Source organism: Amblyomma maculatum, chromosome 6 (genome assembly GCF_055883805.1).
Source record: "Amblyomma maculatum isolate TAMU_Amacu chromosome 6, ASM5588380v1, whole genome shotgun sequence".
NCBI lineage: Eukaryota > Metazoa > Arthropoda > Arachnida > Ixodida > Ixodidae > Amblyomma > Amblyomma maculatum.
This window is the reverse complement of record NC_139349.1, coordinates 1,547,767-1,619,855: the sequence shown is the minus strand read 5'-3', so window position 1 is coordinate 1,619,855 and position 72,089 is coordinate 1,547,767. Positions and strand designations below refer to the sequence as shown.

At 45.7% G+C, this 72,089-nt stretch overlaps 1 protein-coding gene across 1 annotated transcript; it reads right to left on the bottom strand.

Moving 5' to 3' along the window:
- Nucleotides 1-31,633: 31,633 nt before the first annotated feature.
- LOC146184944 (uncharacterized) lies at nucleotides 31,634-61,225 on the bottom strand. The gene is made up of 11 exons (XM_084605845.1): nucleotides 61,147-61,225; nucleotides 45,115-45,275; nucleotides 43,382-43,480; nucleotides 42,929-43,043; nucleotides 42,335-42,407; nucleotides 42,222-42,267; nucleotides 40,102-40,124; nucleotides 39,935-40,010; nucleotides 34,750-34,911; nucleotides 33,048-33,190; nucleotides 31,634-31,661 (listed from the first exon to the last, which is right to left on the bottom strand). Exons 1-11 carry the CDS (start codon nucleotides 61,223-61,225, stop codon nucleotides 31,634-31,636), a joined length of 1,005 nt encoding a protein of 334 aa, XP_084461971.1.
- Between the last annotated feature and the right edge of the window lie 10,864 nt (nucleotides 61,226-72,089).

Below are 72,089 nucleotides of genomic sequence, written 5' to 3'. Positions count from 1 at the left end.
TGGACATTTTTCGATAAAGACGAAAAGCTAGGCGCCCTTGTACTGTGCGATGTCAGTGGACGTCAAAGAACATCAGGGCGGTCGAGTGTTCCGGAGCCGTCCACTACGGCGTCTCTCATAGATCCATAACAACAGCGCGACAAACGGGACGTGGAAGAAAGGACGACAACACAGAGCGCTGTGTGTTGTCCTTTCTTCCACGTCCCGTCTGTCGCGCTGTTGTTATGGATCACCGTGCACGCCAACTGGTATTGTCGTCTCTCATAGGCCGAGTCGCTTTGGGACGTTAAACCCCAAAAGCGAGCCAAACGAAACCAGGAATTCAGAATGGATGTTGATGCTAGTGCAATAAGCCCCCTTTCGTTTTGTTTCGAAGCCTGATTTATGCCCCTACAACTTTATAGCAACATCTCGACGTCACTGCTCACGGTTTCGAAGATTTGGAATGGTATGCTGGTAAAGGTGGGAGCTAAACGGCTAAAGAGCTCCTAGCGACCAGTGCATCTTTTAAGTACGTCGCCACTGGATCGGAAACACCCCATCGGAAATCTCGTTAATAATTATAACTCTGTGCCAGATCCCATAGGTATATTACGAGAAGAAGAACGCAGCCACTGGGAGGCGCTGTGGACATGCAACACTAGCAGTATATTTTATACCCTCCTAGGCTGCGTACAACAAAACCGTCGCACTTGCCCCCACATCGCGAATCGGATAACAAAAAGTGCATTTACAGGTGCATTTAGAATGCATTTACAGATAGAAATTTGCAGCAGCAAGTATATATCCAGATACCCAGTGCGTGTAACAGTCGCTGCTTATGTGGAGAGGAGTATGTGGGTGATTCTATTGGTTGCGTGTCTCTATGAGGGTTGGTAAGATGCTGCTCGCTTCGCAAATGGCTACCTGCACCGTTATATTGTCTCTATAGGGCACTTGAGGTCAAGTATTGCATTCTTTGCGTATATTTATCATTCAATTATTTTTTGCCGCCTTCTTTTTCTTCCTCTGCCCTCGTTCCGGTTGGACGGACACAAACGCTTCCAATGTGCCCGCTATTTTAGTGATTCGGCCTCTGCTAAGCCGCAGGACCATACACTCTTTTATACGCATCATTCCAGCCTTGTACGTGGTTACTTGCAAATTCCTGCCTTCGGTGTTGTTCTGAATTTCCCCGACAGCAGCACCCACGCCTTTCTACTCCGCGTGCACACGCATGCAAACACGCAAGTTCAGCTGAGAACGCGTACTTGCCTGCGGGCTCCGTCGTAATTTCGTTACGCCCCCGACGGAAGGGGCCATTGAACAGAAACAAGGGCCACACCAGCGGCTTTTAATGAAGGCCTTGTCCTCTTCAACGACGCCCTCTTATATGGCCTGCTGCACCCATGCTTGCAATCGCGTCTGGCACGCCCATTGCCCTGGTCCCCTTTCTGCCTGTTTTCTGCCTTAGCCCGTTGTCGTGCGGTGAATCCCTTGTCTATGGAGTGTCCCGCTACGTGCCTGTTGGAGTCCTGCACTTGCTTGTCCTTGACAAAGCACAGCGACGCAAATGGGTATTTCGGTGCTGCGCGTTTTCTGCCATATGGCAGCGACACGTTTGCCACGAATCATACGGAAACTTGAAAAATTCATCTATTTGAGAAAGAACGCCTCGTGATCATGCTGTACTTTGTGGTGATGTCCCTACCCCATGAAACGTTACTACGCTCTTAAAAATAAAAGTGTGTCGGGGTGTTGAAAGGAACTGTTTACAACAACGTCTCTGGAACCGACGTTTTCCTGCTCTCCTCCTTCATTCTCCACATGACGACATTTGCGGAGTTCAGATGCGCTGAAGACAGGAAACTGAAAACCTGATGTAGGCATGAACTCTGCGACGGAGGCCAAGAATATGTTCCTGCACTGAAAACGAGAAGCATTGACTAGGCAGTCATTCTCGCGTTTGTTTCGAGATAATACTTTGTGTATTTCGAAGGGGTACAAAGCGCCTGAGCTAAGATCTGGTCAAGGGTACACGACTGAATCGAGTTTCCCAAATCCGGAGACATTATGAGGCCGCAGCAGCGTTGCCATTCTTCAAGTATTCGTGGAAGGAGCTCGAAGGCGCTCGACTCGACCACGGAGACCACTGAGTTAAAAAGAGAAAGTGCCGGGCAAAAGAATTTAAGTAGCCGCTCACAGGCGACGCGGCTTTATAGCCAAGAGGCGAAAGCCTCACACCGGCGGCGCCAGAATACAGCGATGCAGGAGCCACAGGCGTATGCCATTCGTATGCGACGACTGTCAGACTGCTGGAGTGTGACTCGGATCTTCGAGACTACTTTCTGTTTTGGGGACTCTATTTGTGACAGGTTGTGGCTTGATGCAGAACTTGCGCCGTTAAAAGCAAATAAGTTTGATATGCTCATGCCCGTGTTCTTAGAAGCGCATTCAACATCGCGTTTCGCAAAGTCCCCATAACTAGCGCTCCAACGCGTGTAACTGTCATTGGTTGTTTTACAGCGAACTATATAGCAATAAATTGAAAGCATAGTCTACACAAATAAGCTATTTACAAATCCTCAGCAAGCGGTGTCAAAATTATCCCCAAACCTGGTCGTTCCAGGCAACATACCGGGTGAAGAGAGGAGGCTTAGCATGCCAGCAAGCGAAAGTACCTCTCTGGTTCAAGCCAGACTAGTCACACAGTTGTTGAATATAAAGTATTCTCGATGGCGGCAATATGATTTTCTAAAGACAATGGTCTCACAATGCTGTCCATGAAGTCAGTTTTCCATATTTAGCGAAGTCCAATTAACGAGAACTGGTCTAGTTATTTGTTCGTGTCTTGCAGCCTAGCTAGCTCAGGAAGCAACGAGTTGGAGCCACCGGTACCATCGCTGGGACGGCGAATTGTTTTGCTTCGCCGCCGCAGACGATGCGAACATCCGAAAAACCTAGTGAAATAGGGGGACGCAGCTTCGGTACCAGTGAAAGCGTCGTTGCCTCGAATGGGCTCCGTCTTTCAGAGCTCCACTCAAAGCAAAAATGTCGCTAGATGCAATCAATGAAAACAACGTCGAGCACCAGCAGACTGCGTCCATTTCACCTCCAGCTCAGCCTCAGTGTCAAACCTTCGAATCAAGCCATCAACACAGCTGGACTACTCTTCAAAATCAATGTTCAGTTAGCGCACTGCTAGTTATTGTAACTATCGTTTCGCATTATAAATGCTGAACGTGCAATTTCACGTCGCTTCGATCACAGCCAAAGTAATGTATACTTACAGTTCTGTGGCCATCGACGGTGTCTGCAGGACACAAATCATAGGGGTGAAACTCGGCTTTCAGGCTCGTCGTGAACGCCACCTAATCATTCTGAACAGAACCTTCGAAGCGCTCTTTATGGAATCTTAGAACAACCACATTACAAGGTCTGTTGATTTTTAAAGCATAATGCGGACTCACCAGGGACCCCGCCATTCTTGAAGGCTTGGAGGTGAAGCCTGAGAGAATGGAACAGCCGGATTGTGCCGAAGCAGTGCAGGGAAAATTCCGCAAACTCTCGACGCTGCCTTTCATTTCATACTGTGCCGCACTGATGACAGCAGACACTAGTAAACTGATGCACAGCGGCTGGAGATGGCCAAGAAACTGATAGGGCGAACTTGAACCCACAAATATAATACAACTTAAAGACGGACGCAAGTTGTCAACAAGACCCTCGTCATTTTCAGTCGCATTAAACCTGATGGCTACGAAGCCCTTTCGAGATACGGCGCCTACTACCGCGAAAACACTGTAGAAGCAGCTGTGCTAGAGTGCGCTGATTGCTAGAGTGCGCTGTCGGGCTACGTTTTCCAAAGATCCATTTCTTTTTATTTAGTCCTCCTTCCCTGCTCGCTACTCCCAGTACGCAGACCGTGCTAGGTGTAGCGGTAGTCATGGCAGATTCAAGCCTGTGCGGTCATGGTGCCACTTGCGCACCGGCGAACGAGCGGTGACGCCGCCGAATGACCAAGCATGGCAACACGTTTTACACTCTCAGTGAACTTTATCAGCGCTACCTCAGCAAAGGAACTGCGCGTCCATGGGAACGTTGGTGACGGCCGTGTGACTCAACTGTAGTGGATGCATAGACAAGAGGGCTGCGTCTACGATGGTCCCTTTGTTTCCACGGCTGCTCCATTGGCTCCTCTTACGTTCATCGCAGCCAAGTCGAGTGGATGGTTACAAAATAAGTCCCGTCGGCACCAATATCTAAAGTGGGCACTCTTGCTTTAACACCTCAACAAAAAAAAAAAGACAATACCGTTGCAGTTAGCAAGGAGCGCATACTTTACAGCGAAAGCACTGCAATAAAATTGAACGGGAAAACAGCATGTTTGAGCATAATATCGGTAATATTTATGGAAGCAATGTTAGCGCAACGCTGTCGATTGACACATTAATTTGCGCCACCATGGCTCAAGAATCATTTTCCAATATTGCAATTCAGCGATGATTCTTGATCGCCTTGTTATATATGCGTACGAACCTTCGAAGTAGCCCACGCTGATAGCCGCATCAACTAGCCTGGATACATCCCATTCAGGAATTTTCTTTTGATTGCGAAGATTTCATTCAATAAAACATTCGATCACAATGAAGGAAGGGAAGTGTATTGATCTGACCTTAGCTACAAAAAGAAAACTGTCAATTTGACATGATTTAGTTTAATTCATGCTGTCACTCCTAGCAAGCAAAGCTGGGCTAGAAGCCAGCCTATAACATGATAGAAAATCTCATTCGGCTACCTTGGTCTCTCTACACGTGCCACGAAATTTCACTTAAGCCACTTGGAGGGATTCTGAATTCTTAACAGTTGACATAGCCCTTAATGAAACACATTCTTTATCTCCTCTAATTACTAGTAATTTCGCACATTGTTAGTTCTACTTAGAGCAACAAACGTAACCAACCTGCACTTAATTATCACAAGCTCTCATCATATCAGATATATTAACACTATAGCGTTTAAGATTTCGCTCCCCGAAAGTCTGGCGTCAGCAGCGGCGTTGGCTGTGACCGAAAAATCACGAGCATGGCGCTGACAGCCAGTAGCTGGCGAATGGCCGCATACTGATTGATTGTATATATGGTGGCCTGACGTTACGTTCCTTTATTAATATTTTCATGTAGTAAGAGCCACATGTAAATGGAACAATTGGTTTATTCCAATCATATATATATAGTGAAGTTTGAGGGCTTTAGGTTTGTGACAGAAATCTGCATAAACCAAAAAATGTTTACCTGGTGAAGATGTTGCTCATTTCGGCGCAGGTCAGTTTGAAGTGAAGAAAAAGAGACCAGCTTGGTAATTCTCTCTAATGCTTCAAATCTAGTTACCTATCCCCTGCTTGTGATCACTGGCAGGGGGCACAATCGGTTGAAGTCCAAAATGTATAATTAGGTTCATATTACAATAACTTACAAATGTAAGTTTTTGCAACATGAACCTTGTCTGCTCCACTCCAGCGGTTCACGAGTTTAAGCATCTTGATTGTGACATTAGCCTAAACTTTGTAATCACGCACCTGGAATATAACAAGCCTGTTTCCTATCCCATTCCAGGACAGTTATTTTAGCGAACCCGCAATGACTACAAACTCATTAGGAAAGAGAAACAGAAACGAGATAGAAGCAGAGAAAAGACAATAATGCGTATTTGAAACACTTCCTTACATTCTTCTGCTTCAGTCCCTTTCGTGCACAGTTTTTCTGTTTGTTGTCAACCTTTCCCGGATCACCAAGCTGGACTCTTTTTCTTCACTTCAAACTGACCTGCGCCGAAATGAGCAAGATCTCTACCAGGTAAAAATTTTTTTGTTTATGCGGATTACCGTCACACAACTAAAGCCCTCAAACTTCACTCGAACCAACTAAGAATAGAGAGGTGTTGTAGTGGAAACCGCCTAATAATTTCGAGCACCTGGAATTTTTTTTACGCGAACTGCTGTCGCATAGTACACGAGAGTCTTGTGTTTGGTCTCGATCGAAACGCAGCCTCCGAGGCCTGGTTCGAACCCTGATCACCTGGTTCCCCGGCTCAGTGGCCGAACGGTAGCCACACTTATGGGGGATCAACCGAACTATCGCCTCCTCGATGCAAGAGCACCACACGGCTAAGCGGCCTCCCACTTGCATCAGGTCGTGGTGATCAGGGCGGTATGGTAACGCCGTCTGTTGAGAATACGCCAGCCTACACTTTTTCAAAAGCAGAGCGGCAGACGTTTCTCCATCTGCATGCACGAGAGGACTGGGTGGCGGTGATAGAGACCGCACGACCACGCTTTGAGCACTCTGCGCTTGCCTTTGAGACAATATAGAATTAAAGGGCCCTTTCTGCACAAAATCGGAGCTTGTCGTTGTGAGCCGGTGCCGTGACAGGTGACGTGGACGGGTACTCACTGTTGAGCGGGTTGTGAGGTAAGAATGGTACGGTGGTTCAGATGGGTTCGTGTGATAGAATGGAACCATTTAATAAATTTGGGCGAAGCGTAGGACACACTACTCCTAAGCCACGCTGGCACGTCCGTAGGCTTGGTTAAAGCGGAGCTTTGTGGATATATACCTATTTCGTTTGGTCTTCCATATAACTGGATAAGTTACTACTGTATGTTAATTAATATCAGTTAGGCAATAGAGACAGCGATCAGTCATTAACCAAGTCGATATACACGAACGATGCTCCAGAAAAGGAGCCGCGAACGGAAGTCATTAACGCTATCTAGTAATAACTTTAAAGGTGGAGCTTAGTGTCTCTCGAAATCCTTAGTGTAGTTGATGTGTAAACGCATTTATAATGACCTCCGCATGGGTTTCCTAATTTTTATTGAGTGCGTGGTAGGGTAACCCGTACCCCATCTGCTCAGCACCAGTGCTTGAACGTGTCATATTATCTCACCCTTTTCCTCCTCTTGGTGATGCGCCGCCGGAGCAACCTTTTACTTTGTACAGTGATTCTCTTAGAGTGTGAGGTGCAAAGTTTACTCTAAGGGAAGTCTGGACCCTCGGGCCTAGGATCCGTATTTTCTCTTCTACGCTCTTCTGCATACAACAAAACGGCTGAGAGGACCAAGGATCTTAACTTTTGCTAATCGAATCGACTGAAAAGAGTACGACAAAAGTGTAGAAACAGCAAAGATTGTGTAACCTGTGATTCAGTCCCACTGGCCACCATCGACAGGTGATCTCACGGCAACGCTCGAGTATCCACTTGCAACACAACTAAAAACAAGCCAAAAATAAATTTATAGCAGGGGAAACGAAAAATGGCGCCTTACAGAAACACTTCAAGGCATGCGTTTCAAGTGCTGTTAGTACAAGTTTTGTTGTGTGTAACTAATTTATGGTTCCCTCATTAGTTTTCCAGAACAACCACAGCCAAGAAAGCCCTACAGTAAGAAATTATGCATAAATGACTGCAATGAACGAAGCTATCGACCTCTGCTATAGCTAAGGAGGGCCAGTCGCTTTAGTACCGGACCCGCAGCAGGGGCTTGGGGCTGCTGGCAGCGTTGCGACCGCTTGCTAAATCTCCAGAGTCCGACGTCAGCCTGCAAGAAGAAGAGTTAACGCTTCTTCAGGGATTTAGGAGCGACACCCCTAACCAAGAGATGTTTGCACCCGCACTGGCGTCCTCCTCCACTCCGTGTCACGTATTCCTTTTTTCAGCCAAAATGCTTGCAGATGTGGGTTAGTGATTGCACACTGTCGTTCTCATTTCAACTACTCGTGATATATCGCGGTTTACGCTGTGTCATGGTAGCTTACAAGTACAAATGAAATGTTGCCATTGTACCAAAGAAGCCATAAAGCACTTAGGAGTTTATCATCTGAAAAAATGCGAGTTTGGTTTAATGAACTTTTATGAGTTGAAGCAGCACTGCGGGGCTGCGAGGCACGCGTGATGGTGGACATATGGGTCACTTATCACTTGGTGACTCTTCAGCACACTACACATCAGTATCCGGGAGCTTTCGCATTAGGCCTTCACAGTAGGGCGGTTGCTGAAGCCGGTATAATGAAATCGGGCATTCGTGTTCGGTAACCACTTTGGTATAGGTATCATTCAAGAAAAAAGGGCAAATGAGACGCAACATGTCGTAAATTTTTTGCACACTCACTCGCAGTAGCTTTCAGAAAGCTTTGAGTGTCGCGAGAGCCTTGTAAACAAAGACGTTCTACTACTTCGTCTGCAAAAAGCACTGCAGTAAAGGGTGCGGCTGCAACAGAGGCTGTTAACGGTAGCTTCAGAACACTTTAACATTGGTTTTAAAATAATAGACCCTTTAATCCCCGATTTTTAGACGTATTTATCTGTTGCTAGAAAACTTCAATTTTAAGTGGCATCAAAATAAATGCTTACTTTTCACCATGGCGCTGTAGACCATTGCTCAATGCATTTGATAAACAAAGGTGGCTAGAGAAGTTCATTCTGTGGGTGCAAAGACGGAGAACTCTATAGACTTGCTAACTTAAACTTCTGGAATGGTCAGTATAGATGGGGGTGAAAATTTGTTTGCTTTATCAGAATAAGACGCGGTGGCATTTGCTTATACGCCCACTTCTCTGTAGGCACAATGCAGCAAAGGAAGGATAAATTTTAGACCTTCACTAAGGACAGGCATATGGCACGGGAATATTGCAAACGGACGGCCTATAACGTAATTTCTCCCATTTGCCAAGTTGAGAACTAAACTGTGCAGCCCGACACTGCATCCGGTCCCGATGCATAATCATGAGCGGCAGATACAGGCAGCCGTCATAAAAAGTTTCAGCTTCAATGCACTTAGTAGGTGGAAGAGACGCTCGCCATTGTCTTTTCTGCAAGTGAAAACGCACATTCGCTTCAATGAAATTACCCTGCCTCCTCTGGTCAAGAGCATACGCACACCTCTCATCGACTCTCAATCAATATGACCGCAAACAGCGCATGCTGCATTATTATCTACGACCTGTCCGATGTAATATGACTGGAAATATAAAGAAGCTAAGGAGATTTCGCGGACTCCTTTGTAACTGCCGGTAAACCAAACCAATACTCTTCTCAACAGTCAGACTGGTTAGCGGCAGACAGAACTGAGGACAATGGGCTCGAGAAGTGCACGACGACAAACCGAAAAGACCAGTAAAAGGCATTAGAAAAGAACGGGAAGATGATTAATTTCATTGATTCAGTGCATACCCAGCGTTTTCTTCTGCATTTCCCCTTCCTTTACGTCAACCAGATTTAGCCATGGATTTCAGTATGCAATCTTTTGTTTCAACGTAGTGTGTCCACTGGTACTGAAAATGTTCTTTAAGGAGTCTGTTTTCCCAGAGTGCGCACAGTGCGCAAATCTCCACTCACCTCCACGACCCGTAGACGCTTGTAGTGCAAACTCTAGGCCGAGGTGCGTCCCTTCTGCAAATATAAATACGGATCGTTATCGAAATCTTCAAGGAAAACTGTATCATCGAAACTAAGTGTAGTCGAAGCACAATTACATCCTGCCTATTATCACGTAAGCATTAACCGACGTGAAAGCGAGCGATAAGTAACGCGCCACTAACTTTTCGACAGGCTCGTTTCTCTTCTGGGCTCTCTTGAGAAAAAAGTTTCGCAGCCATTGTTCGGCGTCCGTGACAAGGGAATACAGGGAGAGCCCAAGCCACATGCCGATGTAGCCGCCCATGTAGCCGAACGCTTCGATCAGCTGCAGAGCGAATAAAAATAAAGGAAATGTTCAGTTCGTGCAAGGCTGTGCGGTATGACTTCCCGATCGTTCGAGTGAATATGAAAAATTGGCACTTTTTTGTCAATTTATTTTTCTCTGTTTAGGAGCAGGCAAAATGGGAGGGGGAAGTAAGATGGTATCAAAACTCGCAAGTAGTCGCGTAACAGCCACACTCCAAGCACCCCCCCCCCTTCCCCTGCACACACAACGCACACATGTTGGAGGCGTTTTCACTGAGCTTGAAGCTTCCTAAAAACAACTCCCTGCTGGAATTGTTTCAACGCAGCAATCTTTGCGTCGTACAGGAGACCAATCACGTTTCATAGGTAGCAAATACAGGTTTAGTGTCTTAGCAAAGTGAATATGCGAGAAAGGTGGTAATAAATAATGGCTTTTTACGCACAAATTAAGATTATAGGCTAAGCTCTGCAGTGTGTGCCGCTGTTCGCACCTAATTGGTCTTACCGTCAGCTTTGGCTGGTACTCGAAGATTTTCTGGGAGTCAGAGGAAAACTTCACGTACACCGAGAAAGAGTTCCTGCAACATGAGGTCAGATGGGGTCACCGCTGCGCAAGCTTAACAATAATACGTTCAAGGTGGTTATGCTCATGAGGCGCCCTGGATGTACAAACCACATATACATATGGTTATTTGCAACAAAGTTTAATACCGCTATTAATGAAATTTTGTTTACCTTATGCCAGCTATATTTTTCTTTTTATCGTAAAGACATTAGAAGCTTTTTGTTGACGTGTATCCCGTCGGTGTGTTTAACAGGCAAATATAATTTCAAAGTGCGCTTAGCTAAACATATATATTCATTAACCTTCTTTCTTTTTGTTGCATATAAACTAAATATTTCTGCACTAACTTAAATGTACAACACTGATTAAGTTCAAAAACCGTCATTCAACCATAAAGAGTTAATTAAAGTTTTATCTAGCCCTGTTAACATCTCCATCATTTGCAGGTAATCAAGAGTGGTGTTTGCTAGAAGACCGGCTGATCAGTAAGAAAAGTGCGTTCGAAATAGAAGCCATTCTGCCAGAGCCAGATATAGGAACAATAGTAAAGAATGAAGAAAATAGCTTAATTTCCGGGAAACTATGGTAGGGTAAAAAAAATATATAACCGACAGGCTACTTACCTATCCTTCTCTTTCTGAAAGAGAAAACAACGAGCGCAGGTGTTGAGATGGCGTGAAGGTTGGCAACTTATGCTGATGGCCGCGAGGCCAAAATAAGTTGCAAATGAGAGGGCTAAACATCAATTCTATGCAAGTAGGAATTGAACGGCGGCGCAACACAGAAACGGACACAGACAAGAAGGGGACACCACATGCGCACTGGTGTCCCCTTCTTGTCTGTGTCCGTTTCTGTGTTGCGCCGCCGTTCAATTCCATCATGCACCAACTCGCCCCCCCAGGCCGTTATTCTATGCAAGTAATATACCTAGGAGGCGCTTTAAGCAGATGGTGCACATGGGCATCGTTAGGAACGCAGCACGGGCTTATAACGTCGCCTCGAGATAGGTTTGTTGCCACACTCTTTTTTTCTTTATAATTCATTACGTCCTTCCAAATATTTTTTCTACGATTATGTCGCTTCGGCATCACTCAAGTGCTGCTCGAACATGAATTGAGAGCAAGTGCTTGTAGTGTTAGCATTTATAAATCAAGTTCTAACAAATATAGCGTGCCGTTCCGCTGTGCTGGTGCAGTGGTTAGGAATCTGGACTACTGTACCCAAGGAAGCGGGATCGAATCCCGGCCGTGGCGGCCGCTTTTCGATGGAGGTGAAAAGCAAATTGCTCGTGTTCTGTGCGATGTCAGTGCATGTTATAGAACCCCAGATGGTCGAAATTTCCAGAGCGCTCCACTACGGCGTCTCTCACAACCAGAGTCGCTTTGGGACATTAAACTACATAAACCAACCTAACTAAATGTAGCTTGCCGTCTCTCATAGATATCACTTCGGAAAGAAATGTCACATATTTACAACGTCTAAAATATTATTGCCCTTCCGCAGAGCCATGCCGTTCCACGAAACATGCCGTTCCGCAGAACCATTGTCAGGTAAATAAATACAAAACTTTGATGAAGCTTAATGCAGTAGCATTCTCAGGTGCAGATCAATACTTTGCAGCAGCGCCTCATACCTCATTTTCACTATTAACAAAACTTTTCCTGATCGTCGTGGTATTTCCCACGATACACTTCACAATGTCAGCTTACGATATATCCCTCGACGAAAATTTGCACAGCGCCTGCATCTTGCTGCTATTCTTGTAAGCGGCAGTAACATGCAGGCTAAGGAAAAAGGTTCAGCTTAAACTGAGAGAAACGCAGCAAGCTAAAAGGAAAATAATAAGAATAATGCTTATGAGAGAGGGAAACAAACGGAAGCTAATTATATTCTAGCCAAAAACAAAAAGAATAAAATTATATCCTATGGTCGTTAAGGGTACCTGAGTGGATTTCGAGAGAAGACAAGCATCAAAGTGGGCGGAAGGGTCACGTTGACGGATGATATTAAGAAGTTTTCTGGAATCAGAAAGCCGCAGCTGGCACAGGCCTTTGTTTTGAGTGGACGCTGTCAGACTGACGATGACTACATAGAGTGACAACAGTGCGTCTCTAAAATAAGAGGGTCGTTCTAATCACTCCGCCGATTTCGCACACGTGCTTACCCTATCTTCTCCCAGACTTGTGAGACGGACATCGTAGGTTGTCTCCCTGAAAACAATATCAAGGCTGAACTATGCATAATCAGATTGGTAGGACATCAACACGCGTTTAGAAGCGTAGAAACGAACTTTTGACTGATTTGTGGGCTTAGCGTTGAATTAAAGCTCATATTCTGACGCTGAAAAAAAAAATAATCGGGCCATTTTGCGGCTCCCACTACATATAGCATCTCATACACATTCCAAGTTTCAGATTTTTTTGTTTTCAAAAAGATGTTCATTGATGAATATTCTTTTTCTCTCTGTAGACATTTCCTGTCTTTACAGGAAGCCAATTAGATGAAAGAACAATTTCCTACTGGCGGTACAACTCAGAGATATTTGTATGTTGCTAGAGCATTAATCAGGTTAACTTTTAAAAAGAGGAGATAGTCCTGCCTATGTAGTCAATATCATGTTAGAGAAACCTGCAATGCGCTTTTCCGCATTTGGGCTTTTTAACATCAGAAGATTTAAACACTTGCTTACTCGCATGGTGCTCCACATTTCTTCATGCATTTTGTGACAGTCTTGTTTGTGATTTGCTTGTCGCAGATGGCTGCGGAAAAAGAATCAATCCGTGCTGGATATAAAGGCACTGTAGCAAAAGTAATGTTACAGAGGCCCTAAGCAAATTGCAACCAGTTTTTCTCGTCTCAGTAAAAGCTAACAAGTCCAATTAACGCCTGCGCTACCTGGATGAAAAATATAACGGCCCGATCAAGCTCTAAATGCTCTTAAATAGCAGTGCAGGGTTTTCGCTTTTTTTATCGTTGGCACGTTTTCGGTAACTGCTTAGTTAATTAATCAGACAAGTTTTTGTTGCTGATTTAACCTGGCTGCACGTTCAAAAGTAAATTTAATACATCTTCTGTTAGCTGCGTATGTCTTCCTCAAATATGTCGTGGATATTACGGTTAAAATATATACATACCGCCGGTCTGCGAACAATACTCTTTTAAAATCGGATCGGAATACAAGTGCCCGATCAATAGAATTAGTTCAGCTAACTACCGAAACGAATGAGAGTGAACACTGAATGACGCAAACCGAATAGGAACCACATATATGCACGAATATTCGATTAGACTTGAGGCGTGCGAGAGAAAAAGGGGAAACGCTAGCAGCACAGTTCAGTCGTTCAGACGTGTCCAACTCTCCGTGACCCTACAAAGCATATCAAGGCAGTCTTCCACTACCTTTTGGATATCACGCAGATCCAGCTGCAGTGCCTCCAGGATGCCATCTAACCATCGCTGTCCATTTTCCTGCGTTCCTCAATCTTTCCCAGCGTCAAGGTTTTCTCCATTGACTCCTCTCTTCGCATGAGATGACCAAAGTAGTTCAGCTTTAACTTCAAAATTGACTTTCCAATGAGCAGTCGGGGTTTATGGTCGCTAGTCTCGACCGATCTGAAATTCTATCGATCCAGGAAACTCTCCACCAGCTGCACAATTGAAAAGCGTCAAGTATTGGGCGATCCAGCTCTTTCTATCTTCATACCGGTTCTTCAGGAAACTGTATTGACACTCGCCGCTAAACCACCTTTTGTTGCTGCTGAGCACAGTGAATCAGTGCCATATTTCAGCAGGTGAGGGAGGCGCGATAGCATGGCAGTAGGATTCAGCTACCATGCTGAACCCTGCTGTGCCGGTCAACGTGCAAGGTCATAAGAATGCTGTCACAAGATCGGAGCGCAGCGTCGCGACGACGCTTGCTGCTCGTGCGGCCTTTCTTGAAAATGTCCTCGAAGAAGATAATGGATTTTTGTTTCAGGTATTTGAAAACTATTCGAGCATTTCGAGGCGTATAGTTCGAATAGTTCGGACACATTTAATTTTAATCTGCGAGTGGAATAGAATATCTGACCTGGCAGTTGAAAAGTGTCAACAGTCGCGAGACTCTCGTAGGTGTACATCCAAACACCACTAAACAGCTAAAGTGGATTAGTAGCTGTCAAACCAAATAGACCCGGGACCGTTAAGACAATCTTGAGGTCATCCAGCACTGTACGAAATACAGGATACGTAATTTTTAAACCCGATAACGCTTCAAGATTAAGAAGGCTCTTCCTGTAGTACGTCAATAAATTTTTTAACTTTTATCCGATCTCGTAACAGGCACCTCTCTGTATTTCAGGCTGAGAAAATACTCGCTAAAGTAGAGATACTTAAGGCCGCTTACGTGTGCGATTGCGAAAGCAGCACTTTTCGTGGTTTCAACGTATCTGAAAATGTAACTGCATACATTTACACACTATACCAGCGATATTCAGGCATCTTCGCTACAAAATGACGAGCCAGCTTTCTTATCACTGAACGCTGCTCTCTGCTCACTTGTATCCGCATTATTTAGGTCCTCTATGCTGTCGCTGCGCCTCTTCGGAGTCGACGCATTTTCGAGGCCTGTCAAGTGGAGTCTTTGCTGTATCCGGGTGTTGGCTGTTCGTAGCCCATGCTGACACCCAACCGCCGGCTATGCCGCTATACTGTCTGTGGACGACTGGTATGGGAGAGGGAATGCAGCGACGCCCGCTTCTCACGCTCCGTTCTGTGGTGCATGCCACCAGGTGACCGGTAGTGAAATGCCCTCTGTACTCTTTCTCTTTCTGAGATGGCGCCCCCTCCACTTCTCCTCTAACGACACCCGGTACGGTAGGTGATTAAGGCATGCAAGTGAAGACACAAATGTCGTTGGTTCGAATCCCTGTCGGCAACTAGCCTCCAAATTAACTAGCACATCCATGCTAAACGGGAAGCGAAATGGTATGACGTCCCCTGAATGCTGGTCAAAGAGGGTTGCGTCATGATTCTGATAGAAATGCATGTATGGGAAATCTGGCGCCACATGGAACTCCGGGGGGATGCCCCAATTCACCGCCATCCTTGTGCGCACAATAACGCTAGCCAGAGTTTCGCTTAATGGTGCTAGCACTGCTTTCGCGTTAAAAGCCATGTTCATATAAAGTGTCGCGCCCGCCATTCCCGCATAAACCAGATATAACGAAGAAAGAAAGCGTAAGGAAAAAGGAAGAATGACTCACTAAGGCGATCTCATTCTACGATCACAATTAGTAAACTCACCCGTGTCCTGGTAAGTGCATGTGGACACATTGAAATTGGAACCGTACTCGTGTTGTGGTCTGACACAGCGGCATGTCTTTATTTCTTGTTGAATGAGGCAGTCTTGGATGCAGAGCTTTAAAACAAACGTAAATGAGCTGAAATTAATGAACGACACTCAGAAGAGCACACAGCTGGACAACCAAACCAGGCAAACGTTTCCGTTATTTCTAATCAATCAGATTAAACTTCGAGCATTTCCTGCGCCGACAATGCTAATGCTTGGAATTGTTTTCGCCTATTTGTACCTTGATTTTACTTCCCTCCCTGATACTGTTGCCCTCCGTAAACAGTCTCATATACATTTATTATCCCAGTTATCTTGATTATTTCTTAATATTCAAACTCGCTTTACCGACTATCGCCATAACATAGGAGTATTGGAATTCTCCCGTCCTTCAAGCTTAAATGAAAGGTGGCTGTGCCGGTGAAATTTAATTCCTTTATTATCAACGCCTACTGGATAAGATTCAATGGCGCACTTCCTACTTCACAGTCATAAATAGACTGATGCATGAAAAAAGATACAATAAAACTACTGCTTTTCATCAAAAAGGCCCACGCATATGACCGTGGTGTAATCTAATTATGATCTCGCGAAAAAGATAAAGTTCCGTCTTTTGCCTGTCAAATCCGTGATACAAACTCTCTCAGACACAGTGAAGTTCAGTTGAAAAGAAAATTGAATGTTAAGACAAAGCTTAATTGAGACGCAATTTATTATGCGAAATTTCTGCATAGAGTAATGTTCAAGCGATTACCTAATTTTCATCGTTATATGCAAAGCAGGACTGTGGAGTGAACTTTCAAAGTTTCCCACCCACAAACATGAACAGAGAGAATTCATAGAAAAAATCTACAAGTGCCATCTTACGTAGTTGGGCCCTAGTTGCGAGTGGGTGTATTGCATTAAATTTCAATATTAATCGCAGGTGTTCAAAATCATGGATCTGAAATTCGAAAGCAGGATTTGAGCTCTGAAGCGTTGTCCGTGCGATGTCTCTGACGGTGACATTTACGATGATGAAGTCGGTGGTAATTCTAGTGAGTGGAGATATCAAGGTGAATCGCTTACATGTTCTTTCAGTAAATAATGAAAAGCGAACTGAAAATGGGGAAGCTCTCTCTAGAGAATGTTCTTAGAAAATGACAGGACACACCTATGTTTACTGTAGGAATGTTACGCGACGTTCTTCCTTGGTGGCGCGGAGGTAGTGTCCGATTGGCGACACTAATAATAGAGGTTTCATTGCAGCACTTTACCAATATTTTTTTTCTTTTCATCTAGTTGCTTTGCTGTTACGTCATGCACTTGTCAACAAGTCACAAATTTCTCGACCAAACGCCGGCACCGCTCTCTCCAGATCGGGATCCTTATGCGCCGTTGCGTTCGTAGAAACCCTGCCCTTGCCTGTTAGCAAGAATTGCAACATTGCCAACATGGTTTCAAACATCGTGGCCCTAGGTGACTTTGTATAGTCTGAACGTGGAATGAAGTTGCTATGTATCACGGCGAAGTCGAAAACGTTTAAATCTACGTTAAATGACACAAGTTCATGCGGGGCGCCGACAAGCTAGATTTTTCATTATGTACGCGTTCGCACAAGATCAAGGAAACGGCTGCACCGGGACATCTCACAAATGTTTGCTTGCAATACTTGTTTGTAGAAGCTCTGAAGAGCCAAAACGAATTCCCAGAAAGTAAGAGCATATGATTTGCTCAAGTCGATGTTTCTTACAGATTATTCGCCTGCAAGAATACACTTCCGAAGCAGCGCTGCCGTCTGAGAATCCCCACAAAAATGAGCCATTGACGACATACCAATACTGGGTGCAATCAATGGCTCTGCATACGTGTCTGATAAACCCGCAACTGAGCAAACTGGAACATTTCTCGTCACAGAGGCGTACTGAATGCAAGAAGTGCAGAATCTTTTTCTACTTATGCTTAAAAAAAAACATTGTTTTTCTATCACAAGAAGCAAGTGAAAGGATTATGCTGCGAAGCACTTAAAAATATTAGCTATTTATCAGCGCCTAGCTCTGCTTTAACCGCAAGAGTAAACTCATGGCAGAGAAATTTTGTACGTGCACCAGCCATGAACTGGGGCGTCCGCAAAAATGATTTGAGCGGAAAATGAACTGAGCGTCACTTCTTACAACCGGTTCTCAACACGTGATCCGAAAATGATTTATGCAATTAATAATTTTTTTCTGGGCAGGCTTCGTCTGGGCCCGATGTGGATAAACCCTTTACTGCACATAAGTTTGGCATAAATGTCAGCAAACGAAAAACTAGATTTTATCGCCACATCTATCACCGGGGTGAAATAAAGAGTACCATGAGCAAACTGACAAAGCACAGATCAGTTTCTTTTTAGTTTATTAAAACGAGGTTTAATATCTTCAAAGTATCGAACATCACGTAATATGCTGTGTTCTGGTACGTAAAAGCACGAACCTGCTGGCACATAAAGGCAGCAAGTCAGCCCTCAAAATGAAATCAGTTCAGGTTATGTCTGAATGATAAAGTCACGCACGTCTTGGGTGAGGTACCCCAGGAACTCTTTCCTAATGCCGGCTGCTTTGTAGTCGGAACATCTCGACGCGAAAGGAGGCGGCAGGCGACGCACAGTTTGCTGGGAAAAGAAACACCAAAAAGCACCACACCAGTGAAGCTTCTGCAGGCTAGCAGAGCATTCAACAACCCTTATTCTCTGAGAAGATATCTATAGTGGCTGCACAGCAATCATAGCTCTGCAAAAGAAAGTAATAAATTTCCCATCAGGGATCGCAAGGAAACACGATCTCCCCAGTATTATTCCCAGCTTGCTCAGAGGCAGTATTCAGGGACTTAGAATGAGAGCAGTTGGGAATAAAGGTTGATGAATAATACCGCGGTAATCTGCGTTTCGCTAACAATATTGCCTTGCTAAGCAACTCTGGAGATGTACTGCAAAGAATGATTGATGACCTAGACAGGGAAATTAGAAACGTAAGCCTGAAAATCAATAGGCGGAAGACTAAGGTAATGTTCAACAGCCTCGGGAAGGAACAGCAGTTTACAATAGGTAGCGAAACACTGGAAGCCGTAGGCGAATATGTCTACTTATGACAGGTAGTAACCGCAGATCCAGGCCATGAAAGGGAAATAACTAGGAGAATAAAATTGGATAGAGAGCATTTGGCAAATGCAGATAGTATCGCTCAAGAGGAAAGTATATACAACAGTTGCACCTTACCTGCACTCACCTATGGGGCTAACGAAATAGGTTCTATCTAAATTGAGGATAACTCAAAGGGCTAAGGAACGAAAAATTGTAGGTGTAACATTAGGAAATGGGAAGGGTTCAGAGTGGGTCAGAGTAATCACTCGAGTTGATAATCTTCTAGTGGAAATCAATAAGTAATGGGCATGGGCAGGGCATGTAGTGCGAAGAAAGGATAACCGATGGTCGTTCTGGGTAAAACATTGGATTCTAAGGGAAGGCAACCGTAGCATGGGGCGTCAAAAGGATAGGTGGTCGGATGAGGTTAAGAAGTTCGCTAAGGTCAAATAGGTGCAGCTAGCAAAGGAGAAAGAATATAGAGTAGGCCTTCACCCTTCAGAGGGTATAGTCCAGATGATGATGATGACAATGATCATGAAGTCGCTGCTAAGTATTAAAAGTATCGATGTCCCAAACTTTATGCATATATGATTTGAAACAGTTATCCTTTTCGATCACTTACAGAGTTATTTCTCAGGTAATTCTAGCTGTGTAATTTTTATTTATTCGGTAGTCATGCTACACTAATTCATCATACGACTATATGTTCTATTTATTTACTGTGCCCCTCAAAAACCCCTGATAGGGGTATTACATGCGTTGAACTGGTTTCACTTCCTTCACTGAAAACGCTTCACAGCAAATAAGCTTTTGCTATTAGCCCACTTAACAAACTTGTGCATGAATCTGCACTTAAGAGTATTTTGGTTTGAAACCCGTCATCACATCACAGTTACCGAAACAAAGAAGGAAATCCCGATGTCTAGCAAGCCCGTTAGCGCTAAAACGTGAGGGCGATAGTTCTGCACTATCCTCCACCCCCCCCCCCCCCCCCCAACCCTCTTTAATGTCGGGCGGAGTCTTGTTTCAGGTTCATCTGTTCCACATTATTACAGACAATTCATTCTCGACAGCATCCATTAACTATCCCAATCTACGCCCTAATAACTACTATTGGATAATTACTCTCCCCTTTGGACAATATTTTGGATGTACAAAAGGTAACCGCGAAACGTTTTGGATACGGTATGTCAAGGCCGAGGCTCTGGCATGGTTTGATATTAACAAAGTTCACAATGCTGCTATTGGGTTGCAATTTTTTTCTGTGTCTTCGAATGTATGTCAATCCCGGATGGGCCATATCCGCACTCACACGAAAGTCTCCATATCACTTGCTTACTTTTCAGCCGTGTAATAGGAAACTCTAAACCTACTCTAAACTTAACCCTAAATCTAGGCAAGTTGAGTCATCGAATTTCCCAGAGTTCAGGTAGTCAGAGAGTGCCATTTTACAAGAATCCTACGTGGCCTAAAACTTCAGACACCGTTTACCTGCGCCACGGATACGGTGTAAGTGAGGCCCGGCTTCACTGTGATGGACGACAACCTGTCCGGAGGGCACGTCTCGGAGCGGTGGATAACCAGCGGCAGCTTGTCCGTGGCCTGCAGCTGCATCACCTTGCCCGGCGCCCACGCGGCTCGAATGGACAGCTCTGTGAATCGCAGTCGCATCCAAAATGCCCAGAAAATAACCTCAAGAGTTACGCTCACATGCATTACAAGAAAGTAATTTTTCCGGGTTCGATCACGACCACGGCGGCCGCGTTTCCATGGATGCGAAATTTTAGGCGCCGGTGTACTATGCAGGGCACGTTAAACAGTCCCTTATAGCGGAACTTATTCACAGACCTCTACTTCGGGCGTCCCTCATTGCCTCAGTCAGTTTGGTACGCTAAACCGCACAAATAGAACTTGCCATAATACTAGCCTTGGTCTTGTTACACTTCGCATTTCAAATCAGACACAGTGCCACAGTGAAACTTTTCACAAGCTCTAATTTTACCTTTCACGAAACACTGTTTTCCGGTATAAAATTTTTTCTCAGCCTTCAAGTTCTCTGCACATACACGTTCAATACCCCAGTCAGCAGGAAAACGAAGCTTTTACTTCATGCTAAGATTACGCTTGCAAAGGAAAGATGCACACGATGCTGCGCGTCAATGCCTTGCCTCCATGCATGGCATCCACCGACGTAAAGCGACTCGCTCGGTGATCACAAAGAATTCAAGCGCTCTCAGGATGCGCAGAACTCATACTCTGCCATTTCGAGGAGTTACAAACAATATTTTGGAAGAGTGCGCATTAGCGGGAGAGAGAGAGAAAGCACTTTATTTGCCCCCGTCGTAGAGTATGGATGATCGGGTGAAACGCAGCTCCCCCCCCCCCCAGACATCGGCCGGAATCAGTCGGCTTCCGGCGGCAGCCTGGGCTTGACGGATGACTTGTTTTTGTATTTGTTCTTCCTGTCTGTGAAGGGAGGATTCCCATGACTTTTTATTTCCATGTATCCCGTTTAGCGCTGGGCAAGCAAATTTAAAAGACCGAACATTCGTTTTTTTCATGCCTACCTTGCGTTACCAATTTTCTCGCAGCAAAGGATACAAACAGAGCTTAGCAGAGTGATGAGAGAGAAACGAAAGCACGCAGTATCATTATAGCAGTCGATTGATTGATTGATTGATTGATTGATTGATTGATTGATTGATTGATTGATTGATTGATTGATTGATTGATTGATTGATTGATTGATTGATTGATTGATTGATTGAACTAATTAATGTGTAATTGTTTTTAACACTGCGTTTGCATTCTCTACTCTTTGTCTATTATCATGTGCTCGGAATTTACACGTCCAAGGTAAAGCTCCTTCGCGTCCAGAGAAAGTAGTCAGGGGTGTAGGTGACGGTAGGAAACGCACAACAGTAAAGTTACGAACCCCACGTCCAAGGTACATTGCACTTGTGAAAGCGATGGTTCTGGTCCGACCACTGGTTGGAGTCTACCGTGTAGCACATAGAAGCCGGAGGCCGGAAGTACGTCATCCTCATCCTGAAAGAGCCACAGAGAGTCTGCTAGTTTCTCTGCACGCTGTACACTTGTTCACTGGCCTGCTGGCGCGCTCTGCATGCTATATCAATTATTTCAGCGTTATTAATGGTGTTGCGAATTATGACTCAAAACTCAAGAATTTGTGCCTTACATAACGCACCTCAAAATACTCTCATGAAATTTTCTTCTTCGGGTTGATTTTTATACTTCTCATTGAAAATCTTACCTCTCAACTGCACCCCTTTTCGACGGTGAAGAGGCGCAATTTATAAAGTGACACAAAACATTGTTGTCAGTACTGCTGAAACGAAAAGGAAGAGCGCGCAGACGGGACAGATCACAAATCCAATGCTATAAAGCTGCAACTGATCATTTCCCTCCATTTCAAACAGCACAGCTATATATTGTTTTAAACAGGGCGCTTGATGTATCTCTCTTCTGTCCTCTCTTGCGCAATTGACTTCCCTAACGAGAAACCAGCCATCCCATACAAACACGCTCTGTTCATGTGTTTGGCTGAAGACTTACATCCAGCCTTCTCGGGTGTATATTGCAGAGGCGCAGCTAAGTTGTTGTTGTTGTTGTTGTTGTTGTTGTTGTTGTTGTTGTTGTTGTTGTTGTTGTTGTTATTGTTGTTGTTGTTGTTGTTGTTGTTGTTGTTGTTGTTGTTGTTGTTGTTGTTGTTGTTGTTGTTGATGTTGTTATTGTTGTTGTTGTTGTTGTTGTTGTTGTTGTTGTTGTTGTTGATGTTGTTGTTGTTGTTGTTGTTGTTGTTGTTGTTGTTGTTGATGTTGTTGTTGTTGTTGTTGTTGTTGTTGTTGTTGTTGTTGTTGTTGTTGTTGTTGTTGTTGTTGTTGTTGTTGTTGTTGTTGTTGTTGTTGTTGATGTTGTTGTTGTTGTTGTTGTTGTTGTTGTTGTTGTTGTTGTTGTTGTTGTTGTTGTTGTTGTTGTTGTTGTTGTTGTTGTTGTTGTTGTTGTTGTTGTTGTTGTCTTCGTCGTCGTTGTTGAGCACAACATCGGTTAAAGTGATGTTACGGTGGCGTGACAGTATGAAACAATAACATTTCAATGTGTTTAATAGCGCCATAACCTTAAGGCGCTAGTAAAACGAGCTAAGCGATAAATTCAACGATTGTAGTAACTGGAAGGGTGCAACGATTCCAAATTTTTGAAAAGCCTGTCCTAGATTCCTTCAATCTGTTTGCTGTAGGATTCAAATTGTTCAAATGCCGAAGACTAGAAAGTATTCGAAACAAATCGCGCATGGTCATATTAGGTCCTTATTAGGTGCGCATGGTCGTATATTGTCTTTATTAGGTGCGAAGTTTGAATCGAACACGCCGTAGTTATTTCTTTTCTTATTGTACGTCTGTTTCAAAAACGGAACCCATTCAGACGCCATGCAGAATGCTGGCGCAGTTATTCTGTACGTTCAGCCCCGCGCCGCGATGCGTTTGTGCGGAGACGTTCATGGTGTTCATGTCCATGGTCTTCAAGACTGCTCGACGCGACAGGGGTCAGCCAGATACATAAAAAATTTTCTGCGTGCCTTACATTGGTTGCCATGGCTCAAAGCTCTCGCTTCACTCATCAATTACGCTGTAGCACTTTGGACTCCGTCGTCGCCACGGCGACCACGACCCACATTGTGTTTATAACCCTCCTTCTATGTGCTCATTATTCATCAACTAACCCAACTCAAGGCTGTTATCATTTAACGTGCTGACTAATGTGCTTTATACCTGGATATGAGAGCGACAGCTTGAGCTTTAACTTCAGGCTTCACAGTGCCGTCTCTGACGCTACGCTATTTCTTATTAATATCCGTGCCGTACGATTGTTCACACAAGTTGCGAATAATCATAGTAATGATATATTTGTATGCGATTCGATTTCCAACTACACTATTTTCATTCGATTCAGCTTCGAAAAAGCACTATAATCACACACTTGCACTAATAATAACCGACCCATGTCCAACGGCTCTGTGCATCGTCCATTGTATCAAGATTTTAAGCCCAGCTGCCAACCCTTGAAAACCCGAAAACTAGGGCTCCCCGTTTAATGGGTGTAGATAAGGACCATGCTCCAAATTTTACATGGATGTGCCTCTATCTTCAAAACTCACCGTAATATCACTTTGAAGTTCCTTCAGCTCGCATATTCCATTTTCTTAGAAAATAAAACGGGTGGCCGATATTGTGCGGCCAACTTCTGAGACGTTCTTTTGTGCTTTTTTTTTTCTAATCAGGGTCTATAACAATCATCATCGTTCTCACTGCCAGCAGCACAATGTCTTTGTCAGACTGACTGCACCCAGTGTGGGATAAATGCCTATGTCATGGACCTCCAATTAGCCCTATCAAGATATATCTGAAACCACCTTCACCCGGGAAGTACCATTGCAGCCATGCTTTGTTATGCTTTTTCTTTCGTAAAACTACTACTATAACTTATATTTCGTGTTTTTCCCGTATTACATCGCCTCCGCTATTTGACCGCATCCAGGGTATCATTAACTCTCATTCGTTTCCTGAGCTACGCTGCTCTATTCGTATTTTCTAATGTTACCCTTCGAGTTTCAATTCTAAATATAATAGATATAACATCTATTACATTTATGTTCTTTAACCGCGGATTAAGGTTAACCTACGCCGCTCCCTTTTGTAGCCACGGGCTCACAAAAGCGCGGATTTTTAAGGTAATGCACTAATGCACCAAATGGTGGAACTTCGATCTGTGCAAAGCAGAATTAAAGACTTACATAGTAGTGTTCCTCAGGGATCCGTCTTATCACCTCTCTTATTTAATCTGTATGTTAATGATCTTTAAAGTGTTATAGCTTCATCACAGATATATCAATATGCAGATGACACCCTCCTCATCTCAGCTAATCCAGATTTTTCGTGCGCACACCGACAACTTCAAGAGGATGTCACCAAGCTATATGATTGGTTTCAATGTAACTTGATTGAAATAAACCCCAAAAAACTCAACTAGTGTGCTTTAGCGATGCACACAAACCAATTCCGAAAAACGCAGCGCTTGTTTTGCACAGCTCCAGTTGCACTGCATGTTCTTGCTACCCATTACATGTGTTCTGTCCGTGTAATATCTTGGCATTTACATGCACAGCGATTTATCTTGGAACACACACATGATGCACCTCAGTAGAAAGCTTAGAGGCGTTGCATACTTGCTCTATGCTCTAAGGGCCTACCTGCCGTTTGCCATAAGACGTTTAATTGTGCAGTCTTTGGGATATTCTTTGCTGAGATATGTCATGCGCTGTTTCTTTAACTGTTCCGCAACATGGAAAAATAGGATAAACCGTATTCTCAAGAATATGGCTAAGAGTGTCATCTATTCAACACCCCATAAACTGCAAAGTGTATTCCTTTCTTCAGGTCTGCCAACCTTTGATACTGTGTTCAAACAAATCGCTATACTTAGATATTTCTGGAACTCTCAATTTAGGTTGCAAAATGTTAAACCTATTTCACTACGGAAAGTTTCTTGCTATTTTGTCCCTACAGTGCGAACACATTTTGGTATGTCTGTGAGGTCATATTATATCCCATGTATATTCAATGAGCTGCCTGATGACGTTTTCAACTTGAACACTCGCAGGCAGTTACGGGATGCTATTGCCGAGCTTGAGCAGCTCTAGTTCATGCTATTTTCGTCTACAAAAAAATAATACTGTGATCTGGTAACAGAGGTCGTTGCTGCTGCCGGACGGCGCCCTACAAGCCCTATTGTGGCTTTGGCGCGTCCGCGTCCTGTATTGTTTCATTGAAGTGAATAAAGTATTTATTATTATTATTATTATTATTATTATTATTATTATTATTATTATTATTATTATTATTATTATTATTATTATTATTATTATTATTATTATTATTATTATTATTATTATTATTATTATTATTATTATTATTATTATTATTATTATTATTATTATTATATAGCTGAAAAGATTCTCACACTTCGAGGCAGTTGAACGAGAGGCAGGAGCTGACGGTAGAGCGCATGCTACACCGGAACAGGTCCCGCTGTTCCATGGCGACGCGTTGCTGCATTTCATGGTCGAACTGGATCTGATATACGTCATCGGCCAGCGTCTACGGGGAGCAAAAAATCTCCACTGAAAACTCCTGAAAGTAGTCATCAGGTTGTCTCAGCTTTCAAATGAAACCCTTTAGTAACGGGAAGGTTATTCACGGTGTCCCCTCGCAACTCCGCTTCTAGAATGTTAGTGCAGTGCTTGCTTCATTGTACATGATCAATGCAGTTAATTTTTGTAGACAGGCCCTCAGTCGTGCCGTCATCAAGCACGTATGGCTATCGAAGGATGCCACTTTTTCAGTCGTGCTCACCAGCAGGCAAGACATGATGACTCAGAGGCTGTCTTTTGTATTATTATTAATGCAGGAGCGACAACATGGTATACGACTCAGTCTTTGAAAAACATGCCGGACGATAAATGTGCGTTCATCTTAAACGCGAAGTTCGTCTCTACTGCTGTAAATCAATAAACAAAAACAAAAAATGACCTTCCTTAACACTTCAAAAATGTAACGCGCCCCTAAGAAGTACAATTCGACTGAGAGCTTTAAAAAATCAGAGCCAGGAATTAGTGAACTAGGGCGAAGGTGATCTCACCTGTGCTTCCACCGTGCAAATCGTAGGGTATAACTCACACAGCCTCGTTGTGTTGACCCTGCGTGAATCGTTCATTCAACAATTACCTTCACTTGCGCGAGTGCGCAGAAACTAAGCCTATAGCTGACCGCGCTCACCAGCTCTCGACGCACACGGTTATGGCGGGAAAGAGTATATTCTGCCTTACTTCTTCGATGATGGTCACCGTGAACGGATAGCGCCGGTACATCTCGATAATCTCCGACGTCTGGTACAAGAAGCCGCACATACAGCACAGCCACACCAGCACCCGCACCGCAGTCGATGAGTGCAAGTTCATCCTTCACGAAAAACGAAAAGCGATCAGAGAAGAATCCGCTGAGTGCAAAACGACACGCCAGTGACGCCACACAGTAGAACGTTTCAAGCTGTCGCAGTAGGTGCCACATATCTACTTACGTCACCAGACGTGGCACTGAAGTTGTATCAAGAGAACGACAGGATTTGTTATTTCATGAACAAAGTCAGTGGCGGGCGCACGTAAGTCCCTCTTGGTTGACAGACACCAAATGACAGTTGCATGTTCGTGCCTCCTCTCGCATATGTCAAAAGGTCTAACGCCACTGGTTACAGCTTTCATGTAACAAGAACACTCGTGCTTCGAGTATACTGCACATAATAGCCAGCTGTTGACGAATCAAGTCATGTTATAACCCTGTCGAAAAACATAAAAAGCTTTCTCGCATCCCAGCAAATTTTAAGCTATACAATGATACAGCTCATTCGGTCGAAAAGCAGTCGGCATCGTAGTAGTAGCCGGCACCGTGTGTCGGAAATAATCAGGGACTGCGTAAAAAAAATTGTTTCGTGATAATTTGTGGTTCTACTGATTGACGATTGATTGATGTGTGATAGGTGATTACGAGTTAACTAAATATTTATAATAAATTACTTGATGAATTAACGAAATGAAACAATGAAAAAGCTCAGAAAAGGAGATTCAAAGGCGTCAGAATCCTCAAAATTAGTAAAGCCAGTGTTTGCTGATGCGAATTAAAACAACTTAGTCTGCGTAATTTAGCAGTTATTTAAATGAAATAATTAAATATCAAAATTTTGAAAAGGGGTTGGAAGGGTAAAAAATGTTGAGAATGAAAATTCAATGCTTGATGATGCTAATTAGGCTATTTATAGTGCGCAATTGGTGAAATATTTCACTGAAATAAATTAAAAATGAAAATATGCATTCAAAGGTGTCAAACTTCTCAGAATGGAAAGTCATTGTTTGCTGTGGCTAAGTGTCGATGTTTAAAAATAAAAAATAAAAACGGAAAATTAATTAGTAGCAAACATCGTAGAGGTGTCTGAAACGCTTCATGCCATAAACGGCGGAGCTGAAGTTTCCCTCTAATGTTTATTGCATTTCTGGCCACGAATGTATAGTAACTCAAAACTAAGGTTTTAACTTGACAATTTTGCGTAGTATTGAAGTATGCATTGCCGTAGCGACAGAACTACAGCAATATACTACGAAGCTGCAGAACAAACGCTACAGCAATACATAAAATCTTTCGTTGTGACAAATCTACAAAATATCATGTCGTGCTTAGAACAAGCTTGTAATTCACTTTTATCGGGAACTGCTAGATCATGAACTGTAATATACTTGAGTAAAGCAAGTTTTTGGACAAACTGGTCACATTTTTTAATCTTAACTGCAGGAAAGAAGTCTGAAAACAAAAGAAAAAGCAAAAATACTCGCAACACAGGAACGAATGGTGCTAGCAACACACTGAAGTATGGAAACACGCAACACGTGGATGAAGCAGCCTTATGTGTGTTGCGTGTTTCTTATTTTGTGTTCGTCTTTCGTCACTGCAGCTATGATAAAAAAAAGACGGACTAAAAACGGATTTATCACGCCAAACAGATCAGTTTCGCTTCCGTTCTGTATTTGGTCTGTCAAATTGTCCCAATTATTACAAATTTTTGCCACCAAACCCAAAATCAAACCATTTTCTGCATCGGTGCACGAACCACTGCATCACGAAAATAAAAACGAGATAGGCAGTCAAAAATTGTTCGCACACAAAGAGCGCTTCTCAGCCACGTATACCTTCTCAATATATTGACAGCAAAAATGCAAAAGGCGAGGTCTGCACTTCGCTGCTGAAGGCCTCACTCAAACCTGGCATGCATTATGGAATATGTGTGATTTCAGTTCACCACACACCATATTTTCTAAGTGCTGTTGATGACTACCTCAAGCCAGTGACCTTGCAAACATCGTAACCCAGGGACCCGACTCATCCCGGGCACTGAAAAAAGATTATCAGTTTTGAAAATACCGCCCGACTCGCCAAAGACAGTCGCGGTTCCTGGCACGCTAAAATACTCTATAATAATAAAAGTATGAACTACCCAGCTCAGGCGTGCCACACTGACGTCGTCGTATTTTTTAGAGGTGAACTGCGTAAATAATGAGGCTTGTTAGGGTTAAAACAAGACAGTGACTAGGAGAAAAACATTTGCAAAACTTGCATTCGCGCTTGCTTTGTAGAAGCACGAATTCCTGTGAACTTTGCACGACGGCCTGGCATAGTGTTCGACTGGGGAGTCATTAGTTGACCACAGATTTCAGGATGACAGGAATTTCAGGCATAGGCTATCTTTTCCCAGGTGGTGCACCCCTAAAGAGCCGGGCGCTTGGCCGGAGGACCCCTGTTCCCATTGGGTAGACCGGCTGGGTAGACCGGCGGCAGCGGGATTCGAACCCACAACCTCCCGCAGCCGAAGCAAGCGCTCAAGCGCAAAGCCAAGAACCATTTTTTTCTATTGGGTAAAATGCTTGAGTTGCCTCCTTCGATATCGGCCGTCAGTGCACCTCGTACTGCACAGCTTTTCGTCGCACTTATCACAAATATAATGTTTTGTTTCACTTTACCTTAATCCTCAGTGACGCAACGACAATATTCCAGGTGTTTTTGTGCCAACACTTACCCTGCAGACCCCCACTTCCCAGCTGAAGGAATGGCAATGCCGTTGCCGAATAGTCCAGACTGACCGGTTTCTTGAAATTGGCATGAGATCGCAAAGGCCACGATCGATTCTCATCGAGTTTGTTTGCGCCTGGTACCTTCGGTACGGAAAACACGACCAGAACCATGTCAGGTCTCGACGAAGCACAGACCCAGCTCAGATATAATAATGAAAAGCGAACGGAACGAGCTCCCGGCCGTGTTCTTTACGTCGAGTCTTCCTTCATTGCTACAGTACTCAGAGAGTTCCGTACTGCTTCCAAATAAAAGCGTGCAGCTTTCTGAAAGCTAAAACTCACGTTACATGTCGTTGCAATGCACAAAGCTCCTCGCTCGTGAAGGTCGGGTATTCCTGTGAGGTAGGCGATCGCAGCCACCGCTACCAACTTATAAGGCCAACCACACGCCTGAGAACACCCTTGTGCATTCACCTCAGACTAGCTCAAGTTAAGGGAAGACGTCTGCACCATCTTCAGTGCTGCACAATTTTATTTGAACATGGCATAAGTTCACTTACTGAAACATGCTCCTGGTCCGCTTGAGTTATTTTGCGAGCGTTGCTATGACGAATGGCAGCCACAGAGTAATCGCCAGCATGTAGGCTCGTGGTATACAACACTGCGCGAGGTCGCTAGACCAGGGCCGTTTTTCTTGTCCGAATAAGGGAAACTACATTTTTACTTTTTATTTTCGAAGTGGCTTCATCTACATGAAAGGCTGTATTCAGAGATATTCCAACAGCGCAAACACGCAGTTACCTAGTAAGCACACAATAAAAAAAAAAAAACACCGCGAGCCGGTTCGCCGGGAAATCAGGCTGTCGGCGTTACTGCGTGCATATTGCATTGTGAAGATAGTTGCATCGGCAGCAAGCGACACGCCGTGTCTATTCTGTCTGGTGTCCCGAACTTCGTGCTATGCTCTTCGCTTTTTAACAAACAAGTCCGTGTCTGCTGGCTCCTTTCCTCTCTCCTAGTCAAACAAGTAGAGAAACTTGTTTCTCCACAAAAAGGTGCAATATGAACCATAGAGTTTCCTACTCTTACCTAGAGAGAAAGCCGAGGGCACTGCACTTCAGCCACCATGTGCGCGCTAAGCAAGAGTCATGGGCCGATGTCCTATACTTGGTGCGGGACAGTTGCATTTTTTCGAGAACACAGAGTGGCGTTACTAACATGTCTCCTTTTCATCATCATCATCATCATCATCATCATCATCATCATCTCGAGGTGCGAACTTAGACCACAAAAGCTGTAGTCGCAAAGACCCAAAAGCAGACGACACCAAAAAAAGTTTCTCTTTTCCGAAATGCCAATAAAAACTTCCTAAAGTAATTGAGCAAGCATAAGTACCTTCAAAACATTTTTTTTTTCTTTCAAAGTGTGCCTATTAAGTGCGAAATATTGTTATCTGTCCTGCTCAATACTTAGGCAATGGGAGAAAGAGTCATCACTTATATTAGACAAATTTCACACTGGCATGCTGTTTCGCTCTCTTTTCGCAATCTATAGTAACAATAATGAACGTTAGGACATTTTTAACCGTAGAAAAGCGTTTATTTTTGCATTATTTTTGGCCAAAAATTGTAGTTCTGCACTCGGTAATTCTCCGACCCATGATGCTTTGGGCACCCATGGTGGCTTAACTGGTCATCAGGAAACTACATGTAAACTCCCATAGGTGGCAGCACAGCTTTCCCTCTAGGTAAGAGTAAGAAACTGCATGATATCAACATATCAACCAAGTTTAAAGGATTATTTCTTGGTTCAAAAAAGAAAAGAAAGAAAAGGAAAAAGGCAAAGCAAAGTGAAACTTACGCTTCGACTCCTTTTTCGTTTAAAAATAAATAAGCTAAAATTTGTGAACTTGCACGTTGTCACTAGTGCTGGTTTCGTGACTTGCGGATGTGCAAGCGTTCTACATGGGCCATCCAACGATGAGTTGTGCACGCATTATTTTAAAAATCTCATAGTCGTGACTACGCTGCTTATTGGGATATTTGTTTAATATGTGGGATGATGAACAAGGTTCACCACATGCCCTCGGTAAGTAGTAGACGCTCAATGATAACTTTGACAGCGCACTTGTTCATACGATATCACTGCGAATAATTTAGTTGAACATCGCGCTTGATGTTCAAAGCGATTCTAACGCTGTCCCATCCCGAATCCTTGAAACTGGAGCTGCAGCAGGCGCGTTGCTTAAACCGCATCCTGCTTGGTGGCATTCCTGCGAGAAAAATAAGGTTTTTGACTCGATGCGCATAGTCTACTTTCCAAAGTGCAATAAACGAGGTATTCATCCATGTTACAACCATCGGTTTATATGCAAGAAACTAAAATCAAGTTATTCCCAATAGTTTAACACTGTATATTTAGCATCATACCAACACAGGAACAGCCCCGCAATGGTGGCGGAGTGATTAAGGCGCTAGACTTGCGGAATCAGATCCCGGTTAAATCTTAAACGAGAAAGAAGAAACAAAAGGCGGGAAAATAAACCAGGTACAGACTTTGTTGGGTGCACTGCACGTGTGTTGGTTACCGCGGTGCATAAGCAACTAAAGCAATCGTGCGCAACCCTGTGCCTCGGGCGGGGTACAAAATCGATCGAAAACATTCAGGGGACACTGTCTTAAGTGCGTTGAGCTATGGCGTTAATGGGTCCTTTAAGCAGGCTGGGGTCGTCTTGGCATATCACTTCGCAGACACTGACTTTTATTTTATTCATTATTTTTATGCACCACAAGACACACGGACCCTCACTTTAAACAATTCCAAAGAACGCGCCTCAGTGTCTGACTCGCAATTTCAAAGTCTCCGTTTCCATTCCCGTAGCACGCCTCTCTTCTCTTTTCAATAGAGTTACATCCCAATCTTACATATCACGATAATGTTTGGTCATGTTGCAACTATTATTCACAATTTGCGCCATGTTTCCTTCCTGTTCAATTCTGTGTAACGTCATGGCTCTCTTGGGCAACACTGTCGCGTTAAAACGACAACAGTTAATCAGGGAAATAAAACTGGATATAGGCATAGGTGCTTTCTTGTCAATTAAAGGAAATAACTTCCACAGTGTTGCTATAGGCGAGCCCTCAAGCCTATGTCCAAGTTATCTCAGCTGCGGTTTTACAGCCTTCTTTCCAGAAAACGTCCAGGCCACTATCTCGGATTCTTAAATCTTTACTAAATTACTCACAACAAAACGAATTGTGATGTGCTCCAGCGACCAGTCGCAGTTTTATTATAAAGAATATCAGCACTACGGTGACGTCACCGCGCCCTCACAAGTACGCCTAGTAATCGCATGGGCTCACCGCCAATAATGGAACAGAAACGCCAAACCCTGCACCGCCAACAGCAAGTTAGTGTCTGACGTCAGCAAAGTTCCACATCAATGTGACCACATTAGTTTCATATTGGAGCTTAATTTCAAGTTAGTCTAACCATAAAAATCAATCAAAATGAGCACACACTGAAAATGATCAGTATGATTTGACATAAACAAAGGTAAATTGAATATGATCTCTGGACTTAGCGACAGTGTTTCGTGAAAGGCGCCAGGTATAAACGACTTCGAAAAAGCGGCAAATAGTCATCTGTGCTCTGGTACCTTGGGATCCTTATGGGCGTCACCCTGTCGGCTCCGAAGAAAAAATCGAGTATTTTCTCCTCCAGGCCCTTGAGTATTGAGAGGAGTGAGAATCCCAACCACATTCCCAGGTAGCCGCCCATGTAACCGAAAGCTTCGACGATCTAGCATAGGAAAAAAAAAAGGGGGAGTGAGGGGAAGGGGGGGGGGGGGGGGGGGTCAGCCTTGTAAGATTAGCATCTCCAGACGAAGTCCCCTCTGTGCGCGCAGATTCACAAGTTGCGTGTCCAGCCTTTGCGAAGAATGCGTTATCTGTGCAGGCTGCGAACGTGATATATTATTTATTTATTTATTTATTTATTTATTTATTTATTTATTTATTTATTTATTTATTTATTTATTTATTTATTTATTTATTTATTTATTTATTTATTTATTTATTTATTTATTTATTTATTTATTTATTTATTTATTTATTTATTTATTTATTTAATTAATTAGTTATTTATTTATTTATTGTTACCCTCAGGGTAACAATACGTTACAGAGGGGAGTGGGTGGAGTACAAGAATACAAAATATGCACCGCATAAGAAGCATACAAGCAGTATATAAATAATAAAAGAGGTCAACATAGTTAAGTATTGCGTAATACTGCACAAATAGTATTTCAGACACAAAATTTATTACAGTGTATCATTAAACAATATGTAAGCACTATTTTCGCAGAAATGTTTTAAATATACGGTAGCCTGAGGTGAACACAGGAATATTCAAGCAAAACTTATACAATACTAACGAAAATTTGCATGGTCGACATTGCGCACGGCAGAAGGGAATAATAAAAAATTGGTGATGGTTGCAATAGGAGTGGGAAAGCGATTCCAGTCTTTCGATGTGCAGGGTATGAATGAGTCAAACAAACTTCTACTATTGCATGGAGTTATGCCCACTTTATGAATGTGGTCTATGCGAGATTATATATAAGAAGGGGAATTGAGCAATTTATTGTGTAGGTCATCATGATAAAATACCTTATGAAAGAGGCATATGCGTGCGGGCTTTCGACGGGTTGCGAGAGTTAACAGGTTCCTCCAGATATAATAGTTTGGTCCCTTGGACACGCCTTCCTTCCCGGCAACAAGAGTGCGCATGCGCTCGCCCGAGCACCTTCCTGCGTTGTCGACGGAAGCGGAGGAGGAAGCAGACTTGACGGTGCCTACGAGGCCTTGCAAACTTACACCGACCTCACGCGATATTGCAGTGAACAGAAAAGAACGCTTCCAACTCCACGCTCAAAACTCGCCAAGACCGAAGCTGTGGCAGGGTGTCAACTTCAGGCTCACACGTATAAGAAAGAACCTGTACCATAAACACCTGTTCTTCCCAACCTGCTACCCAGAGAAGTCTCCTACCTGCCAACAACGCCAATCTACATTCTATCAATCTGTTCGGGCTTGCCAAAAATCTGCCGGTGGTATTTCACCGCGTGGTTTTTCGATAAAATTTTATAATATTGATTCGATAAAATCATGTTACAAGAGAAACCTTATTTACGTTTTTGCAAAATTCGTCACCGTTCAATGTGTACAGTTGACATCAAAACATTATCACGACTGCATCCAATGAAACGGCACCACTGGAGCAACAAGGCTTCTTGTTGTTTGCCTTTGACTGTCCACTCCTCTTAGGAAGGTGCCTTGTCCCGCACAGAGCCGACAGACCAATGCCGGCTGGTCGAGCGGGTCGAGCGAATAGCTGTGGCCAGCGGGGCTATGGACTAAGTACTTGCAATTTTTCCTAAGACCACTCTGAGCAGCAACAACCCGCAAGACCAGCAAAAGCTTCTCTGGCAGACCTACAGGATCGTGGCGGCACATGGAGCCCTGAAATGAGGAATCCACTTAGTGCTGCCAGAAAAATATACAATGAAAGTTTTCCTCCTCCTCCATTTTTGAAAAGGATAAGCAGGAGTCCAAACACGTACTGGCGGGCTGATTTCGATTTGCTGTTTTTCTTTTTTAAAAATACTTCTAATCATAGTTTCGAAAAACTGCGTTTTGTGTTGGAGTCAAGACATGCCGAGGAATGTAATTCAACTAAAAACACAAAGTGATGAAAAAACCACCGGAGTTGCCCTTTAACCGATTAGCGCATATGGATTTAGAAGGCATTTCTGGTAAAACATTTTATGCACAAGAAAGTAGCCAGCGACTGCATATCCTATCAATACCTCAACATCTCAGCCCACTATAGTGTTCAGGTTGCCGCTCAGGTCTAATCACCCTGCGGCCCCCCTCGGAAACAGTGGACTGAAACAGTTGCAAGACAGGAACGCAAGCGTTCTGTGCTTTCAGGGATATGTTTTAATGCTACAATTAGTTTTCAAACTTTTTTAAATACTATCAGCACTGTATCAGCACTGTATCAGCACCACTCAACCTCGCCGCTCCACCAAGATTCTCTGACGCCCCCCCCCCCCCCCCCCCCCATCTCCTACCGGAAAACTGACAACTGCAGTTTTAGGAGGGAAAACTGCATTCTTCAGCCATCCCAAAAATCATCCGGAACGTCCCTCCAATATGATTTCAGTTTAGGTTGAAGGTTTACCTGTTGAGGCTTTGATCGACACGGGCGCCGCTTTTTCTGTGATACACGCTCACTTGTGTTCCCGCTTGCGAAAAGTGAAAACACCTTACGATGGACCTGAACTTCGTGGAGCTAATGGTACAATCACTCGGCCTTCTGCTAAGCGTACTATGCGAGTTTTTGTTGACAGTGGCCGCCACCATGTACAATTTGCCGTGATGTCCCCGTACGCTCACCCAATCATTTTTGGCTGGGATTTTCTGTCTGCCGCATCAGCCAGCATTTCGTGTCGTGGCAGGGTCATTTACATAAACGAGAGCGATCCGTCTTCTGAACCTCACGAGGCCCGACATCGCCTGCTTGCCGCTACTGACTCGGTTTTCCCCCTGGATGCGAACAACTTGTCGCGCTTACTTCTATTGACATTGATAACGGAGATGTGCTAATTGTGCCTTCTGATCGCCATCTAACCCGTGTAATCGCGTTACCACCAAGTCTTTTTCGGTTTGAGCACGGCACAGCGCTTGTCGCTGCTTTGAACACTTCTCCTGAACCCATTGTGCTGACTAAAGGGACTTGTTTTCCTTGTTCCCTGGACATTCAACCGGTGTCCTTCACCGCCCCCTCTTCCTCACCAGCATCTTCTTCAGATGCCTCTCTCTGTGTTCTCTTTGGCACCATCAATCATTACCTTCCTGCGTCTCGTCGCCAAGCTCTGCAGGAATTACTTCGCAAACACCAAGCCTCCCTTGACGTCACTTCTCCGACCTTGGGCCGAACTTCTGCTGCACAGCATCGCATCATTACCCGAGGTACTTCATTGTTAGCCACCACCTTTGACCGTGTTTCCTTATCAGAGCGTAAACTGATAGAAGATAATGTGAATGATCTGCTCTGACGAGACATTATTCGGCCCTCAGCTAGCCCCTGGTCATCCCCGGTAGTCTCGGTCAAACAAAAGGATGGGTCAGTGCGTTTTTGTGTTGATTACCGCGCACTTTACAGTCACTCGCAAAGATGTTTATCATGTGCAACGGGTTGACGACTCCCTCGACTGTCTTCAGGGCGCCGAATATCTCTCCCCTCATGGATTTGCGTTCCGGTTGCTGGCAGATTCCGATGCACAAAGCCGACAAAGAAAAACCCGCATTCGCTACTCCCGACGGGCTTTACGAATTCAATGTCATGCCATTTGGACTTTGTAATGTCCCCGCTACGTTTGAGCGCATGATTGACTCTTCTTAGAGGACCTAAGTGGAAAATATCCTTGTGCTACTCAGACGACATAGTTATCTTCTCTGCGACTTTTTCTGATAGTTTATGCCGCCTTAATCAAGTATTAACGTGCCTGGCACCCGCCGGTCTCCAAATGAACACAAAAAAGTGTAATTTCGCCAAGAACGTAATCAAGATCCTGGGCCACCTCGTCAGCCGCGCCGGCATTCGACCCGACCCCGACAAGTTTGCTGCAGTTTAGAACTTTGCACACCCGCAGCGGACTAAGGATCTACGCAGTTTCCTTGGCCTATCTTCATACTTTCGCCGTTTCATTCGCAATTTCGCTACTATTGCTGCACCACTACACCAGCTTCTTACCGACCATAAAACTTTCAATTGGTCCGTAGAATGCGAGAAAGTTTTCAAACCCTGAAGACTGCCCTCACTTTGGACCCTGTTCTTGCTCACTTCGACGACACTGCTGCCTCCAATCTCCGCACCGATGCCAGCAGCCTTAGTATCGGCGCCGTACTTCTGCAGCGTGATAGCGCCTCTCGGGAGAAGGTAATTGCGTTTGCCAGTCGCACTCTAACACCAGTGGAACGCAACTACACCATCACTGAGCAAGAGTACCTTGCCGTTGTTTGGGCAGTTCAGAAATTCCGCCCCTACCTCTACGGTCGCCATTTCACGATTGTTACCGATCACAACGCTCTGTGTTGGTTAGCCACCCTCAAAATTTTGACTGGACGCCTGGGCCGTTGGATTCTGCGTTTGCAGGAATACACCTTCGATGTCACATACAAACTGGGTCACAAACATTAAGATGTCGATGCTCTTTCCCCTTTCCCACTTCCAGAATCACCAGCTAGTACTTCTTCGCTCCTTCCTGCGTGCACCATCGACGCCCCAATGTCGTCAAGGGCTCCAGACATCACCAGTGCTCCTCCTGCCGTTGCTCCAGATCGCTACGCCCTTATTTCACATCAGCGAGCAGATCCATACTGTCGTTCTCTAATCGACCGTCTTACCGGTGCTTCTCACCCTCCTACCGCTAGGATGCGCAGGTAAGTTCAAAAGTTCAAACTTGACAACGGCGTGCTCTCCCGTTATATTTATTGCTCTGAACGCACCCGTTGGGTCCCCGTTATCCCGAGAGCGCTTCGCACCCATATTCTGGCGGCTCTCCACGATGATGCTACAACCGGTCACTTAGGCTTTCACAAAACTTACCACCGCGTGAAAAACCATTTCTTCTGGCCAGGCCTCGCCCGAAGCGTGGCAGAATACGTCGCCTCTTGTCTGCCATGCTAGCGCCGCAAACGGCCGACTTCATTTCCTGCTGGCCTACTACAGCCTCTACCTTGCCCTGCCAATCCTTTCGCCGTTGTCGGCATAGACTTATACGGGGCGCTTCCATTGTCCGCACGAGGTAATCGCCAGATCGTCACCGCCGTCGACCATCTAACACGCTACACTACGCTACGCTGAGACAGCTGCCCTGCCTAATCGCTGAGCACCTGAAGTCGCGACCTTCTTTTTGGAATCCCTCGTACTGCGCCATGGGGCCCCTCAAGTGCTTCTCAGCGACCGCGGTCGGACATTTCTGCCGACGATTGTAGCCGAAGTTCTTGAGGCCTCTACCACAAATCACAAATTGACCTCCAGCTTCACCCGCAGACCAATGGATTATCTGAGCGGTTCCACTGCACGCTTTGACATGCTGTTTATGTACGTCGACCAGGACCACCGAAACTTAATTCTTCCTTTTGTTACGTTCGCCTACAACACGGCTGTACAGCGGGCCACAGGTTACACCCCGTTTTTCCTCGTTTACAGCCGTTCTCCCGCTAACTTCATGATGCTTCTTTCCTTTCTACACATGCCAGCTCCTGATCATCTCTTCCTAATTAGTTCATTTCCCGAGTGACCAGATCTCGCCGGCTTGCTCGCTTCATCCCTGAAGCCAACCAGGAAGACCGCAAGTGCTGCTATGATGCGACCCACCGCCAAGTTTCGTTCCATCCCGGTGACGAGGTGTTACTTTGGACACCATTATGCACTCCTTTGTAACAAATTCCAGCGCCGTTACAGTGGTCCGTACTCAGTTCTTGTACAAACCTCCCCGGTCAACGTCTGCCCTGTTTACCATCCTCCGGGCAGTCGTTACCGTGCAACTGAAGTTGTCACGCATGAAGCCTTTTATTAAGCGCTATGCTGCGAACTCAACTGCCGCGGGGGAAATAGCGTGAGCACTGTATGGCGCTTCATCTTCATCTTGCTCTCTCTTGTAGATACCCATCATCATTGCTGAGTGTGGTTCGCTACAGTGAGCGACCAGGGCTTCAGGTCTCCTGATCCGCCAAGCCCGACCTTACAATACAAATACCAATAATTGATAGAAAACAGAAGAAATGGGAGGGCACACAGCTTTCTTGTGGGTGAAAATGATAAACAATTAAGTTGTTTCTGGGGTTCGTTTAAGGCGCGTTAACAGTTAGTGATTTTCTTGTACATCACCATTAATTCAAACGAAAATCAAACTTTGGTTGTCCAGACAACAAGCACGCTGCGAAAAGCAACATTGTGCCGCTGAAGACATGCAAAGTAGAGGTAATTTTGGTTCCGAAAAATGGGTGATACTTTCATAGAGCAGAATACAACCCTATATCGCGAAGAGAAGGAACGTTCGTCATTTGTTCTTTTTTTTTCCTCACGTTTCGTTTTATGATTTCTCGTTGCGTAACGAGCTCATTTCTCGTTGCACCCGACACAGGTGCTACATGGTAGCCAATGTAAACTTCCGTACGGGATTTGAGAATTGCATCTGCGGCACAGTGTGCTGAGAAGAAAGGGGCAAAATACTCTCTATGAAGTGCACTAGCTTATAAAACTGCCTGAAGAAGAACACTGTTTTTTTTTTTTTTCAAATAGCGATTGTATACGTGACGTCGTAAAATAGTTCACGCGGCGTGTAGTTAGGTCTTTCTTTGTCCTGGCAGTTTCTATGAATGTGACCCGTCGGGGCATCACGTCTCGCTGCCGTGCCATCCGATGGGAGTATCAAAGGCACGTCCCAAGGAAACGGGCAAAGCCACTCACCGTTAGGTTAGGTTCGTAGACAAAGATCTTTTGCGTGTCCGAGGAGAACTTTACTGCCAGGCCAAACAGCTTGATCCTTGAAACAAGAAAGAAGAAACTGACACCTGGTACCCAACTGGCGCACGTGTGTGCGTTGCTGGCTGCAGCGTGCTTTCTGTGTTCCTTACTCGTCGCTCGTTAGGAACTTGGACTGCAAATTATAAGAAAGAAGAAAGAAAGAAGGCACAGCAAACAGCTGAGTGAATATAGTGCGAGCAGATAGACATCTGCATGAGACATGCTTGGTCTCTCTTATTTTGCATTAGCACATTGGCTCCTTTAGTACAAAGAACCAACATATGGACAGACATAGGACATATAGACCGCAAGGGGTCTGACATATGACGGCACCAAGTAAATGGTATAATATCGGGTGCTTTGGGAAACACCGCCATCAATTTTCCTTAACGGTGTTTTAGAGGTCAAGCGATGGCTTTTTCGGCAACATAATACTAGTGCTTTCGAACATCAAAAAACGGATGAATTACGCTAACTAGCAAGGTGGTTAAGTAAATTGTAACAGCAAACTTGTTCACTATGGACACATTGTTTGCAGTTAGGCACTTTTGCCTGACAGTTAGCAATGGTCATACCACGGCGCAAATGTCCCGTGACCTTCTGGACGCCGCCAACGGAGGAGCAAGCAGCGCAGTGCGGGTAGCGAGCCAGAAAAGGTCACGTGGCACATGCACCGCGGAATGTCGCGATTCTTTGGACGTCGCTATGCGCACACAGCCAGCGCGCGATCTGTGAATTTTTCCAGAAGTATTCAAAACTTGTTCAGCCACAGCGCTGAAAGTACTCGTATTTTCATAATTCTAAAAGCACATATGGCTATTAGCAGTGGTCAGCTACAAACCTGTAATTGCAATTAGCTGCCAACGCGTGCTAATTAAAAAATCAACTATTAGAACTTAGTCAACACGCTGACTTGATAGCATGTCATGTTGTAGAAGAGCCATGTTTGTATCTCTAAATCCCTGTTTATAAAAATTTGTAGCAGTCTTCTCTGAAACACCCCGCATATTCGCCGGTGGAGCTGCGAACGCCTTTCGCCCTTTGGTGTGAGAAACTTGATGCAAACCGTGAGTTCTCTTATTCCTTCCGAACAAGGCTCGCGAGCGAAATTTACCTGGTGGAAATTCTTCCATGTATCTGTCAAAAATTACATATTATTCTAAGGATTCTATAACACGTATAAGAATATGCGCACTGAGACCGCAAGACTAGGAACCATCTCAAAGTGGGCTTCAGTTGTCTCTGGAATAGTACGATGATGCTACTGTAAATAGCCAGAATTCTACTGAACATTTTAAAGGAAACTACAGGGCACCTCTAGCCCTTTAGATTCGATAAAATCGTGTTACGAGTGAACCCTTATTTACATTTCGCAAATTTTATCATCTTTCAAAGTCTCCAGTCAACATCAAAACATAGGGTTATCACCACTGCCTTCGACGAAACGGCTTCACTGGAGCAACAAAGCTTCTTGTTTGCTTTTGACAGCAGAAGGGCGTCAATTAAGCTAAAACAATGAAAGATGGGCCGGTGACTCAAGACAATGGCAATAATCATGGACCACCGTTAAGCAAAAGATAGGTCAATTTGCTATTTTTATGGCTGATGTGCATAGTCAATCGGAGGGAATAACAAAAAGGGTTAGTCATAACGACCCACCTGGATTCCCTCCCTTTGAGCGGACGATGTTCTTTTTTGTTATGGCGCGAAGGTAAATTTCTTCATAATGCGCAGAGGTACAACGTATTCTTTAAACAATGTACGGTCAGACGCATTCCATCTCAGAAAAGCCGAACGCCTGAGCAGGCGAGAGCTATTTCATCACCGATGGATGCCCGCGGCAATGGGGTCGAAGTTCGAACCCTGCACCTCCCACGTGCAATAATGAAGCCGCTACGCCACCTCTGCATTAATTTTCTCTGTTAGACCACAGATAAAAAACCGTACCGACATTACAGTCGTGAATATCGGAGTAAAGCTCAATGAGTGTTCTAGAGGTCACCACTGTGCTGCCCTCGCTAACGCAACGTACGTCCTCTTTTTCATCGCTATATATCGGTACGGTACAAAGCAAGGCAAGTGTGCAGCACTAATAAATGCCAGCGCAGTTACATATTGAATTTCCTTCCAAGCATTGCATTCTTCCACGACCTTAATGTCACTCAGTGAACTGGCCAGAATATTCGGGAGTTTATGAGGGCATTTCATGACCAGGCATTCGTATACCTACCGAAGCAACTCCCATTCCTGTGAGGCGAACATCGTACGTGGTGTCCCTGTCAATATAAACAAACAACCCGCAATGACGGATAAAGGAACTTCAGGGCAAGCAAAAGTGCTCACTTGCACGGTGCTCGGCACTTCTTTCGGCATATCTTCAAAGTACTGTTTTCACTCAGGCTCTCTATACAGATTTCTGGAGGAGGCAGACACAGAAATTAAATCAATTTTATTTTCCACGACATTCCTGATGTCAGCGCCAAGTCTGTTTAATGGCACGAGGAACAGCCTTAAACAGCAGCCACATTTTATAGCGCTATTCTCCTTCGTTTATTGCTTTCCTTGTTTATAATTGATAACAGCTGCCTGGATAGCACAACCGGCGAACGCCATTCGCCTACGAGCTGTCATCTCCGATACCATTTGCGGTAGTCATAAAAGGAAAAAAGAACAACTGTGGAAAACAATCATTACAAAAATTTGATGGATGAAGTGGGAGCTCTCCAGTTTACGGCCCATACATAAAATGTGTTCCGCCAAGTGAGCGCTCGAACACGACATATACATCTTACAGTTGCTTGCGGAATCGATTTATTTATTTGCGTAACTTTTCTTTAGGTACTGAAAGACGTGTCAGCTTTCTTCTTTTTGCGTAGAAAAAGGCGCTTTGCATATCGGATAAAGAGTTAGACAGAAGTTTATACAAAATGTGTTCACCGGCGTCGCCTGGTGCACACGCCTTGGCGCCAATGCGGCCTGCGAATTCAAGCGCCGGATCCACACAGCCACAGGCTGTCGTCTGCAGCCGGATGAGGCAGACCTGGATACAAGTCTGAAAGCGTCAAGAGTGGCCACAGTTCGACGTGTGGAACTTATATTGTAATAGACCAACGCTAAATCACAATGAACGAGACAAACTTTGCTGAAAAATAAAACGCATTTTGGAGCTTCTGTGCGCTTTTTTGCAAATGTTTGGTAATTTTTGGTTTTGGTAACAGATAGAAACTGTTTAATTTCGAAAGTTTTCCTGACAACGTAAAGCAACCTCAACTGGTGCTCAAGGCGTACGTATTGTTTCGCTGGAACGTAGCTGAGATTCAATCTGAGGACCTACATTTCATTGCATTGTCTGCACCTCTTCCATCATAGAAAGGGGGGGCACATACTCACGTCTTGATTCATAAATCCACCATACGCGCTGTGCTTGCCGTACTTTGCATAATCGGTGCACTTGGATGCATAAGGTGGTGGCAGACGCTTCACTGTTTGCTGTTAAAGGAAGAGAGAGTTATTTTGTATTGTGCACCACTCCGTATTGAAAAAGCTATGTCCTTAAGGTTACCAAAGCAACCTCATTCGTTTTGCCACATTTGAAAATGACAAACTTTCAGAAGAAGAAAGTATTCATTAGACAGGTAAATTTTACGATGGGCTTGAGAGAAATATCAAGTTTCCACTGAAACACGGACTACTTGTTCGCTTACAAAGCCGAATTTGGCCGCCAACACTTGTAATGCTAAGCATAAATAACAAAGGACACTTCATTGAGAATATATGCGTATAACACAAAAAGAAGGCAGTAATAAGAGTTGCTCGAGGATGACTAGTTTGTACTTAGCTGTTAAACGCAGGTGAAAAAAAAAGCGATTTAAGAGACCACGCTCACCTCAGGCGTCCATGCAACTCACTACATACTGTGAGGTAATCAAGGCCGCACTTGCAGCTAATATTGGAAGCAGACAGGCATATTGCGAAACACGGCAGCGCGAAACGAGGTGGTTTCAAGATGAGAGCAAACTGTCTTCCATGAGATGCATCGCAAAAATGCCTTCTTGTGCTACATATCGTGCAAAATATCCGCTTGAAGGCTACAAGAAACCCAAAGGCAACATGCGTGTTGCACTCTTATTTTCAGATGAAAGCGCTACTAGGCTAACAGGAAGGATTTATCCGTTGCCGTAATGAAGCCTTTACCACTCTTTTCAGAAATAAGAATGGATTGAAATTCAGAAATTTCACGTCAGCAGCGATAGCAGGACCCCATAACGTTCGCCGCTGCCGCCCATCATGCATGTTTAACTGTCGCTACCTCGCAGATTGCATGTTCTCGTCTTCATCAATTCCTATCAGTTGACTGTGGAGCGAAAAATACGGCTGTCGCATTTCCCTCTTAAGATGTGTCAGGCGGTCAAAAAAAAAAATTACAGAGCGCTAACCTTAATGTCCCCAGTCACCGATTTCGCCTATCTTTGCCTCAAGCTTGTTAGCTTGATTTAGCTAGCCAATTGGCCAACGTAGCTAAATAGGATGCATTTTATCGTGTCGCTTTCAACTTGACGCTTCATGGGAATCTCGTCCCCGATTAGAAAAAACAAACGACAAAAATAGTAAACAATTGGGTTTGGGTTTGCAATATTGCTATGAAAGAAAGACCCAGTCGCAAAAAAAAAAGTACAAAACCACATCAAAAATACCACAAAGTACTGCGTAGTTCTGTCGTCAACGCCAGAATTTTCTGTAGTTATGTAGTACTCACCAGTAGTACTGTAGATTATTTCTGTACTACATTTGTGCATTATATATATATATATATATATATATATATATATATATATATATATATATATATATATATATATATATATATATATATATATATGTAGTTCTGCAGTACTCTTCTAGTGTAACTATACAGAAAGTTCGAACGTTGCAAAGGAAATTTCTGCTGTCACAGGAGGTTACCTGCGCAAAGAAATTCTATTGTGGCAACAAACTTCCTGTATATCTTTCCGACTGACTTGCAAAAGGAAATAAAGAGAAAATGTATAATATTCATGGCACGTAGGTGGATGTAACACAAAGGTAAAACGCAGTGGCACGTAGGAGCCAGAGAGGAGGCGAACTTGCGTGACGGAGAGCACATAGGCCACTCCGGCTTCTCCTACAATAGCCGACAGCTTATCCGGGAGGCACGTCTCGGGTCTGTGCACAATCACGGGAAACTTGTTCGCCTCTTCGATCGCTGCCGAAATACTCGACGTCCAGTACACGTCCAACTCTAGCTCTGCAGGGGACGAAAGCGGCATCAGTAACACTTTTGGACACTGTTTTTTCCTGTTTCTATAAGCAAGCATCGTGACTGACCTCGACGGCTAGATTTCAGTCACGAAAATGGTTACTTCATTTTAAAATAAATAGCGATAAGATCGGGCAACAATGCAAAACTAAAAGACAAGTGCTGGGTCCTTCCTTTGAATGGCACGTATTCAAAAACACTTCTAGACTTAATAATCTTCAGGGATTAGTGAGTGTCTTCTACTGAGTCTTCAATAAGTGCGTGCTTAAGCAAAGACAAAACAATTCCCGAACAGAAATACATATCAAGACTTTTGCGTAACTAAAGAACGACTCCCGTAAGGTTAGGCAGTGTAAGATGGGGCAGCACTAAGATGGCACCCAACTGCGGCAGCGGGCCGGTGTCCCAAGCTGCAGAATTATGGTCCACGATGTTCATACCGCGTGCTCAATGAAATAGGAGAATAACAGACCATAATTACTATACACAACTCACGATACATTTTTCATGGGAGCCAGGCGCAGACATATATTAATGCGCTCGCCCCACCCTTCCGCACAAAATAGACAGCGAAAGAGCAACACCTCCCTGTCAAACAATACGGAACCGTGTCAAAAATACGACAAACTATTCTGTAGTTCTGTCGTAACATCATACTTTTCGGCAGTTCTGTAGTACATTTCTGTAGTCTTTTTCTGCCGTCATTTTTTGTGTCCTGTAGTTCAGTAGTGCTTTTCTGCTGAGACTACACCAAATTCTGATTCTACACTACTGAAAACATTTTATGAGGCACATTTTCTCACACAATCTCCCTCAATCTCACGCATAGCTTTCTGTAGATTATCACAACCTATGTAAGATATTTTATGGTAATGATGCGCACCGCATGAGAGTCTATGCGATTATATAAGATTTTATGAGGTTATTGCCCCGTAGAACTTTTGGATTTTATGTAGAGATACCACAGAAATTTGTGTTGCAACAACAGCTTCACTGTCAAAAACTTCAAAAGTTATGTTCCAAGAATATAAAATTTTCTGCAGTTCTTTTTTGTTTTTTTCAACCATTTGGGTATGAATGGTTCAACCATTTATTGCCCTCGTTTTCAGAACAGCGCGCAAAATTAAAACAGAAGACAACGACTGCTCTATAGAGAAAGAGATATTCCTCAACTTATGCTTCAAGCTAACTTTCTTTTCTTTTTTTATCACCATTATCATCTTCCGGCACGGCGCCAACGTTTGTGGGCGCGATTTTTCAAACAAGTGCTCCAGAACGACTAGCGAGTTTTTCAGGGGTTCAGGAGTACCCACAACATTTGAAATCTCTGCTAGACATAGTGGCACAGCCATTTCGTATCTAGAAGTAATAATGGCTCACCCGAAGGAAACAATATACATGGACATCCTAGTTGTTGTTGTTTACATCTGAATGGCGCATACGAAGGGCTGCTGCTCGATGCAGTCACTTGTTATTTTTTTCTCACGGCGAGAGGGAATGTTGGGCTCAGTGATATAATAATAATAATAATAATAATAATAATAATAATAATAATAATAATAATAATAATAATAATAATAATAATAATAATAATAATAATGGTTCACAGGAAGTGAAAGGCGCAATATCTGTCACACTTGCTCTGTGGACACCTGAACCGCGCCGCAAGGGAAGGGAGGAAGATGGGAGTGAAAGTGGAAAGAGAGAAAGAGGAGCCGTAGTGGAGGGCTGCGGAGTAATTTTGACCACCTGATGATCTTTAGCGTGCGCTTACATCGCACAGCACACGAACGCCACTTCGTTTCGCCTCCATCGAAACGCAGCCGCCGTGATCGGGTTCGAACCCGGGAACTCCGGCACAGTAGTCGGGCGTCTTACCACTACACCACCCCGGCGGGGCTCAGTGAAATTGCAGGTGGGTTTTTTCTTTTTTTCACGGACTTGTAACTGGCATGGTGGTAACAACTTTTATTGCCACGAAATGAAAGAAATTATTTCGGGCTGGGGCGAGTCTAGGGTGGCCTCCAGTCGGGAGCGACCTCTTGAGCTCGCGTGACGAGGGCCAGTTGCGTAGTTTTTCTTGGGCTGGCCAACAGCTTGTTCCATTCCTCCGCTGAGGGAGCTGGCAAGAGTGTCTTTGGAGGGGGATTGCTGGCGCATTCCCACAGTATATGGTCTTGAGTGGCCTGCGTCCCGTCACCGCAGTGCCGGCATGCAGAGTTGAATTCTCCGTTTGTAATTAACGATAGTCGGTAGGGGCTAAGAATGGCCTTTGTTTGTAGGCGTCTGAGTGTCGTGGCTTGCGCCCGGTCGAGGTCGGGGTGAGGGGCGGGGTACGTGCATCTTAGCTCGCGATAGAAGTTTGTTACCTCCGCGTATGTGCGCGGTGCCTCGACAGGCGCGTCCGTTCCCGATAGATCTCCCTTCTCCCGGTTGGTTAAGCCTCGGGCTAGACGGTCGACCCCTTCGTTTCCGGAGTTACCCGCGTGAGCCGGAACCCATACGAGATTGATGTTGTGATTGAGAGATCGGTTGCGCAGAATTCGCGCCGCGAGTGCGCTTACAGAATTTTTGGCGAAATTTTGAACGGCGCTTTTTGAGTCGCTTAGAATAGTTTTGGTGTGGGGATCCGCGATGGCCAGTGCGATAGCTACTTCCTCTGCCTCGCATGTGGAGCTAGCATGAAATGTTATGGCGTTAATGAAGGTTGACTTTGGAGTGGCCATACATGCCACGTATGCTCCGTTTTTGATGTGTTGAGCTGCATACACGTACACTGTTTGTGGATCGTCCTCGTACTGTTTTTCAAGGGTCTGTGCCCTTGTCTTCCTGCGGGGATCATGTCTACCTGGTAGCATGTTTTTGGCTATTGGTTTAACAACTAGTCTACTAGTTATGTCAGCCGATAAATGGGATGTTGCGCACACCTCCTCAGTGGGGTGTATGTGGAGCTTGTCGAGAATTACGCGTCCCGCAAGGCTGCGTGACAAGCGGGTCACTTGTGCTGTCTTATGGGCTTCAATTAGTTCAGATAGTGTGTTAAAAATTCCTAACTGCAGTAGTCGATCTGAGTTAGCGTATACTGGTAAGCTAAGGGCCGCTTTGTATGCTGTTCTAATTATGCTATTAAGTGCATGTTCGTCCCTACGACGCAGATGATAGTACGGGCAAGCGTACATGATTCTGCTTATCATAAAGGCTTGAATGATCCTGCACAGGTCGGCTTCTCTCATACCCCTGCGACGTGTAGCAATGCGTCTCACCAGCCCACCTATCTGGTGCGCCGTGACGCGTAGCCGGCGTATAGCTTCTGCGTTCTGCGTATTATTCTGAATCAACATTCCGAGAACTCTGATCGTGGCTACCGGGGGTATCGGATGGTTGTCAATGTGTAACTGGATAGGTTCTCGAGAATCTTGTTTTACCTGTGAAGCTTGTTTGTTCCTTATAACTAATAGTTCTGATTTAGCCGGTGAACAGGTAAGGCCGTTTTCCTGCACATAAGACTGTACCGTGTCGATAGCTCGTTGTAATGAATCTGTAATATCTCTGGCATAAGATGCTAGCTATCAATGTTATATGTAAGGTCATGTAGGCGATTTTCATCCAGAAGCAGGAACAGCTCCGGATGATGAAGTAATTAATTTGGCATAAATATTTTTATTTTAAATAAACCTTGAATTCAGTCATTGTAGAAGTCTATGGCATGCGTGAATTACAAAAGTGTTCGAGCCAGTCTGTTATTATCGCGAAATTAGAGTTTTGAGTACACACACACAGATTTCTAGATATTTTTCGAAAGCAGAATATAATGTGTCTCAATGGATACAGGTAGTATCTTAAGACGCTACCTGTATTTTCTTGTGCCACTACGTATACACAGCTTGTTCCGCCGAGAAGCCGCCGCCGTTGTTGACGGCGGTCGGGTAAAATCCTGACTTGTCGATAGGGTGATGACGTCGTAACCACATGACATTTCACGGGAATTTCAGACACCCGAAATTCATATATATTTAAGCTACCGAATTCAGGAGAGGTCCAAATAAAGCGAAAATTGGCGGGGAGCTTTCTATGATGGGGGTATTTCAAAATATTGTAGCGTGTGCAACAGCAGCCGCTAGGCGGCTGCTCATCGAGAGTCTCGTGCGCGGACTCGAAGAAGTGGCCCCGTGGCGTTCGAGAAGAAGCTGAAGTCTGCTGCTGTCACTCAGTGCTCTCTGGACCTGCTCTTCTGTGCTTATTAGGCCAACCCCCCTATTAAAACCAACCTTCTGGTTACGGGCCTGAATGGCTACGTGACACTGGTGGAGGTGAGGCCTTGAATTACATGTCTCGGGCCTCTCGCAGCCGCTCATCGAGTCCCAACCGGCTTCCGCTCGTGTCGACACCCGTTCATCGCTGCAGCCGTCGCCTCCGAGGTCTGGCGCCGGAATTCGCTCCTCTACCTGAACCGACGCCAGCTGACCAGCAGTTCGAGATTTCTGTAATGGCACAGGCAAGTCAGCATCAGTTGCTGCTTCAGCAGCCTCGTACGCCCCCCAGTTTCCATGGCGCTACTGCGGAAGATGTCGACGACTGAATCGACCAGTTCGAGCGAGTGGCGCAATTCAATCAGTGGAGCCCTGCTCAGAAGCTGCGCAATGTATATTTCGCCCTTGAAGACTGCGCAAAAACGTGGTATGAGAATAGGAAAGCCAGTCTTCAAAGCTGGGATTCCTTTCGCCAGCAGCTGCGGGAAACCTTTGCCAACCACGACCGCCGTGATCGCGCACGCCGCCTCCTAGAAGCTCGTGTGCAACTACCTAACGAAAGTGTGGCCATGTTCGCCGAGGACGTGACCCGTCTCTGCCGACGGGCTGATCCCTACATGACAGAATCAGCGAAGTTGCGGCACCTGATGCAGGGCGTAAAAGAACCCCTCTTCGCTGGTCTGGTTCGCAGTCCACCCCAAACCGTCGCGGACTTCATCAATGAAGCTACCCTCATTGAGCGAGCCCTGCAGCAACGATACCGGCGCACGGAGTCTGCCTGTCGTCAACCCTTCAGCGGTGTGGCCACATTGAACGGGTCCACTGAAGATCACTCTCTGCGTGAACTGATCCGCGAGGTAGTTCGCGAGGAGCTCCTCAAGTTCAATCTTGGATCGTCTAACCCGACTGCCGCGGCTGTCACCGAAGCCGTGCGTGAAGAAATCCGCCAGACATTTTCACCGCCTGAGTCACTGTCGGAGCCACGTTCTATGAACTACGCAGCGGCTCTTCGTCGGCCTGCAGTGCCTCCTGCGCAACAGCTTCGTTTCGAAGCACAGCCGCCGCCCACTCTGCAGTCACCGCTTTACCAACCTTCCTACCAGCCGCCAACCCAGCAGAGCCCCGTCATGCAGCAACCGGTTCGGAAGGCAGACGTCTGGCGCACTCCTCGCCAACGGCCGCTGTGCTACCACTGCGGAGAACCCGGCCAATTGTACCGTCGTTGTCCATACCGTGAACTCGGTCTTCGGGGTTTTGCACGTGATTCCCCGCGTCCCCGGGTCGGCGAACGCCCTCCATAAATCGAAGAATATCTGGCAACCCGGACAACCTCTTCGAGCGACAGTACACAGTCTTCCCCCGTGCGCTACTCGTCACTCGGCCGCCGTGAGTTTAATCATGTGTCGAGGCGCCGGTCGCCAAGCCCACACCGGGGAAACTGAAGGCGGCGACCTCAGGGGGGCAGGTTGCTGACGAACGGAATCGATGTCCCGAAGACCCTCCCGTGACGACTCAGCCCGATGCTGTGACTACGATGCCTCCGCCGCCCCATGAACCCGAAACTCCCAATCAACCTCAAGCCGATCACGTTGTTAGCGCCGACCTTTCCGTTCTCGTCGACGGACACCCAGTAACCGCTTTGGTAGACACCGGAGCAGACTTTTCAATAATAAGCAAGAATTTCGCAGATCGGCTCTCCAAGGTGACAACTGAATGGCTGGGGCCGCAAATTCGTACTGCTGGCGGTCACCTTATGACGCCGATCGGACGATGCACTGCCCGAGTAACCATCGCCAATTCAGCCTTTGTAGCCGTTTTTGTTATCCTGCCGCACTGCTGCAAGGACCTCATACTCGGCATGGACTTTTTACGTGAGCATGGGGCCATTATTAATTTTCCTCGCCGTACTGTAACGTTTTCGACGCCTGCAACAATGACCGCTGACTCAGAACGACGCCACGCACCTTTACGCATCGTTGACGCGGATGTATCCATGCCGCCACGTTCGTCTGCTCTCGTCACAGTCAGGTGCGACAACCAGTCCTGTGCTGCCGGTGTTGCCGAACAGAACACAGAGCTTCTGTTACATCATGGAGTCTGTGTTGCACGCGGTATAGTTCATCTGACTAGCTCACGTGCTGATTACGAACTTCGGAAACGAACGGCAACGCATCGATAAAGGCACCACGGTAGCTTACTTTGAAGGTGTGGCAGAAACTGCCCACGACTGCTTTGTTCTTGAGACCAACACGTCTGCCAGCCAAACGCCCAACTTCGACCCTGATGTGAATCCCGCTCTATCACCGGCAGAGAAGGAAAGACTCGTCGGGCTACTCTTTCAGTTCCAAGACTGCTTCTCATCCGCCTCCGCGGTTAAACAGACGCCCTTGACCAAGCACCGCATAATAACCGACGACCGCACCCGACCAGTCCGACAGAACCCCTACCGAGTGTCACCGCGAGAACGCGAAGTCATTGTTCAACAGGTCGACGAGATGTTAAATGACGGTATCATCCAGCCATCGAGGAGTCCCTGGGCTTCGCCTGTTGTCCTCGTTAAGAAGAAAGACGGAAGTTTAAGGTTCTGTGTGGACTACCGTAAGCTCAATCAGGTCACAAAAAAGACGTCTACCCGCTGCCACGCATTGATGACTCATTAGACCGGCTGCGCCACGCGCGCTACTTTTCATCGCTTGATCTTAAGAGCGGTTACTGGCAGATCGAAGTCGATGAACGTGATCGCGAGAAGACCACGTTTGTCACGCCCGACGGACTTTATGAATTCAAAGTCTTACCTTTCGGATTGTGCTCCGCTCCAGCGACATTCCAGCGAATGATGGACGCAGTTCTATCTGGTCTTAAATGGCAGATGTGTCTAGTCTACCTGGACGACGTTGTTGTGTTTTCACCAACGTTCGAGGAACACCTCCAACGTCTCTCCGCTGTGCTACGGGCTATCAGATCTGCCGGCCTCACGTTAAAACCACAAAAGTGTCACTTTGGCTATGAAGAGCTCCTGTTCTTGGGCCACGTCGTCAGCCATCGAGGAGTTCGTCCCGACCCCGCTAAAACAACAGCCGTCACCAAATTCCCTACTCCATGTAACAAGAAGACAGTTCGCCGTTTCTTGGGCCTCTGCGCCTATTACCGACGATTTACTGAAAACTTTTCACGCATTGCCGCTCCGTTGACACGTCTCACCCGGGATGATGTCACCTTCACCTGGACGGACGAACAGCAAAAGGCATTCGACGAGTTACGGCACCGCTTGCAGACAACACCTGTGCTTGCCCATTTCGATGCGAATGCCGAGACTCTGGTCCACACAGATGCCAGCAACGTGGGTCTAGGTGCTGCACTCGTCCAGTGGCAAGACGGTGCCGAGCGAGTTAGCGTATACGCCAGCCGGACTTTGTCCCGTGCCGAATCGAACTATTCCACCACCGAAAAAGAATGTCTGGCTGTTGTATGGGCGGTGATGAAATTTCGACCCTATCTTTATGGCCGACACTTTCGGGTTGTGAGTGACCACCACTCTCTGTGCTGGTTAACGAACTTGCGAGACCCCTCCGGACGCCTTGCACGATGGAGCTTACGGCTACAGGAGTTCGACATGACCATCGTGTATAAGTCTGGACGTCAGCACAACGACGCTGACTGCTTGTCCCGTTCACCTGTCGAGGCTGCGCGGGAAGACGAAGAACCAGACTTTCCCCTTATCGCAGCCGTCGACGCGCTCACTGTTTCGCAGCAGCAACGTAACGATCCGGCCCTCGCACCACTTATCGATTTTCTGGAAGCGCGCACTACAGAAGTTCCCCGTCTCTTTGCCAGAACGCATTCATCGTTCTGCATGCGAAACAATGTCTTATACAAGATCAACTTCGCTCCGACGGGAAGAGATTACCTCCTCGTCGTACCACAGTCTCTTTCCGAAGAAATCTTACAGGCATGTCATGACGAGCCCACCGCGGGTCACCTGGGGTATGCTCGAACTCTGGCCCGAATTAAGAAGAGTTATTACTGGCCAAACCTTGCTGCCGCAGTACGACATTACGTGAGAACATGCCATGATTGCCAGCGACGGAAAACACCGCCTGTGAAACCGGCCGGTTTACTGCATCCTGTTCAAGTGCCAAGATGCCCATTCGAACAAGTTGGCATGGATCTGTTGGGTCCTTTTCCAATCTCTGATTCCGGCAACAGGTGGATAATTGTCGCTACAGATTACCTCACGCGTTACGCTGAAACGAAGGCCCTCCAGCGCGGTACGGCAATCGAGGCAGCGAAATTTTTCATCGAACGCATAGTTCTGAGGCACGGCGCCCCGACAGTTATAATAACGGACCGAGGCACTGCTTTCACTGCCAAGCTACTGGAATCTGTCATGCAGCTAAGCGGCACTACCCATCGCAGGTCAACCGCCTACCATCCACAAACTAATGGCTTGACAGAACGTCTGAACAAAACTCTCGCCGACATGATGTCCATGTACGTGGATGTTGAACATCGGTCTTGGGATGACGTCCTCCCGTACGTCACGTTTGCGTACAACACGGCGCAGCAGGAAACAACGCAAATGACGCCGTTCTCCTTATTGTATGGCCGCGAAGTTTCGACAATGCTCGAAGTCATGTTGCCCCACGACGGCCGTGACCTCGAAGTTGGCGCCGAGGAGTTCACTCAACGCGCAGAAGAAGCGCGACAGCTGGCGAGGGCACGCATCCGGAACCAGCAAGGCCGAGACGCCCAGCGTTACGATCACCGCCACCGTGTAGTGACTTTCGCACCAGGCGACAGAGTGTGGCTCTGGACTCCGATTCGACGTCGGGGACTATCTGAAAAACTTTTGAAGCAGTACTTTGGGCCATACAAAGTGCTCCGTCAGCTGAGCGACGTCACGTACGAAGTGCTTCCGGACGGCTTTTCTTCTACTCGTCGCCAGCAGGAATCCGAGGTTGTCCATATCGTGCGCATGAAGCCGTACTTTTCGCGAGAAAATTAGCGCACCCCCTAACGCATGTTTCTTGCTTTATTTTTTTTTCTCTCTGCATTCGAATTCATCAAGTTGACATTTATTTTTTTTAGAGAGGGGGTAATGTAACGTGTGCAACAGCAGCCGCTAGGCGGCTGCTCATCGAGAGTCTCGTGCGCGGACTCGAAGAAGTGGCCCCGTGGCGTTCGAGAAGAAGCTGAAGTCTGCTGCTGTCACTCAGTGCTCTCTGGACCTGCTCTTCTGTGCTTATTAGGCCAACCCCCCTATTAAAATCAACCTTCTGGTTACGGGCCTGAATGGCTACGTGACAATATATTAGAAAATGAGTCATATAAATTTGTCACCATTGCGCTTCGAATTCACGCCGTCAGTATGCCAGGGCCCGAGTTTGCATCGTTATCGAAGTGTCGCTATCTCACGTGACCTCGAGCCATCTGATTGGTAGAAGTGCCGAAACTTGGTGTTGCCACTGCAGAACCGGAAGAGGTGACAACATCCTTTTCCAGCGTTTCCACCAATCAGGCGACTCGAGGTCGGGGAGACACGATAACGACGCAAACTCGGAATACGGGCCCAGGTTTGCACGCCTTGGTGGATAGTTCGTACCACGTGTGCGTGTTAAATGGGCACCTAGTGAAGGCGTTGTACATGTGACCTACTAACGTGTGTGTGTGATGTGTACTGATGTTATAGCAATAATTTGTAAAAGTGTAATAATGTGAACAAGAGTTTTTAAAAAATCATGAAATGAAAAGACGACGTTAAAGGCTCTGCGCTTATACGATTTTAAGCATCCTGCTCATTTTTATTCGGGGTATAGTTTGCGATTGCACTACCAATTATTTGTCGATACTTCTGCTACGGTCACATTACTTATGTATTCATGTTGCACTACTTTCCTTTGAGGTTTTGCACCAAACTCCGATTCCATCAGGATTAGGTGTCAATAGAACCCACGTCATTAGCAGAAACAGCGTGTACGTGTTCCCGTCTTTTATTCTTTTTTTCTTTAAAGCATTCGCTCTGCTGCTAGCGTAGTTCAAGGTCGCGTTAATCTGAAATTTGACCTTAAACAATTTCTCGCATAGCAACAGCGCGTGCCTCGTGACCTCGGTTGTAACGAGATGCCGTGGAGAGGAGGAGTGCAGAGGGTAGTCTAGGAAGCTTTCATACTAATGCCGTCCCGGTGAAAAGGAATAGCGCAATATGTCACACTTCAGGTGGATTGATTTGATTGATTTATATGAAGAGAAAGGCGCGGAAACTGTCTCACTTGTTTTCTGTGGACAGCTCAACCGCACCGTAAGGGAAGGGAGGACGGTGGGAGTGAAAGTGGAAAAAGAGAAAGAGAAGCCGTAGTGGAGGGCTACGGAGTAATTTCGACCACCTGGGGATCTTTAACGTGCGCTGACTTATATAGGTGATGCCAACTCAACTAGGAGACGCGCAAGCGGGTGCCAGATGTAGTGGGTCAGCCACATTGTGCGGACAACGGCCGCTAAATTTAGCAAACCGCCACCACTTTCCGGAGCCCACCACTATGACAGCTCTTCCTCTCTTCATTTACGTCATGATTGAATGTCAACCTAAAAGGCTGACAGATACTGCGCATTTACTTTCTTCCAGACAAACTCACACTTTTACTAACAAACAGAAACCGCGGCAGTATACTACATACAGGCAGTTTACTACAAGAACCTTCGGGCCCCCGCCCTTTGAGGCGGCGGCTTCTTGCCACGAGTGTATCTGCATCCGTTGGCACGCCCATGGCAGGCTCGTGGACTATTTTTCTTCCTTCCTACAGTCGCAACAACAGTTTAATACAATGACCTCGTAACTCTGCTCATAATCATTAAAGCGTGAAATAAATCAATAAGGTAAACATAAAACCAGCTTTGTGTATTATATTGCTACGACGAAGCGGGCAATAGCGCAAAGCGGAGCGTTCGCGCTAGTCCCGCTGGCCATTGGATCATATCTTATCGTCAATTCATCAAGTCGTCCTGTTTATAGCATTTCGCCTTGTTTCATCACTTGCAATCAGGTAACATCTTGGCGGAAGAGCGGAATAAGTCGCCACTCACCATTGGAGCGAAGGCTCGTCTTGGCTGCAGCTACCTAGACTCTGCCGCCCGGCTCAACGTGACCCGATCTGACCAGCCGCTGTCCCCATCCCCGCCCTGACTACAACACACGATGACGTGAGAACGAACATAGCCGAAACGTCCACGACGAAGTAATCCCAGGACCACCAGAGCCAACATAGCATCCCCTTCAAAGCCGTCTGGCGTGTCCATGGGTCTTCGGAAAATGGCGGTTTCGGAATGGAAAACATTAATCAAATCTTCCCGTCATCGTGGCGGCAAGCATTTCATCCTCTATTCTTCCATCCTGTTTCCACAGTAACTTCATACATCTTATATGAAGGAATCGATCGGGACGATGGCTCGGTTGGCCCGGGTAATGCTACGAAGACGACGGAGAGGGAAGTACCGCGGAGCGGAGTGCTCGCGCTAGTCTAACTGGCCAATTAATCATACCTCATCGTTATTGCATCACGTCTTATTTCGCCTTGTTTCGTCGCTTGCCACCACTTACCAATATGGGCAGAGCTATCGTTTAACCGCTCTAGATTTACTTCTTCCTTTTGAAGTAGGGAAGGAAGGGTTGCTAAACTGAACAACCTGAATGCACATTGCATGCGCCTGTAAATATTAAAAGGAAACACAGGGCATCAAGTCGAGCCCAAAATTATGACTTTTCCAGCAGGTTTCATGTTTCTAATGCAGCTTTCAAATGGTAAAACCCTTAGCAAAGTGCGATGCCTACTTTTCACGCATTTCAGAATAGTGATTGCTGCGAAAGCAGCTCGCGCATGAAGTGGATGCATGTGCGTGAAGTGCGTGTGTGCACGTGAAGTGCATGCATGTGCAGACCTGAGCATTTAATGCAATCAAAGGTAAGAGAGGTAGACGCCGGCTGATCAGAAATCATTCCCATTTCGTTCGTTTTTGTCAGAAATAGTGCTTATCGGCTGACACGAAATGTAGCTTCGGCAAAGCCTGTACTTCTTTACCGGCTAAAGTGGCTAAAGCTTTTGTCTGCTGGTTCGTCATCAACCGCACTTCGAAAGGTGGCGGCGGACGGCGAAAGATGGCATACAATTAACATACGCGGTAATGCGACATCTGAGCACAGCTCTATAGGTATTTCCGTTTTGCGGTATTGTAAGAAGAAAAATTTAATACAGACATACATATACATGTACACTTAGACTTACATCCCTCCCCCACACATAATCATCCTTCAGCTGACGCTCTTTGTCAGTTATCGCTGTTGAAAGGAAGCCCTGGGGTATCAGACAAAAAATGTTTTCCAGGTGCTGGACCAACGTCTTGCTCTGAAAGACGAGGTCTATGCACGGTCAACACAGCAGTCAACCGTGCCGAGAGTGGCTCGTAGGCGTCGGCGTGTTTCATAAGTGACCGCATTTCATGGCGGCATACGGCGCTCAAGCAAGCGCAACCCGACTATTAACGCCTAAGAATCTTTGCTCCGAAAATTGGCCCAATGATTTCGATGAGAGAGTTGAGCGCCCTGTCCGGGTAGTTTAATTTTGCAATATGCTGAGGTAAAGAGTTTGAGAATCGTGCTTCGGCATAAGTGCAATTCGAGCCTGGTCAATATTGTGCCCCACAAGCATGCTACAAATGACATTTATTCGTTCCCCAATTGTTGACTATAAAGGAGCCGCTGAGACGACACCTGCCAACGCCACCAGTGTGTTCCGAGCTCGAGCGGCGCGTTACTTCACCTCGGACATTCCTTAAGCTCCGCCTTTAAAGTGCCCCAAAAATTCCTTTGCGGTAAAATTCTAATGAAAAAAAAAATCCATAGAGGTGGTCTTTGTGAGTATTGAGCCAAATTCGAAAACTGCGTCAAGCCGATAATTTGCAAACGATTTTTAAAATGTGATGCTGTCGAAAGCTCGCCACCTATTGGGGCGACACATCTCCGCGAGCAAACCTTCCCATTAACATCAGCGGGCTTCTGGGCGCTCATTGGACGCTCCCAAGCTACGCGTACGGAACGGGGTGGGGCGCCATCGCGACTTGTTTTCAGGTGAAAGCCTTCATCATACTGTCGTCCTCAAATGTGTCCGCGTTACGGGTGCATGCCTTATATGGGCATATGCCAATCACCATTGAATAGATACTTAGTCAATAGCAATCGGATGATATCGGAACATGATTTAAGGCATTTTAAAGATAATTGCATGATAATTTACGACTAATAGTCAAATAGTTAAGCAGATGCCCACAGGAAACAATGGAGGTCATCGTAACTATCACTAACCGTCACTTACTAGTTTAGGGGTGTTTAACTAACACTAAGCAGACATTAACTAGTACTCAGAAAGTACAAGTCATGGTTAACTATCCCTAACCAATAGTAATGGGTGGACGTTTCAAGACGTCCATAGCTATGACATCGTGACCGGATGTGACGGCATCATGACAACGCATCCAGTCATGTCTAATAACCGGAAGTGATAATGACGTCCTATCCGGTCATGACGTCATGACTGGTGATGACGTCACCAGAAGATTCACGCATATACGACAGTGTTTCTTCGCGGCAGCCACGCGGAGGCCCCAGCCTCCATCCCATAGGCCTGCGTGCCAGGGGCGGGGAGCAGGGGGGCTTCCTACATCGGTGGAAAAATAAAGTTCATAACAACAACAACAGCACGCTGACCCCGCCGGGCGTTCCATCCCGGCGCCTTTCATTTGCCGCTTCCTCGAGCACCACAGAGCATTATAGAAATAGGCGCAGCATAGCAGGCGTCAGCGGCGTTTAAAATTAGTTGACAGCAAATAAAAGGTACAGTATCTGTCACAATTCTAGTCAATCACAAACGGTGTCGAAGTCAATGCCTAAGCAGCGCGGCGGGGAGGCTTCCGCCTTGAAGCGCTTCAGTGAGCCTAAGTGCCCCTGAATTTTTCTCCTTTTGTAGCGAAATTTGGTACGCTATACGCTACCCCTGAGTATCTCACCGATGCCTGAAAGAGCGTCCCGTTGCCTAGCAACCGGTTTCTCCGGTGTTACAGAGGAACAACGACAAGAAGAAGAAGACAAAGAAAGCACTGGTGATAGCAACAACAACCGAATGCGGTTTTTGTTAGTGAATGAGTTTTGTACGGCATAAGAGTGGATTCTGCCTAGAACGCCGGTGTGACTTTAATGCGTTCAACGGAACACTGGTTGTGTTCGATGCAACGCTCGGTCGCCTGCAGCCAAAACTTTCGCTCCACATTCGGCTCAGCAGTGCTGAACCCCTCCAATTTTAGGAGCATCATTTTCGATCGGCCATATGCTCGGTGCTAATAAAGCTAGCTCAAAAAAAAAAAACATTGCGCTGCAGAGGTGAATAATGGGATACCTATTCCTCGCACGCATTTTATAATTTTAGTAAATAGCTCTTCAAGGGCCTTTTAAGGGCAAGATGCGACCGCGTTAATGGCACCGGGCTGCTGCTCCCCTTTCAGATCTACGTTCCGTTCATGCCTCGGGGCACTTAATGCCCAAGGCCTCCTATTTACACCCTTCCGTTCAAGCCTCGGGGCACCTTATGTCCAAGGAATCCTATTTACACCCCGGGCACTATCTCCCGAGTTCACTTGAGTGTCGCCTTCAAGTGCAAGGAACGATAGCTTAAAAAGGGGACGTCAGGACCCTAACGCTACCATTCACCAGACTGTCCTAAACGCATCTGCTCCGGATAACCATGGCCTTCCGGATGCTGAGCAAAGCCATGCGCACCAAGTTGACAGTGCCAACTATCACAGTATGGCAATCTGGACCACCCTTTAGCTACCTACTGTTAAAGCTGACGCCAACGGTGACCCCAAAGGCAGCGTCATTCAAGCCAGAAACGGGCGTCTAAGAGCTGCGCCCTAAATTCACGGGTAAACGGTGGGGTAACACAGCCCTCTCTTTCCCTCTTCTAGCATTACCCTCTTGACTCTAGCGCCGCATTCCCCTCCCACGCTTTTCATTATCGCTATCATCTTCTGCAATATTCTGCTGTAACCGTAACGTTCTGCTTCATGGTATAGTCACCCTCCAGCTTCTCGTAGCACCACCGTCAGGTTGCGCATTCTTCAGCCTTAGTCTTATCCTCCTCCTTCCATAGTAGAGACTCTCCGCGTTCTTCCTGTGGTAGCCACCGTACAGTTTCGCACTCATCTGCTATCGCCTTATTCCCCTAGCCACTATGTCACTCGTTACCTCTCACACTGTACCTGTTCTCTCTGCCCTGAATGCGAAGAACGGGATTTCGATCCGTCCGCTATGCTGCCTGCTGCACGGACAGATGGTACGTAGCTCTTCGCTCTCTTAACACCTGCCGCGGCTCTCATGTGCCCACTTTCGCCTACTACGCCGGCAGGGAAGGGTAGAAAAAAGGTGCACTCGTAAAACAGCCGCGTGTTCTGAGTGCAGTTGGTAGTAAGCAGTTTTACACTCCATTATTCCTCATGGTACACACAGATTGAGGGCGTTAAACCCTGTGTATACAATAGAATAACGCTAAGCAACAAAAGCGACTTACCCCACGTCCATGGGGCCTTGCACTGGAGAAATGTGCTGCCAGTTTCCGCGTACTGAATGAAGTCCAAGGTGTAGCACATGTGGTTCGGGTGGCGGTAGTAGGTGCGCGCTATGCTGCGAGTGGAAGACTTCCTTGAGATATGCAAGGGAACTTGTACTGCCATCGCGGATCAATGCGGTCAAATGCTGCAATTCAATTTCCTCTGTAAAACGAAACTTCCTCACACTTATTTCCTACATTACATTTCGCTTTTTCTCAGCAAGTCTTTTCTATAACGAATATGAGTGTTCGTTTACGCGTGAAACTTCCATTGCGTCTTTCTAGTAGCCTTATTCATGGCCTGAAACCGCGTCAAGAATGTTTTCGCACATTCCATGAAGAGATAGGTAAGTTGGAAGACTTCGGATAAGTTTCTGATAATATGGTGGCATTATCTGGACGAGCAGAATATAATGCTTTTCTATAAACTGTTGACGAACTGAGCTGTAACTAATCGCCTACTGTGCGTCCCGCACAGGTCCCGTACGATGTGCAAACGCAGCTCTGCTCTTTTATCACTGTTGCTTTGTGTACTGTATTCCTGTTTCATCGAAGAAACTATGATCACTAATTTTAAAGTAATTCGCTCTCAATACCACAATAGACGTGACTGGCAATGAATAACAAATCGGGATGGGGGTGACACTTAGGCTCCAACATTAAGGGTATGACGTGACAGCGTCAACAGCTACCCCCCGTGGCTCCCCTTGAGGGTCCTCGTTCGCACATGCACTCTACCATTCCTTAATAACTAGTCTTCTAACTCATGCCTCTATACTCATTAGCATACAACTTGCTAATTACACCCGTGTTTGCGTCCATATTTGCGTCCGTCTCTCTGGTTCTTGCGCGTGTTACTCCTGCGCTGTAATCCTCAGCTAAGTCGTAAGCTACCAGCTAATGTGAAATACCATAGAAATATAATAAAGCCCCGATTAACTAATTTGCATGAACGTACAGTCGTAAGCTACAATATTATGTGCAAGGCCACTTCCCATAGGTATAAAGTTCTACTTAGCGAAGCCGTACGAACATGCTAGCGTTGTCTAGGTGTTGCATGCCTGACTCAGAATGCAAGGGTCCTGAAGGATACTATTCTACATAGCCTCTGAATTCAGAAGCCACAATCTATAGTTCCTGCCGAATCGACCACGTCACGTGGTCGCATGACGTCGCAGAATCCTACGGCCAATCAGTGTCTGGCCGTGTCTGCTGCCAACTACCACCTGTCGCCTGTCTTTCACACAATGTGGTCACTTACCAATGTATGCTAATTAGTGCGTGTGGGATAATAGGGACACAAGTGGAGAGATCAATGATTGAGCGAGTAGCAAAGTACACGTCAATGATCGAGGACCGACAAGGAGCATTCATACATTTAAGTACTCCTCATTTTTTTCAATTGTAAGATTAAACAACTCGAGCCCAAGTCATACGCTTAGCACAGCCAAGTCAGACCTACTTTTTTTTGCAGCGAATCGCAGAGCACCTCGGATCGCTGGATCGCAGGTAGCACTCAAACATGTCGGCTGCAGAAATAGCCACCTTCACTTGGGATTCCAAGTCGTATGCTAGAGTTGCCAGACGCTCACGACGTGGCTTGAGAGGACGGACAAAAGAAAGAAGTCATTAGTAAAGATTCTTAATGCAGCTGCTGACGCCTTACGTAACGTTCAAAGACTGTACAAAATCTTAGCAAAACTCCAAGCTGGGCTTGTTGGTTCATAGTTATTAAAAGTCTGGCTGCGTGAGTTCTGTCACATTGATGCTGCATAGTAATGAATACGCCTTTTTAGATAGATATGGAAGATTATAGCTCGTCTAAAGATAACTTCCCGTCACCTGCTGCATATATTCTGTGTGTTTGCATGAATTAAAGTATTGTTGAAAGTGTAGCGCCATCCTATGCTTCTTATTCTCTGTGTCGTCCTTTAGCGCTTTTAATAACTGCACAAAATAAATTACTGCTCATAACTAACACTAGGCCCTAAATCAGACCAAAAAAAAAAAAAAGAATGGGACTTGCAATGCAACAGGCAAAATATATATGAACCACTTCAGGATTTCACTCGATTTTCTCGTGGTGCCAATACTGTGGGACCATCCTCTCTACACCTTCGCTAACGGACAACACAAATGAGTTTGTCAGCTATGCGAAAAAGTTACTCAAGAACATCACTGTTTAAAAGCGTGACGCGTATACAGATACAAGCTTGCAGAATCAAACAGGCACAGCCAGCAAGTACACATTTTCAAGAAACAGCTACAAAAACCTCTAATTATTGAAACAAGAAAAGATGAATGCGTCCAAATTAGAGTCAAGCATATTTTGCACCCTGTGCGGGTACGGAGAGAGAGAAACTTAGTTCTGTACATAGAGCGCCGGACGTGTTTATTTACAATGCGAGGGCTACTTCCCCTGTGACAAATGTAAAACTACAAGAACAGTTTACTGGGCGAGTCGGTTATGATCAGAATGTTAACATGAAAGTAAGATGATTTACTGCCCCCTGTGTTTGATGCAGTTGAACAATATGATCTCACAGCCTAACTTAAACAATTGCTTTCTTAGAATGCTTGTACGTCGTCGTGCACAAAAGATGTACGCTGCCAGCCAATCAAAGTTTCTGACATCGGCGACCGCTTTCTTTGAGAATAAAAGGCATCCGTGTCAGAGCATCTGTATATATGTCATTAGGCCAAATATTTTGGCTACACAGCGGTGCGAATTGCCTCCTGCAGCATTGTTTTTACTGTAGTAGTTCCGGTGGTGATGCCAAAGATGATGATGGGCAATCAGAATGGATGTGTTAGCCTACCCATAAGTTAAAAATACACACATAAAGAGAAAAAAGGAGGAGTGCCGTCTCATAGTGAAGCTGGTTGTTCATTCTCAAGCTATAGATTACATTCCTACCCACCTGATCACCTTCTCCACAGTTACTTTTGTCCAGAGCGCAGAAAGCTGACTTGTTGATCCTATAAAATGTCAAAGATTCATTAATAAGAGGTGCGCAGCCTCACCTAATATTCCGGGGACTATGGAGATTTAATTATTTATGCCACTGGCAAGTTTCTTTGCATTCAATTTTTACATAGAATTTGTCGAACACACTGCAGTCACAGAGAAACGCGAGTACAGCGGAACAAAGAGACGCGTATATTTATGTTTTGCTGCAGGACAAAGTCTAGAAATGGGTTGTAGAACAAATTTTATTTTTAATATGTAAGGCGTCCTGCAAGGGTCCATCCTCTTAGCGACTCTCCTGGTCTATATACTTAACAGCGTGAAAAGGCTATACACGTACCAAACCCTGTATCAAAACGTACACGGAGTATCCTAAGTATGCGGATGATCAAGTGTATAACTTGCAGCTGCTATATTGAAGCTCCATACAGAATCCAATATCACTACGATTGGGAATGTCCAGCGTAATTAGGCTTATTTAAACTTATTATAGTTTCAAAACATCCTAATAGCTATTCTGCAACCAGATATTCGGAGAACCTGCAAGCAAGGCGATTCTGCTTGATTTACTTCAGTGAGATTCTAAAAATAGAACGTGTTTATTTTCAATCGTTTACTCGGGACGAACCCTGTATTCTTGCTCAAAAAAATTTGCAACTATTCATGCACAGCAAATGTGGCTAAAGCCCCACATTCTGCGTGAGCGGCCTGCACCTCGAGCTATTTTTTTTTAACGTGGTTCAACAGTCGACAGTGTGTCCTCTTTTTTGCGTACTTAGCATAAAATGAACTAACATACGGCAAACTACATTGTCTAAGCAGCTTTTATATTTCTTTTCTTCTTGAATTTCTTCCAAATCCACCCCATTTTATCGCTCCCTCTAATGTGCATGCATATCCATTCATGTTCAGGCATGCACATTCAGGCTGAAGTTTTCAATACATCAAAAATACATGTGCAACATACACATACATACATACAGTACATATACTTATAATGGCGCCTTAGCTAATTGTTTACGCTCAACGCATAAAAACAGTACTAACAACATTCTAGGCTGCATAAGCCATCACGGTTCAACGCTTAAACTTCGAAGACATTGCATGTAAGGCACTTATGCGCTCCAAATCGTAGAAGGTGGAATCTTTGGGAAATCCCAGCCATAATAATGTATTTCCTCCTTTTTGAGATCACTTAGAATCACTTTATTTGTTTTATTCTTTCTAACAATAACTGCGCCGCAGATAGCCTATATCTGTCATGCATGGTATCTGCCTGGTGTTCTCATCGTCCGGAACAACATTGTTTTGATTAACGCCGTTTCATAAGTTGTGCCATAACCTCTCGCTCCGTAAACAACTGAACCCTCAGCGTATGCAGTCGTATTAATCATTATCATTAACTCGGCATTCGCTCATTTAAAGCTAAATATTTCTCCCAGTCATATCTCCGCCTCGAAACTCAAGCTGTTCGCGCCAACTTCTCGCAGAAATTGTCGACTGTAATAAGTTCTGAGAACAGTGATGCTAACATTGTATGCTTAAATACTACTCTTTTTTTTAGCAACTGTATTTTATTCCCTATTTGGGCTCTCTGTGGCTCCGGGCTGACTTGCCAGTTCTCCGTGCAGACGGTCAGTGCAGGGAACATGATACCCTTCTGCAGCTCCTCTACCACAGTGACCGAGAAAGGGTATTGGAAGTACATCTTGAGGATGATGCCCGTCTGCCATAGGAAGCCGGTGAGCGAGACGAGCCATATCAGTGCCCGCACCACGCTACGCTCCGTGATGGGCATCTACAACAGTGAAAAAAGAAACGAACTAAAACAGGTGAACTCATTCCTCAAAATAACTTGGAAAAATGAATCTGTTAGTGCTGTCAATGTGTGAGCATGTGAACATTGATTTTTGTATACGGTATCGTATTGCAGTAGGAACGAGACATGTTTGCAGATGTGTGACTCACTTCTGAACAGCCCTGCTACTGTATTCAATACAAGCCACGTGTTTGTTTCGGCTGGTTAGCACTACTTGCTGCTTAGTGCTTCCTCTTTAATTTCTTGTTTTGTTTTTTCAGATGACGACGCGTATACAAGTGATACGAATCAACAGTAAAGCAAGGGCCATTTGTTCTGCCCTTTCAAGTCGTCATTCCCGATCAATGTCGTGTTGTTCCTAATCCCAAGTGGCGAGCTTTATTTTTTTTCATCACATTAACTCGAAAATTAAAAATAAATATGAGTTACACCATGTCCACTTTGATTCTAAAAAAAAAGAACAAAGTTGTTGAACTCAGAGCGCAATTTCTCTGCTCCTGAATTTTGTACTGCATGCCGCATAATCAAATGGCGCAGTTCCCTCTTCGTAACGGCAATGGAAATGGACGGTAGTGGACCTCCTCTAGAGCCCATTCGGTCGGAAGCAGCACCGAAAGGAAATGGGTCACCAATCGAACGGCGTAAGCAGTCAAGTCACTGTGTTGCAGTCGGATGCAAGTAAAGACTCCTTCATCGACGGTGGTTCATTCGCGTCGTGAGGGGAAAAAAAGCTAAAAGCTAAAAGGAGGCTGAGTACGAGCGAGGATTCGTCCTCATCAGGTTCTTCTATCGTTATCACGACATGGGGTGCACTGGCGCATATTCTCCTGTCCGTGAATGAAGCTGTCACCAAAGATCCCAAGCTCATCAATAGGAAATCCACCATCTTGATGATCGCGTCTCGGGAGCTATCAAAGATGTGAGGGCCCACAGTTGAAGCAATCTTCTTTTAATTGACATAAAGTATCTGAAAGTAACTGCCGTAAACAGGCTGGAAGACACCAGCCTCCGCTGACTTGTTCTCCAAGACAGCGGCACAACTAATAGCGTCCTTAATGAATAGCCAGTTTCGGCCTGCAGTTCAATGCTAAACCGCTTCAGAGTAAGAAGTGCATGGAAATTGGACACGTGCGTGGCGTCTGTAAAAACGCAATAGATGTTCTCAGCCACACAGCGGCGACGTTTCCAGCTCAACTATGCTAAAGTGCGCCCACAATTGCCGTGGTGTTTCTTCAAAGGTCAGTATCCGCATGGAAAAGAAACAGGTGGTGCTGAAAGAGATGGCGGGAGCCGTTTAATGCACAGAACAGGTCGCTGCGTCGAAGTTGTTCACGTCACCGACGATCTAATAGGCAGACGGATGCCAGCGGGAGACCCCCATCACTATTGTCGCTTGTCCGTCCCCTTCCACCTGCCATATTGAGTATAATGCAAGCCCGGTGGCCGGCGAGTCAAGAGCGAGTGTTTCAGACAGGATCGTGTCATCATTATCGAAATAATGATCAACCGCGGAATCTAAGCAGGTGTCAGGCGCCCAGTTTTTCTACGGCTATAGATGGAGGAACCTAAAGGCCCAAGGAGAAAAGCGGCAAGTGATTATGAGGTTACTCATGAGCGTCATGCCTATGTACAGCATCTCCGAGTACTTCGACGACGAGCACAATGCAGATGCAAATGTACAAAGTCACTTGTCGACCTGAGGGATGCAAGGCTGAAGTACAAGAAACTTGCGCAAGAAATTCAACTCCTGTCACGTATTTTGAATGTTGTGCATGGTCTTCGGACATGTTTTCAAAAGCTACAACCATTTAACCTCGCACTCCATCAAAGACGCACTGAGGCTGCGGTGGTGAACATCTGCGCTATATTAGGGCAGCAGGCACCATAATCCAATCTTCGACACTGACTTCCAGCGAAGTTTATATCTCTGGACATTCGCAAAATGAACTATTCGCCAATGAAGTGCTAAACCTGCGATCGCTACTTTCAGGCATGTCGGAGCCCGATTCGTAACATATTCTGCACTTGCATACCTTGGCCAAAGGCACAAAGTGCACACTTAGACCATTTGAGCAATTCGCACCACAAGGGTCTGAGAGAGTGGAAATCCAGTTGTCTACCTCCTTCTGAAAACTATAAAATCATCACTTGATCTGACTGGCGTCGGCAAAGCCATGAAATAGGTGACGCGTAAAGCGTGGCGTGACATGGTCACGAAGAGTCGCACACGACTGAACGACTGAACTTAAACGTGTTGTGCGGCACCTTGAGTGCACAGAATATAACCCTGCTCAAATGCCCGAGTTTTGAAGCGGTCTCGCCTCTGTTGACAGTCTGTTGTCCTCGTGTCCTCTGTCCTTGTGTCATCTGGACAAAGGCACGTCCCCATGGTCGAAACGTTGGTTTCGTTTGCGAGTTGAGGTTCCCCTTCACCCCTTGTCACGGTATTGTCATATTCTACCCCTCGTTCTACCCTGGACCATCACAAGCAGAGACGTCTGAAGCGCTTGGCGACGGCATTGTTCCTAGACCTCGAAGGCGCAAACAGCAACACAACCTAACAGGCCGACGATCTTGAACTTAGTGGTCGTGTGTTCTGCTATATAAGCTAATTATCGAACCGATCACTCTTTGTGATATGAGGACGGACCAATATGTCCTCTCAATTCACTTCCCAAGGGGTTCAACAAGAAGCAGTGTTAAGCCCAAATGCTGTCAGCCTTGTATTCGTCAGCGTTTCTCCGTTTGCTGCCCCAGTCACCCAACTCTCAATCATTCTGGACGACACCGGTATCTGTTGCACCAAGACTTACGCCCCAAAGTTCGATCGAGACCTCAAAAGTCGGCTAGTTTTCCTACACCGCACATCTACGTGAAAAGTCTAACAAAATTACCCAAAAGGGCTCCATTCTTCCTTTTACGCGTAGGCACCTTTCTGAATGCATCGTACGTACTAATGGCAGAGCTATACGCTGCGAAAGTAGTCGCTTTCTTTCGATCGAAATCTGTCGTGCCGCGCTAATATCCCCTACACAAACAGAGACTGACAGCGATTATTCAACTTCTTTCTCTTCTCGAAGAAAATTCAAGGACAACCTCAGTGCTGTGGACGATCCAGCTGAACAACGCATTTTGTGTGTGTGTGTGTGTGTGTGTGTGTGTGTGTGTGTGTGTGTGTGTGTGTGTGTGTGTGTGTGTGTGTGTGTGTGTGTGTGTGTGTGTGTGTGTGTGTGTGTGTGTGTGTGTGTGTGTGTGTGTGTGTGTGTGTGTGTGTGTGTGTGTGTGTGTGTGTGTGTGTGTGTGTGTGTGTGTGTGTGTGTGTGTGTGTGTGTGTGTGTGTGTGTGTGTGTGTGTGTGTGTGTGTGTGTGTGTGTGTGTGTGTGTGTGTGTGTGTGTGTGTGTGTGTGTGTGTGTGTGTGTGTGTGTGTGTGTGTGTGTGTGTGTGTGTGTGTGTGTGTGTGTGTGTGTGTGTGTGTGTGTGTGTGTGTGTGTGTGTGTGTGTGTGTGTGTGTGTGTGTGTGTGTGTGTGTGTGTGTGTGTGTGTGTGTGTGTGTGTGTGTGTGTGTGTGTGTGTGTGTGTGTGTGTGTGTGTGTGTGTGTGTGTGTGTGTGTGTGTGTGTGTGTGTGTGTGTGTGTGTGTGTGTGTGTGTGTGTGTGTGTGTGTGTGTGTGTGTGTGTGTGTGTGTGTGTGTGTGTGTGTGTGTGTGTGTGTGTGTGTGTGTGTGTGTGTGTGTGTGTGTGTGTGTGTGTGTGTGTGTGTGTGTGTGTGTGTGTGTGTGTGTGTGTGTGTGTGTGTGTGTGTGTGTGTGTGTGTGTGTGTGTGTGTGTGTGTGTGTGTGTGTGTGTGTGTGTGTGTGTGTGTGTGCGGGGGGGGGGAGGAGGAAGGGGGAGGTTGTATTCCTGCGGTACGGCCTTCCTGTAATTGGAAACAGTGAAAAAAGCCGAAGTTTACAGAGTGTTCAAGTTCAAGCTCTCGATGGCCGAAACGCGACTCTATGGCCACAACCGTATTAATGGCCCAGGCGGTCATCCCTACTTGCATTGCAGTTGGCATGATAAGAGCACATGTTCGTCATCTAACTCGGATAGCCTGTAACAGTTTCTGCGGCCACCCTTTTACCATGCTACGTACATTTTTGCACAAATTTGTAATGCCCATAGAGCCATTCGGCTGTACCACTTTAATCCCACCTCTAGACCAAGCTCTCCATTATAAATCCAGCATCAAACGTGTCTTCTTTTTCAATAATCAGTGGTTTATCGCAGACAGCTATAAGCCAAACCGGTCTAATATATTTGCATCAGCCGCGAGCACTGGCGGCGCCTCCATACACAGAGGGCTCAGGTAGCCATCAGCTATTCGGTCCCCGTGGTCGACCCGTGAAGACATCGAACCAGACTTCTTCTACTAGTGCAGAAATTACTGCGCTTCGTGCCGCCATTGAGCACATTAATCAAGAACGCCCTCAGACGCACGCTCCCAGGCTTAAAAGCAGCTTTCCAAGCTTCTCTTCGCCGCGGATCCCATGCAGAACTGGTTGGTTTATGTCGTTTAACGTCCCGAAACGACTCAGGGTATGAGAGACGCCATAGTGAAGGACTCCGAAAATTCGACCAATGGAGGTTTTTAACGTGTACTGACATTACACAGTCAACGGGCGCCTTGCTTTCCCCACCCGTCGAAAAGCGGCCGCTGTGGCCAGTATTCGATCCTTCATCCTTGTGTACAGCAGTCGAGCGCTGTAGCCACTACATCGCCATGGTGGTGCCTCATAAACAACTGATAGCGGGAACCCGAAACGTACATCTCTATGGCATCAACAAATGGCAGGGTTCAACGTAGTTAAACCGAATATAACGGGCGAAAGCTTTTGTGCACGGATGGCAGTTGATGGAGACGAGGACGTGCAATGCCGAGCACGAAAGCGTGGAAAAGTCTACGCTGAAGGCGATCGGCTGTGGCGGCAATAAAAAAAAATAACAAAAATAAGAAGTTCCTTACTCTCTTCCCACGAAAAATCTCTGGACCCGAATTCGCTCCGCTCCGATTGTTCTTTTGTAGCGTTAGCGACACTGGCTGAGGTTCAGCAGTTTCGCGTGGCTCCTGGAGAACCGTACTGCGCAAGCACGGGAAGCAGTGACGTCACACGGCAAGCAGCGGGCGCACCGGAGCAGCGCCAACACCCCCTAGAACAAGGAAGTGCTGGCAGCGCGCACGCCTCGCCGGTCTGCGCGTTCCAGAGGAGTGACGAGACACGGCGCCGGCGCGTGCCCAGCTGTGCGCCTCCGTTTCGTAGGAGCCTAAACGCTACGCATGTCCTGGCATAGCCGAGCTAAGCCACTGCCATTTTTGTTAGTATGAAAGAACCACAAGCAAACATACAAGCGTTTGAGGCTTTTCTAGGCTCTGAACCTCCGGATTAGTTTCTTTCGCACAAATAAAGCGCCCGCCTAATGGCTTTCAGGACACAGTGGCACTTCAAGCAAGAGGACAGAGCCAACTCTGAAAGGTGTGTAACACGAATACCTAATCCAATAATTTTTTGTCGTTTAAATGACCCCTGAAATGGTACTCGCGGTAACATTCTAATGCAAGAAATCCAATACAGGTGGTCTTTGTTACTACTCGAGTGGAACTTAAAAGCTTTGCGTGGACCCTAAAATTTACAAGTAATTTTTTTTTTTTAACTAGCCCCGGCGATCTCTCGGAAGTGATTAGGTTGACACTTCCCAGCGTGTTTCCTCCCCAATTACGTCATGGGGTCTTGCTAGATGCGCCGACTCATTGGACTCTCTCAAGTGAACGGGGCGGGACTTGTCGTGAAAAAGCGCCATGGCGACTTTTTTTTTTTTTTGTCAGCCGACGTGCGCTGAGTTGAGAGTTGAGGAGGAAAGGAAGAGCATCTTTTTCGATCACCGATATGCTCTGCACAAATGGTAGCTTAAGATTTTTCACAGGAGAGGGCCGCTGGAATACCTGTTGCTCGTGCGCGTTTTCTAGTTTTAGTAAATTATTTTTCATGGACCATTTAATATCAGCTAGGAAGTGGCATAACCATTGTTGTTAAACTTTGCACAGGATATGCGCTCTTCGTATCTTATTTCTCCTGGTACAGC

Coding starts and splice junctions, on each gene's coding strand:
- LOC146184944 (XM_084605845.1), bottom strand. CDS start 61,225: ATGTGCTACACCTTGGACTTCATTCAGTACGCGGAAACTGGCAGCACA. Junction 42,268..42,334: donor AAGTGCCGAGCACCGTGCAA/GTGAGCACTTTT, acceptor TTATATTGACAG/GGACACCACGTACGATGTTC. Junction 40,125..42,221: donor CAGGAATGGGAGTTGCTTCG/GTAGGTATACGA, acceptor TATAATTTGCAG/TCCAAGTTCCTAACGAGCGA.